Source organism: Hyaena hyaena, unplaced genomic scaffold (genome assembly GCF_003009895.1).
Source record: "Hyaena hyaena isolate Hyena2069 unplaced genomic scaffold, ASM300989v1 scaffold_103, whole genome shotgun sequence".
Classification (NCBI taxonomy): Eukaryota; Metazoa; Chordata; class Mammalia; order Carnivora; family Hyaenidae; genus Hyaena; species Hyaena hyaena.
The window spans coordinates 2850794-2911741 of record NW_024080735.1 but is presented as its reverse complement, the minus strand read 5'-3'; the positions used below and the strand labels follow the sequence as shown (position 1 = coordinate 2911741).

Below are 60948 nucleotides of genomic sequence, written 5' to 3'. Positions count from 1 at the left end.
ACGCCCCCAAACGTGCATGTCACACGTGGGGACCCAGTCCCGGTCCGTCCAGCCAGAAAAACGAGCACACGGGGGGGTTGAGAAGCCACCAGAAAGGTCACATAGAATGTTTATTACATAGAAAAGAGGGAAAGGAAGAAAAGGTTTCTAAAGTCGTATTTCCAGGATTTAAAAAAACACGGATTCGGAATGCCAAAGAATTGCCATGCTTGGTGTATTTATAATAGGAATATATAAATATGTACACGGAGCTATGTACACAGGTTTCTATCGTCATGCACGCGATCTTCCATTACGTGTACGGCAATGGCGTTTGGGCTATGACTTCAGAAGCTGGCGGGGCGCTGGGGAAGTCGGGGCCTGGCTCGGCGCCTTGAGGGGTGCAGGGCCCCGGGCAGCTGCGGGACGGCCTGCCAGGGCCTCCGTCCTGAGGACACGGGGAAGGCGACGTGCAGGCCTGGGCCCAGGCCGCAAGTCCGGAAGCTTCCCTAGGTCCCCAACCTTAGACTTTCTCCCTTTCGTGGAACCGAGGAAGGCTCCCGTCCGTGGAATGGGCTGGAAAACCCGGTCGGCAGGCTGGGATCCCAGGGGAAATTGCTGTGGGGGGCGAGGGGGCGGGGGGTGAAGCCGCTGTGGGTCTGGGCAGAAGTAGAACGAAAAAGCCCCGGGACACGGGGCAGTGGGCGTTGCCAGAGGATAACAGAAATGTACAGAGATTCGCTTCACAGGAGGGAGAGACCCAAACAGTCAATCACATATCAAAAACCACAAAGCTGCACACAACACTCATCCAGATATAAACTCGGCGAATACGCACAGAACCAGGCTTGTTTTAAGTATGTTGTTTTAAAAAATTTGGCACCAGGTACAACGGCCTGTCACTCGGCCTGGGCAAAGGGCTGGCCAAGTGCTCCCACGGAGTAACCAGGCCAGTTACGGCCACCATTGCCCGCTCCCCGGTGGCGGTGACCCAGAAACGCGTCCCTCCCACACGCCAGACTCGGGGGACGACACGGGGGGGCTTGGGGGGGCACCGAGCCGTGGGGCCCCGGGTGGCGGTGGGGGAGAGCTCCGAGCCCAGGGCCCTGCAGATGGAGGGAGCTGTGCGTGTCAGGGCCCTGGGTGGTGTCCCCTGCCGGAGCCAGGCTGGAGGGCTGGTGTGAGGAGTCCCCATGCAGATGTTAACGCCCCGGCCTGAGGGCCCACACAGTCCTGTCCTCACCCCGCAGCCAAGGGGGCTGTGAGCATGTGTGGGAAGCAGGATGTGCACATGCCTGTGTCTCTCCTCCACCCCTGCAACAGCGGCCCGGGCTGGATTGTGGGTGGCTGGCATTTTGGCAAATCCAGGCAGGAAGGGGGAGGGGCTGGGGACTAAATCCAAGGAGAGAGACGACTCGTACTGGGAGCTCAGGACACGTACACGTGTGACCCGGTCCTCCGCCTGCCACCGTGACAGGGTCGCCAGGGGATGGCAGGACCGAGGGTCACCCGGGCTGGGCTCGTCTGCCAACCCCTCGTCTTGGACAGAAAAGGGAACGGCGCTGGCTGCCTAACCCCTCCTTGTCTCCAACATACAGATGGTCAAACTGAGGCACGAGCCGGGAGGAAGCTGGAAGTCGCCCTGAAGGCGCCGCACACATCAGCACAGGGAGGGTCCTGGGTGGCTTGCACGCCTATGATCCCGTGAGCGTTCCAAGCTCTAGGAGCTCAACAGGTGAAGAATGTGATCGCCCACTGCTCAGGCCGCTCCCAGCCTCCCTTCCCACGGCCCGGCTTCCTCGCCTCCCCGACACACACGGCGCCCTCCGCGGGGAGACGCCCCCCTCCTGCCTCCACCCACCTTGCTGTTCCCCTCATGAGAGTGGAAGGGCAGGGCGAGGCGGCCAGGGTGCCGCTCACTGGGAGACCCCGTCAGTCCACGCCAGCGTCCACTGAGGGCTGACTGGACACACAAATGCAGAACAGGGAACCCCGCCTTCCAGAACCGCCTGCCGCCAGCACAGGGGGACCATTGAGAAGAAGGAACCCCAGCTCTGCTCGGCACCAGGCAGGATCATGGGGCGCGCGGGGCGGCCAATGGTCGGCAGCAGCTCCAGACGGCTCCCCAACGTGCAAGGTCACGGTCTCCGGGGAGGGTCCGCCAGTCCCTCGGTGGAAAGCCCTCTGAAGGCACCAGCAAGCGGGAGTCAACAGTACAAGGTCCCGGCCGCCACCTGCGCAGCTTAGGTTTGAATTCTACTTCCCTACGCAGATCCCACCAACAGGGTGCAAACAGCGAGCGTTGTGGGAGCCGGAGGGGTTCTGGGCAGATCTAGGCAACACCCGCGTAACCCTTGCAAACTCACCCCTCTGGGCAGGGATGGGGGTTCGTGGAAGAAAGCATTGGAGACTTATTTTTGCATTTTTAAGAGCTAAGCTGTTGCAGAAGGAAGACTTCCCCCTTGAGAGCCCCAGGCCTTCGGGGGGTGGGGGGTGATCTCTCTCTCTCTCTCTCTCTCCCGGTTCTCTGGGTCCTGGGGACTCAGCCCCGTCTTGTGCCAGCCTCAGTACTCGGTGTGGGGATTTTCCTTCTGATGTCTGGGTCCCTGTTCTTCCCAGGGAAATGGTGACCACGTGGCTTCCTCCACGTGCCCTGCTCTACTTTCTTACGGCGTCCCTGTGAGGCCGAAGTCACGGCCATGCCTGTGGGGTGTGGCGGGTCAGAGTGCCCGGAGCCCCTGGGGGGGGACAGCGGGGACCTGGCCCTCCGTGATAGGACCTGGCAGATTCCCGCACAGTCGTCGGCGGGGCTGACACGCGGCTCTGGGGCGGCGCGGGGAAGGCATCTTGCTCCCCGTCCCTTTATGTGCCCCCTCAAGTGCAGCCAGGGCAGGGGGCGGCTGGAGCGTGTCAGCCCTGCCCTGCAGCGGCCGGAGGGGTGCAGGGACTGGGGCCCGACACCCCCTTGCCCCTCCTGCTCCCACGGGGCCCGGGCCTCCCAGCCTGAGGTCCTCGGCTCTAACACAGACTCGGAGCCCAACAGTCTCCATCACGCACAGGACACTACGGGCACCGGCGGCTCCTTCACGCCCCGGGAACTGCTGCTCCGGCCCGAGGCCACCGCGAGGCCCCGGGTATGTCTCTGCGCGCCTGTGACCCCTGCCCGACACCATGGCTGGGGGGCGTCCCACAGAAGCGTGAGCCCAGGACCCCTGGGCCTAGCCCAGCGCCGTGGCGCCTGCTCACGGGAACCCTACTTTCCAGCTCGCTGCTCTGTAACAAAGCAGCTGAACTTCCAACGGCCCGAGCGACCTCAGACCCCTTGGAGGACACTGGCCACTGTCCCCCCTCTGAAGACAGTAACACTCAGGCCACAGTGAGCTGCTCCCTGGTGAGGCGATCTTCACAGACTCTCCAGTTTGGAAGCAGTTGGCCAAGGAGGGGTGCCTGGGGGGGTGGTGCCCAGGGGAACGGCCTTCTGAGCCCATCAAGCCCTGGATTAGCCCCCTCCAGGGCTCAGGGTGACACCTGTCACTCAGGAAAACCCCGCCTGTGTCTGGACCACCACCAAGCATCCCACACAGACTGCTCTCTCCTCTCCGCCCCTCAGCAGCCCGAAGACAAGGCACTGGGCTCCCACGCGTGGGGCCACGCTCAGCCGGAGCGCTGTCCCTTCTCTGCCGCGGCCTCCTGGGGGGCAGCCGGCAGCGACCTGCTCTCTTCCTGGCCCAGATGACACCGTCTTCACACACCGAAAGGTTCTCACGCCTTGAAAACACACAGATCGCAAACACGGAGTGGCAGCAGAGGCTGGTGGGGCTGGGAGGGAGAGGACAGGCAGACAGACACCGCCAGGGGCTCAGAAAGTGCAGGGGGCCCAGGCGGCCACAGGGGAGGGCGGGGAGCTGGTCAAAGCCAAGTGGCAGGCAGCGGGGCATGATCGGCCCGGGGCCAGAGAGCCCGCCTCCGAGTGGGGGCCCGGGGAGCTAGGGAGGGGCTGCGGGAGGTTCGGTTTCTCTATGGGGGCCGGGAGCGGCCCACTCCCCGGCGAGCCCCAGGCCCGCAAACAGCTTGGGGCCAGACCCACAATGTCACGATTCCCGGGGGATGAAAACAGACACGCGGCAGTTCACCTGATCCCGTGACCTCGGATCTCCTTTCTCTTAACCTCCGATCAACACTCGACCCGCGGTGGCCTGAACAACTTCCGTGAGCTCCTGCCCGCCCACCCCCCACAGGTCCCTGACGGTCACACAGGCACCGCAAAGGCCCCACTGTCCCTTTGCAGGGGGAGGAATTTCTGTCGCAACAGCCATGTCCCCCGTGCCTTGTGTGCACAGGGGTTTTCAGAGAGAAGTGCACGACTCCTGCGGTTTTCTTTTTTTGCCGCCCTCTGTCCCCAAATGCCCCTGAACGGCGAGTTTTCCTCCGTGACTTACTGAGGCCCAAGTCAGACCTGCACCGAGTACGGGGAGGCTACCTGTTGGTCAGACTGTTCACGTGTCTGCGCAGCAGCCCTGCGCTGGGTGGCGGGGAGCCGCTCCGGGCAGTGAAGTTCCCTCGTTCTGTGTCAGATCCAGGTTTTCTGAGTCCTGAGACCCGTCCAGCCCCGAGGATTTCCGAAGGGCCAGAAAGGGCATTAGGAAGGACGAGAATGCTTCCGGCCGGCTCGCACGCACGTCTGCGCGGGGCCTCTGTGGATGGACACCGGCCACGCTAGCAGATGTGCGGGGGGATGGGGTCACTGGCCTCCTTCCAGGGAAACAGAGGTCAAAACACACCCAGGCCCGGAGATTTCAAGGGCAAGGAAGGGGGTGGGCTGCAGTTAAGGGCAGGCAGGGCCAGGAGACACTGCAGGCCTGTCCACGTCGGGCTGGGATGTGCGTCCTCACCCTCACCCCTGCTGTGCCCCCTTCCCCCCCACCAGGACCACAGCGCGGACGCCCAGACAGGGGCTGGGGACCCAGGGGAAGTGTGTGCCACGTCCTGGCCCTCGCTGAGCCCTGCGGCCCTGGCCCTTGCTGGGGGCGAAGAGCCGTGCGAGGCAGGGGTGAGCCCAGCATGCCAGCCTCGCTGTCGGCAATCCGGACCTCATCCCTACCCCACTTGAGATGCTTGTTTTCCTGGAGCAGGGGAAGGGGCGGCAGCCTCACCGCCGGCCAAGAAGAGCAGATGTGTTTTCAAAAGAAAAAAATTTTTTTAAATCGCCCCCGCTTGGCGCTGCAAACCCAGGAAAGAGCAGAAGAGAATGTGAAGGGTCCCTGTGCTCGCCGCTGCCTCTGCGGCCCTCGCGGACCACCCTGGAGTTCCTGGTGGCTCCTTGGGGCTCACAGCTGCTGTGGGATGCCCTGTTCCTTGTAGCCTGTGAGGAAGAAGCAGAAGAGAGACGGTGAGATGTTAGCTGCCTTCAGGATTTCTGGAATACGTTCGTGAGGCCTTATTCTCACTGAGGTAGAAACGACTGCTATGCTCGGGGCTGGGGGGGGCGGGGTTCCAACTTTTCCCAGGGCATGCGCTTTTTAATGGGAAACAAAAGGAAGGATGGAGAGCCCAGGAAATTTGGGTTTAGTGGGGGTATGGGAGCGGAGGGTGTCTGGGTGGGGGCGGCAAGGTACCCAACGTCCCCGAAAGCCACTGCACAAAAGATGGCCTGGTGTGACTTCCGAGGCAGAGCCGTGGGAGGAAGTGCCAGTGCGACGCACACCTGGGAACGTGTGGATGGATGGGACAGAAAGCAACAGGGAAGACGGGACACAGAAGACCGTCACCGCATGTGTGAGCTCAAGCAGCCGGATGTCTGAGGCACAGACAGGGGGACGGCGTGGGGTGGGGGGTGCTCTGAGCCTTTAAAACCCTGTTGATCATTTTGAGGCCATTGGGAAAATCCAGCCACTGGAATTTGCTGTGAGCTGGTCACTCAGCCCTAGAGGGAGCTTCTATGGACTTAACTGCTTTTTTTCTCAAGTTCCCAAATTATTCACTGATTTTGAGTCCTAATTATGGAGGGCGAGGGGAGCCGGTGTGGGCATCGTGGGTCTCGGTACACCAGGCCCTCGATATTTGTCTATGTTTCAACATTTTCCAAAGCAGAAAGCTAAGACTCCAAACAAAAAGAAAACCAAAGCAAACCCCAGAATACACAAAAAATGCAAAAATAAGTACAAATAGATTTAAAAAAAAAAAAAAGAAAACCTGATGGCCAGGTTGCAGGGGAGGGGCAGGGAGCGTCTGTGTTGGGGGGCGGTGAGCGCGGTGGCGGGCGCCCATCAGCAGACTCACCTTGAGAAACTTGGGGGCAACACAGGGATGTGAGGCCACAGGAGGGAGCGGAGAGAAAGAGAGAGAGAAAACAGGGTAAAAATGGAGGCCGCGGGGACTGGCTGAAGTATAAGGAGGAGCAGATGTGGAAGGGCTGTGCCTGGGTCCAGGGACCAGCAGATGTGTGCTGGGCTGCAGGGGCTCATGGGAGACTCCCAGGGGGCCCACCCGCAGCCCCCCAGCTCAGCCAAGCCCACTCCTCCCTCCAGGACCACCCCTTACCCCCTCACTCTTTCCAGACTAAAGATTGGGAAGTGACCCATCCCAGTCCCAGCCAGGCTCTGCCTGAGCCGTGCGGTCATCCTTTGTGGGGACAGGAGCCACATACAGAAAGCCTGGTGCCTGGGGAAAGCCCGAGGCAGGGCAACGGCCAACAGACTGTTCTGGAGACATTCCAGATCAGCCGGCCACGTGGCTGCGGCGGTCCAAAGCCGAGGATCGAGGACATGTGACACTCGTCGGCAGGAAGCGTCCTGAATCCGATTCGCACGGGTACCGTGGCAGAGAGAGAGTGGCGGAGAACCGCCGAGGATCTGTGGGTCCGTGACCCCGACAGGCTGTCGTGGGCTGCTCTTCATTGTGATTCACATCAGCAGAGCCACGCTCCTAAGTCTTTGGTTTTAACTTCTGCTTAGATCTGGGTTTGGCCTGATGCTCCTCTTAGCGGCGTTTGCTGGTGGTGCACTCGATGACGGCACCGTGGACAGGGCCGCGTGAAGGGCACCCTGTTCTGCTCCACAGAGACATCCCCTTCTTTTTTGCGGGAAGGGGCGGGATGACACCGGAAAGTACAGCCCCCACGCACCTGTCGGCCGGGCAGACAAGTTGACGGTGGTCCTCCCTTCAAAGTCTCCATCCTGGGGTACACACACGCCCCCCCCCCAGCCCACATCTCAAGAGTGGCAACCACGTGTCCTTCCAGAGCGGGTTTACTTCCTGGGACAGGCGGAAGGCACCTGCTGAGGCGGGTGGCTGAGGCGGGCGGGTTAGCAGGCAGGGGTGAGGCGGGGCGGGTTTTCTCCTGCAGCCGAGTCTAAAGAGTTGAACGCAAAAAGAGCATCCCAGAGCCGGCGTGGGGACATCCACGCTGCGAAGGCCTAGGGCGGGGTGGGAATGGGCTTCTCCCACTGCTATGCCGTGAGAGCCGCCGGCCCGGCCATGGGACGGGGGTTTCCGGCTAAGACCACAGTCTGGGGTGATGGAAAGAGAGGATGTGCCCAGGTCCCCCTGACGCCATTTTACTTCTCAGGGTCCATGCTTCCTCATCAAGGACATGATCTGGGGGACCCTTTTGAGTACGTCTAAGATATAGACCTTGGGGTTCCTGGGTTTTAAAGGTGACTAAGATAAAAATAACCCGAAAGCTCTAGGGATTAGGCACCAACTCACTTGAGACGGGCCGGTGACATGACTCGTTCCACTTCAGCAGAAAGTTTCCTTCCTAAATGCCCAAGTGCCCGGGTAGACATCGGGGTGATGGCGAAGGAGGCAGTCAAAGGGGTCAGGCTTTGCCACTGAGGCTGAGGACAGTGCCACCCGTGAGTGGCTTTGTTGTGTGGGGGACACAGGAGGAGCCTGGGGTGCGAGGAGAAGGGCAAAGCGGCGCCTGAGGAGACGCAGTCCTTGATCTCGAGAATCCGCGGCCCAGCAAAGGGGACAGAACGGGCGGAAACACAGCGAACACGCATGGGGGCCCCTGGAGGCGTGTGTGGCTGCTTTAAGGCACATGCGGTGTTTGTTCTGGGGTCTTGCTAGGTGATTATTTATATTGTTTAATCCTTTAGCTTTTTGGTGCGATGGAATTTCAGATTTTTGAAAATTTGCAAAAATAGTACAAAAACATTCCTATGGTTTTCCTGAGCCACGTTTTCCCAATGTTAGCCTCATTCATAACCGCAGGGCAGTTATCAGGGCAGTAGTATGCAACCCGAGGAATTTGTTCAGTTTTCACGAACTGGTCTCCTCATGCCCTTTGGTGACCCAAGGACCCAACGCGGAGGCATGGATTGCATGGAGTGGCTACTTCTCTTTAGCCTAACGCGTCCGATCTGGAAGTTCTTCAGTCTGTCTTCCGGAGCCGAAATCAAGAGGCTCAAGGGACTGAGCCACTCGGGCACTCGGAGAACAGCTCATTTTAAATTAAAAAGTGTAAAAGACAGTTCCCCTCTTGCACACATTACAAGTAAATCGGCTTTATGTCAACTCTGCTCCAAAGGGCAATGGCCGAAGTTACGGCCAAGGAAGCTAAATGGAAGCACAGACTCAGATTTTAAGGGCTGCCTTTTCTCGTTTCAAGGTCAACAACAGCCATTCCCCCAAGTGGTGACCCAGTACATGGACGGAGGACGATGCCCTTCTCTCACTGGGGGTTTTTGTCACCAGAAAGCGCTTATTGAGTATCTAGTTGCAAAAGGTGATTTCAACTACGTTCTACAAAGGGAAAAAACGTAATCACGACATCCAAAGGAGATCCTGAAAGTAATTAAAACTCCATATATTTCTAGACATGGAAATGCAAAAAAAAAAAAGCAAAATTTAAAAATGAATGATATTCATAAAATAATCCAAATTTCAAAAACTGCATAAGCATACGTTTGAACATATTTCATAAGGGCTCTGGAAAGATGAGCCAAATGTTGCCAGTGGTGGCTTTGGAATATCTTTAAATATTTCCTTACTCGTGCTATTTTTTTCACTTTTCTTTATTTTCTGCGGTTCCTTTTTTTTTTTTTTACAATAATGAGGCAGTGGTTTCATGTTTAGAGAACATTAATCCATTTTCATTTTCCTGAAAAAATTTCCCCTGAGGATGTTTTGGAGTTTTGAGGAATATTAGTTACTAAGATTACTAACACCCTTCCACATAAAACTTTTTTAAAAACTACCATGGACATCTTTGCAACAAAGTCACAAATATGAGGAGGTTTCTTTGTGTTCCTACCTTTGTGTGTGTGTGTGTGTGTGTGTGTGTGTGTTCCTACCTTGAGGGGATATTTATAAAACCATCGGAGGTACTCCAAAGCTTTCTTAAATGAAACAAAATGGCTCCCTCCACATCTCGACCCCACGTGAAATTTCAGTAGACCTTTTTCTGCTCTGTCCAAACTACCACAGGAAAAGCCTAGAGCTTACATCACATCGTGCTGTTCTGCACTCATGAGAATTCCTTAATGCACCGAGAGACGTTGGCCTCAAAGAGATCTCTCCTCTACCAGGCCAAAACTGTATGATTAGAAAGTTCAGGAAAAATCTTCAGAAGAGCAGATGTTGGGTGTTACCGCCTCACCCTTCAGTCAATTTTTGGCAAGTAGTTTTTGTGGTTTCTTTAAAAGTTGTTTTGGAAGATCTCTTTTTATTGTTGTGAGTGGTTTTAGTTCTTTGTGTATGTGGGAGGGGTTATCACTTATTTACTTATTTATTTTTCAAATACATATTTTTATTATTATTTATTTTTCAAATAAATATTTTTCAAAATATATATTTTTTCAGGAATAGAACTTAGTGATTCGGGGTGCCTGGGTGGCTTAGTCGGTTAAGCGTCCGACTTTCGCTTAGGTCATGATCTCGCGGTTTGTGGGTTCGAGCCCCGCATCGGGCTCTGTGCTGACTGCCAGCTCAGAGCCTGGAGCCTGTTTCAGAGTCTGTGACTCCCTCTCTCTCTGACCCTCCTCTGCTCATGCTGTCTCTCTCTCTCTCCTAGAAATAAAAGTATTTAAAAAAAAAAAAAAAAAAGAACTTAGTGATTCATCACTTACATATAACACCCAGTGCTCATCCCAACCAGTGTCCTTCTTCGTACCTATCACCCCTTCCCTCAACCCAATGCCCCACCAGCAACCCTCAGTTTGTTCTCTGTATTTAAGAGTCTCTTATGGCTTCTTTCCTTCTCTGTTTTTATATTATTTTTGCTTTCCTTTCCCTTATGTTCATCTGTTTTGTATCTTAAATTCCACACATGAGTGGAATCATATTTTGTTTCTCTGACTTATTTCGCTTAGCATTATACAACCTAGCTCCATCTATGTTGTTGCAAATGGCAAGATTTAATTCTTTTTTTTTTTAAATATTTTTTATTTATTTCTAGGAGAGAGAGAGAGACAGTGTGAGCAGGGGAGGGTCAGAGAGAGAGGGAGTCACAAACTGAAACAGGCTCCAGGCTCCGAGCTGGCAGTCAGCACAGAGCCCGACGCGGGGCTCGAACCCATGAACCGCGAGATCATGACCCAAGCGAAAGTCGGACGCTCAACCGACTAAGCCACCCAGGCGCCCCAAGATTTAATTCTTTTTGGATCGCCAAGTAATACTCCATTGTATATATACCACATGTTATTTATCCATTCCTCTGTTGATGGACATTTGGGCTCTTTCCATACTTTAGCTCTTGTCGATAGTGCTGCTATAAACATTGGGGTGCGTTTGCCCCTTTGAATCAGCATTTCTCTATCCTTTGGATAAACACCTAGTAGTACATTTGCTGGGTTGTGGGGTAGTTCTAGATTTTTAATTTTTGAGGAACCTCCATACTGTTTTCCATAGTGACTGCATCAGTTTGCATTCCCACCAACAGTGCACGAGGGTCCCCCTTTCTCCACATCCTCGCCACCACCTGTTGTTGCCTGAATTGTTCATTCTAGCCATTCTGATAGGTTTTAGGTGGTGTCTCATTGTGGTTTTGGTTTGTATTTCCCTGATGTTGAGTGATGTTGAGCATTTTTTTCATGTGTCTGTTAGCCATCTGGATGTCTTCTTTGGAAAACTGTCTATTCATGTCTTTCACCCATTTCTTCACTGGATTATTTGGTTTTTAGGTGTTGAGTTAGATAAGTTCTGTATAGATTTTGGATACTAACCCTTTATCTGATAAGTTGCTTGCAAATATCTTCTCCCATTCCACTGGTTGCCTTTTAGTTTTGCTGATTGTTTCCTTCACTATGCAGAAGCTTTTTATGTTGATGAGGTCCCAATAGTTCATTTTTGCTTTTGTTTCCCTTGCCTCTGGAGACATGTCAAGTAAGACGTTGCTGTGGTCAAGGTCAAAGAGATTGTTGCCTGCTTTCTCCTCTAGGATTTTGATGGCTTCCTGTCTTACATTTAGGTCTCTCATCCAGTCTGAATTGATTTTTGTGTATGGTGTAAGAAAGTGGTCCAGGTTCATTTTTCTGCATGTGGCTGTCCAGTTTTCCCAGCACCACTTGCTGAAGAGACTGTCTTTATTCCATTGGATAGTCTTTGCTGCTTTGTCAAAGATTAGTTGGCCATATGTTTGTGGGTCCATTTCTGGGTTCTCTGTTCTGTTCCACTGATCTGTCTGGTTTTGTGCCAGTGCCATACTGTCTTGATGATTACAGCTTTGTAATACAGCTTGAAGTCCAGGATTGTGATGCCTCCTGCTTCAGTTTTCTTTTTCAAGATTGCTTTGGCTATTCAGGGTCTTTTCTGGTTCCATACACATTTTAGGACTGTTTGTTCTAGCTCTGTGAACAATGCTGGTGTTATTTTGATAAGGATTGCATCGAATGTACAGATCGTTTTGGGTAGTGTTGACATTTTAACAGTATTTGTTCTTCCAATCCATGAACATGGAATGCTTTTCCATCTTTTTGTGTGTGTCGTCTTCAATTTCTTTCATAAGCTTTCTATAGTTTCCGGTGTGTAGATTTTTCACCTCTTTGATTAGGTTTATCCCTAGGTATATCGCTAGGTTATTTTTTAAATGTTAATCAAGCCACTTTCGGTAAGCTTGACTCAGGAACATTAAGCACTTGCACAAAACAGTGTTGTGTCTGAATCAAGTTTGTGCCAAATGGTGGGCAAGGATTCACACAACACAATGAACGAAGTTTAGATCCAAAGAAGGGAGAAAAATCATGCTGCCTGGCTGTAAAACAAAACACATGCCGCAGCTACAGGGCTTCCCATGGGGAGAGATGCCAAGCAGGCCTTCCTTCTTTCTGGAAACTGCTGGATGGAGACAGGGGATGCCAGGCACAGCGGACCTCAGCTGGTGAGGGCCACGCCCTGGCTACTCAGGGTCGTCAGGGACAGTTTCCCTGATAAAGGGGATGCCCGATGCGTCTGAGCTGAACAGAAGCTCCGTTGTTCTTGTTCACACCCTCCAGCTCTGGTCTTTGCCTGTCTGCACTCAGGATTCCCTGCAGGCGTTGGGCCAGGCACGTGGGGAGGGTCCCCGTGTGCCCGGTGGCCAGTGACGGGGACACAGGTGAGCCCTCTCGAGCACCAGGCTCCGGGGAGGGGCAGACCTGCCTGCTGAGCGTCCCTGCCCCACGGGATCACAATTGCCAAGACCATTTGACTCTCGCCCCCTCCTCCAAATCCCAGCCCAGCCCCCTCCCCCCCCCCCCCCCCGCAGAAAGCGTGGCGTTGATGGCTACTCACTGGCGAGGATGACCATGTCCATGCCCCAGAAGATGCTCATGATCCAGCCCACCATGACAATGGCCGTGAGGGTCTGGATGAGGGCCGCTGCGATGTTCAGCCAGAAGACACAGCACACGTGCCTGTCCGGGAGGTCAGTACGCGCTCCACACAGCACGGCGAAGGCTGAGATGAACGTCCCTGTGAGAGGCCAGAGGGGACAGCTTTCTGAGGGTGCCAGGGGACATGGTAGCTGGTGTGCTTGTGGCCGGCCCGGGGCCCAGCGCCCCCCCACCCCCTGTGTGCAGTCCTGGGGCCATGACAAACCACCCCGCCACTACGCAGGTACGTGCGCCATCGGCAGGGTCAGCGGGCAGTGGTGGAGAAAACACCAACCGTGTGTGGTGAAGCTGTAAGACCTAACAGATCTCACGGGGGCGGGGGGGAGGAGAACATGGAAGCCACCCAAGGAGGTACATTCAGGAGTGAACCCCCGCACATGTGCCAACTGCTGAGGGACGGGAGCTGAGGCCCCAGGTGCCTGCAGGGTGGAGAGAGTGCACGCCAGGGCCCACCTTTTAGAGCCCCTTCCCCGACAGGGTTCCCCTGGGCACCCCAGACCTGTGAGTGGGGGAGGGAACAGGAAGCCTGAGATGTACTGAACTTCCACAAGGCACAGGGCAACGTTGTGTGCATGTCCAGGTCCCTTAGCGGGTGCGACTTCCCAGATCCCTAAGGGAAATGTCGCGATGAGGATGATGTTTGCCTGGAGTGAGGCTGTCTTTCTACTGGGCCCTGAGTCTCACGGTGGCCCTAAGGACAGCTGGCCACCCCCCGTCTCCATCAGCCACCCATCACGGCGGCCCCACGGGACAGCTGGCCGTCCCCTGTCTCCATCAGCCACCTGTCACGGCGGCCCCACGGGACAGCTGGGACAAGTCACCACCACCTCCGGGCCTTCGAGCAGCACAGGTACGTCCTCTTACGGTTCGGGAGGTGGGAACGTCCTCAGGGCTGGGTCCTTCTGGGGACTCTGCCGCGTTTAGGGGGTCCCGGGCCCTCCTGCACCACCCAGCAAGCACCCAATCTCTCCCCTGCGACCTCTGTTCCCACCCCTTCACCTGGCTCCCTGACCCTCACCCTCCCGCCTCCCTTTCGTAAAGACCCTGTGATGACACTGACCATCCAGGGACCCCCCCCCCACCCCATCGCAGGTCCTTCCCGTAGTCACGTCCGCAGAGCCGCCCATACCGCGTGAGGGAACACGTTCCCCGGTTCTGGGGGGCAGGGCGTGCAGGGCGTTATTCCGCCTCCCGCACTAAGCAGTGTGGTTACCAGGTGTGCTCGAGCTTCGACACCTGCCGCCCCCGAGAGACTGCCCACCCCACCCCCCGCCCCAGGGCCAGCTCATTCCTGGGCTAGTGATGGACGTTCACCTGCAAACCAGCCAGCCCACAGCCCACATGCCAACCCCTCCCTCACGGGCTCTCACGTCCCCGGCCAGTAGCCCAGTAGCCCCGCCGGGTCGCTCTGCCGATACCCCAGGGCCAGCCCTAGGCCTGCTCACCCTGCCCCGCCCCTTCCCTGGAAACCCCAATCAAGGCCCACATTTGGCCATGAACTCCGCCTCTTGACCATCTCTGGTGCCTCCGCATATGGACTCCCCGCAGCACTGCGTGTCCCCTCCCCCAGGGATTGTGACAAGCCATCGCTCCAATGGCTGCCATTTCCTGATCTGGTGGCCTCATCTAAACAATAACAAAACTTACATTTTACTTATATACCTGAGGAGAGACGAGCAGTGAGAGAGAGAGAGAGAAGATCATAAGCAGGCCTCAAAGTGGGGCTCAATCCCATGACCCCGGGATTATGACCAGAGACAAAATCCAGAGTTGGACACTCAACTGACTGAGCCACCAGGCACCCCTAAAACCTACATTTTAAAGTGCACCTGAAGGGGCACCTGGGTGGCTCAGTCCATTAAGTGTCCAACTTTGGCTCAGGTCATGATCTCACAGTTCATGGGTTTGAGCCCCGAGTTGGACTCTGTGCTGACAGCTCAGAGCCTGAAGCCTGCTTCAGATTCTGTGTCTCCCTCTCTCTCTCTGCCCCTCCCCTGCTCATGCTCTGTCTCTTTCTCTCTAAAATAAAAATAAACATTAAAAAATTTTTTTAATAAATAAAAAATAAAGTGCATCTTTGAAAAAAAAAAACCACCTTGGTGGCTCTTGGTATTGGCTCAGGTCACGATCTCACAGTTTGTGAGTTCAAGCCCTGAGTCAGGCTTTGCGCTGACAGCTCAGAGGGTGCTTAAGACCCTCTCTCTCTCTGCCCCTCTTCTGCACTTTCTCACTCACTCACTCTCGCCCTCTCTCTCAAAATAAATAAATAAACTTAAAAATATAATAAAGAGGATCCACACACCCTTGGGACCCAAGTATCCTGCTCAAGGCCACAGCACCAGCAGGCGCTGACCGTGCTACCATCTGATGCCAGTGCCGTGTCCCTGCTGAGCCCCCCGCCTCGAAGCCGGGGGTGACCTGCGGGTCATTCGGGAAACAAGCCAAGAGACCAGTGAGCTCCTTCACCCGCCTCCTCCTCACGGTCCCTGCTCCTCGGAAAGCTGCCCAGGGGTCCGTTCTCCTCCCCCTCTGCACTCTGGCTTCTGACCCGTCCCTGCCCGACCTCGGTGGCCCCCACTGGCTTCCCGAGGTGGCCTTTCCCACCACCCAGCCCCTGGTGCCTCAGATGTAAGGCTAACCCCTGGGGCCACGTGCTGATTCCTGATCCCCACCCTGTCCACCCCCCTCCTCGTAACGACTGCCACTGACCATGCTTCTGCCTCCTGGGGGCTGACAGTCCCTCTGGGACCCCAGGTGGCAGCCCATTCGCCTCACTGCCCCCAGCCCCCTGCACAGCACCTGAATACGGAAGGTGGAACTGGAGGATCCAAATGCACCCAGTGTTCCGTGCGTGCTCAGACCACCTGCATCGCATCCTATTTGCACCTGGAGGGAGTGATGTCACCGAGATGGTGACAGAGGTCCTTGCTGACGTCACTCCCCTTCCCAAAAAGGACAGCCAACAAGTATTTGTGAGCAAAACACCGAGAGACTCCGGGAACAGGTAGGTGAGGCTGAAGCATGCCCTGTACCGCAGAGACCAACACAGGCCACGTGGGATGGACACAGGCAGCAGCCACACCCTGACTCCCCCCCGTCCCCTTCCTGAGCCAGCGTGCCACCACCCAGAGGGCTCCCTCAAGTCCCTTCTGGGGGCCCTCACTCTGATCTCACTCCACAGGGACCGTAAGCAAATCTCCAGCTCTGAGAGGGGTGGGGGCGACCTGTGGCCCCCAGTACGGATCTAGGGACACGCAGGTCACACCCGCAGGGCCCATGTTGCAACCCCAACAGTGGCTTCGATCGCAGGCAGCCCCAAGTCGGTGACGCATTCTCACCGGGGAACTCGGTGCAGAATCGGCTTGGCTTGATGTGGATCCTCAAACAAGGGATTCTACTGGCCTTACAGCCTGGCTCACTGGCACCCAGGGAGGAAATGGAGTCCTAGTGCCACCTGCTGTGCAGAGAGAGCAGGAAGGGAGACCCAGCAACACTCCCCTCCCAGCACAGAGGCAGGTGGGTAGGCTAATCCCCTCCCCCCGGGGCAAAGCCAGTGTCCAATGTGGAGGGTCTCCCTGCTTCGCACAGGCAAGGGGATCCATCCACAGCCAAGCCCAAGGGCGGCTCCCAGCCCCTCCCCGTGGAGAGGGTGTTTGGGAAACAGAGCCACTCCAGCCACCCCACCTGTTGCGCTCTCAGCCCCATCTGACCAGAAGTGCTGGGGAAGCACAGCCGGAAGCACTGCGGGGGAGCTCCTGCCGGCACCAGGGCAAAGCCAACAGAGCAAAGCTTGTGCACTTGCTCAGCCAGGGCACCAGGGGCAGGGGTCGGCCTGAGATAAGACCACAAGGAATGCATTGTGCTGGCGTTAGAGCTGCTTCTCCTGCCGCACGGGGCAGGGAAGCCAATTCGTAGCCCTGCTCACTGTGGGACACCGCGTCCAGCCTGCCCGGCCAGGAGACCTCACCGGAGCACACGGGACCCCGCGCAGCCCACCCAACAGCCCAGCTTGCGGTCACGCCTGAACAGAGAGCACAGCCTGTGGCTTTCTCCGTCTTCGAGGCACAGCTGGTGACCTCCCCTGACCGGGGAACCCTGCGAAGAAGAACAAAGTGAGAAGCGTCACACTTGCTGATTTCACGCGGACTGTAAAGCTACAGTAGTCAAACCAATATGGTACCGGCGTAAAAACGGACCAGTGGAACAGAGCTGAGAGCCCAGAAATGAGCCCAGGTGTAGAGAGTCAGCTAATCTTCGACAAGGGAGCCAAGAATGCTCTACGGAGAGAAGACAGTCTCTTCAATAAATGGCCCTGGGGGATGGGGCGCCTGGGTGGCTTAGTCGGTTAAGCGTCTGACTTTCACTTAGGTCATGATCTCGCAGTTCGTGGGTTCGAGCCCCGCGTCGGGCTCTGTGCTGACTGCCAGCTCAGAGCCTGGGGCCTGTTTCGGATTCTGTGTCTCCCTCTCTCTCTGACCCTCCCCTGCTCATGCTGTCTCTCTCTCTCTCCTAGAAATAAATAAAAAAATATTTAAAAAATAAAAAATAAAAAAAATAAATGGCCCTGGGGTAACTGGATGGTCGCATGGAAAAAGGTGCGACTAGACCCCTACCTCACACCACTCACACATTTCACGTTGAAATGGATCAACGACTTAAATATAAGACCTGAAACCATGAAACTTCCAGAAGGAAACAGACTCAGAGCTCTCTGAGGTGGGTCTTGGTCACGGTCTCTTGGAGAGGACACACGCTGAAGCAACTAACGCAAAAATAACCACGGGGGCTACACTCAGTGAAAAGGCTTCTGTGCAGCAAAGGGAAGCATCAACAAAGCGGAGAGACCCCCTGTGGGATGGGAGAAACTATGTGCAGACCATACCTTCGATCAGGGGTTAATCTCCAAAATACATAAAGAACTCCTACGACTCAATAGCAGAAAAACAGGGGCGCCTGCGTGGCTCAGTCGGGTAAGCGTCTGACTTTGGCTCAGGTCATGATCTCATAGTCTGTGAGTTTGGGCCCTGTGTCAGGCTCTGTGCTGACAGCTCGGAGCCTGGAGCCTGCTTCCAATTCTGTGTCTCCCTTGCTCTCTCGGCCCCTCCCCGACTCGCTCGTGTGCACAACCCCCCCCCATAAACAAATAAACGTTAAGAAAAAGTTTTTTAAAAATGGGCAAAGGTCCTGGACAGACACTTCTCCAAAGAAAACATCCAGATGGCCAACAGGTACATGAAAAGATGCTCAACATCACTCATCATCAGGGAAATACAGATTAAAAGCACAATGAGATACCACTTCACACCCGTCAGAACAGCTAGAATCAAAAAGACAAGAAACAACAGGTGTCGGCGAGGACGTGGAGAAAAACGATGCAAACTGGTGCGGCCACTGTGGGAAATAGCACGGTGCTTCTACACAGGTTAAAAATAGAATGACTATATTGTCCAGCATTTCCATTTTGGGGAATATTTATATATTTATATATATATAAAGGAAATTCTAATTCAAAAAGATACGTGCACCCCCATGTTCACTGCAGAATTCACCAAGCAAGTAGCCAAGATATGGAAGCAACCCAAGTATCCGCGATGGGTGAATGGATGAAGGAGACGAGGTGTGTACATAATGAAATATCATTCAGCCTTAAAAAGCGAAGAAGTTCTACCATTTGTGCCAATATAGATGGACCTTGAAGGCACTGAGCTAAGTGAAATAAAGCAGAGAAAAACAAGTACTGTGCGATCTCACTCAGATGTGGGACCTAAAGGAAAATGAAATCTGAAATCATAGAAGAGGCCAGCAGTGCAGCTACTGCGGGGGGTGGGGGTGGGGGGGAGGAGCTGGGGGAAGGGGGTTGGAAGGTTGGGACCCCAGGTCAAGGTGAGTTGAGCTCCTGGGACGAACGTCCAGCCCGGTGACTGCAGCGGACGCCGCTGTGGGTATGCAGGGAAGTTAAGAGAAGTCCTGAGAGCCCAGTGTGGGGAGAAACAGTTTTTTTCTCCTTGGATCCTATCTACAGGAGCCGCTGGATGGGAGCTGAACCCCCCTGCGGTGATCATTTCACAGCCGACGTCAATCACACCCTCCGCCCCACGCCTCCAACTTTCACGGTGACGGCTGTCAGGAAATCTGAAAACAATAAGGATGCCTGGGTCCCACCTAAGATCTGAATTTAGATCTGGGGGAGGGGGGCCGGCAAGCCCCATTTCTAAGCAAGTTCCTCCCTCGACGCAACTGCCCACTGACGGATTTAAGATCCACTGAGGAACTGGTCCCTCCAGGTTCCTGGCGCAGAGCCGGGAGACTCTCCTCTCTCAGCCAAGGACAGTCCAGCCGGCCGGGGGCGCAGAGCCTCGCCAGACCCTCCCTTCTCGGGGATGTGGCTGGATGCCGTACTTCGGTCTCTCAGTGGCACATCCAGAGACCTGACTCAGTCCCTGCCCTTGAGCCCCCAGATGAGTGAGCAAGCTCCTCATCCCACCCCACCCCCAGGTGTGCCCTGGTTTACAGAGATAGGGCACTTAACTCCAGACTCCTCCCACAGGTGGGAGCAGGGCGGGGTCCTGTGGGTAGCAGGTGACATAGGTGATGGTGGGGGGGCTGCTGGGGCACTGACCAAGGGCTCAGGATGCCCGGAGAGGGTGCAGGCCCCTGAGTGGAGGGAAATGGAGCTGGGCCAGCATTCTCAGCAGGAGAGTGATCTACCAGAAGCAGTGATTCAAGACAATTAACGAGTCAGCAGGTGCTGTGGGTTGGGAGTGTTCTAGATGGAAGGCAGCGGCTGAGGAGGGGCAGGGACCTGGACTCGGGGCTTGGGAGTGGCCCCAGGCTGAGACGGGGGTGGCGCTCAGGGACCCTTGGGAAGTGTGTGCCTCCGTCCTTTGCACACGGCACATGATGGGAAAGGAGAGAGACAGGCGCGGACACTGGGGAAAGAGAACACTGCGGGAAAGAAACAGCAGATGCCGAATGAGAGCACGTGGGGGAAATATTAAGTAAAAATAACACAGATGCCATCCCCCCACCTACGGTGTGCTCCACCGCACCACCCTCCCTCTGCCTACCGTCCGCTGATCCTTACACCTGCTGGAGGGAGTTATTAACCCCGCGACTCAGAGAGCCCAGAGGATTTGGCCACATAGCCACGGCGAGATTGAAGCCCAGAGCTGTCCAGTTTGAGCCCTTTCGGTTGCATCCTTACGGTAAAAAAAAAATTAGGAAAATCAGTTCACCTGCTGTGGAAAACATGGAGGGTCCTCAAAAACTTAAAAATAGAATTCCTGCATAATCCAGCGATTTCACGTCTGGGTATACACCCAGAAGAACTGAACACAGGGTCACAAATAGATATTTGCACACCCATGTTCCCGGTAGCGTTGTGCATGATGGCTAAAACCTGGGACCCCCTAGGGGCACTTAAGCGATGGACTTCGGCTCAGGTCATGATCTCACGGTTCGTGAGTTCGAGCTCCGTGTCGGGCTCTGTGCTGACACCTCAGAGCCTGGAGCCTGCTTCAGATTCTGTCTCTCCCTCTCTCTCTGCCCTGCCCCTACTTGCACTCTGTCTCTCTCTCACTCTAAAAAATAAACATTGAAAAAATCTTTTTTCAAAAGCATGTGATCACCCCAGTGTCTATAGGTGGGTGAGTGGACAAGCAAACTGTGGTGTGTAATATACAAGTGTATACAAGTGGTGTATAATACTTTGGAATGGTACTCATCCTGAAAAAGGAAGGATATTCTAACACCTGCTAAGACATGGATGAACCCAGAGGCCATGATGCTGAGTGAAATAAGCCAGTCACGGAAGGACAGATTCTGTGTGACCCCTTTCACGTGAGGTGCCCCGAATGGTCAAACTCACAGGGACAGAAAATAGGACTGTGATGGCCCGGGCCTGGGGGAGGGGAGAAGGGGGACAGAGCTTCAGTTTTGCAGGACAACAAAAGTTCTGAGGACGGACGGCGGTGGTGGGTGCAGAACAATCACGAAGGCTCCTAATACCACTGAACTGTGTGCTTAAAAACGGTTGGGGCGGTAAATTTCTCATTCTGCAAATTTTAACACGATAAAAAAAAATAAGCAACGAAACCTCATCCTTTGTGATTTTCAAAATATCCTTGAAGCTCTCCCCGCACCACCCTGCCTGCCAGAGTCCTTCACGGAAGGCTCTGAAGCAGAGGGTGCCCAGACGTGTGACCGGCGGTGCCGGGACCCGGTGGGATCTAGCTGAGGTCCTGTGACTTGTCCTATAGCCACGGCCAAGCCTCAGCTTCCCAGCCTGTTGTCACTTGGCTGAACCACATGAAATGGCCACGTTTGGGGGTCAGGAACAACCAGATAACGGTGATTTCATACGGCTCAGCCTGTGATGTGCACGGACCTTTTGAACATAAAGAAATTTGTCCTGAGCTCAGAGGTTGTTAGAGTTCGAGAGTCGCCAGTCCATCAACTGTCAAAAGACGGAAACCGGCCAGGATCACCAAGGCGATCAGAGGCCTCAGGGCCGCCTCTTGGTCCAGCCAGGCTGCCACGGAACCGGCCGCTCTGCAGACACGCCGGGTGGTGCGAAATGGCAACGCCAGGCAGGACAGGCTTGTCTGTCAGGAGATGGGCTGGCCCTGGGTTTGTCCAAAAGAGGAGGCAACCTTCCGCGCATGAGGTGTGGGAGGGATTTCTGGCCACTGCTGTCTGACCCACACTGACACGCTCGTGATGAGTCTAGGTCGTGCATAAAAACATAAGCACCTCATGGGGCGCCTGGGGGGCTCAGTCGGTTGAGCATCTCACTTCTGTCCAGGTCGTGATCTTGTAGTTCATGAATTCAAGCCCCGCGTCGGGTTCTGTGCTGACAGCTCGGAGCCTGGAGCCTGCTTCCAATTCTGTCTCTATCTCTCTGCCCCTCCCCTGCTCATGCTCTGTCTCTCTTTCTCGCTCTCAAAAATAAGTAAACATTAAAAAAACATAAACACCTTGTACATACACTGACTTGTACAATATGTACATATGTTACCAGCAGTTGGATTCATTTGCATAAATTAATAACCATCAATTATTAATTAGGACTGATAACTTCACTAATTAGGAAATGCTGGTAATAGGTCCCTTTTGCCATAGAAGCTCACGTGTGCTGTAGAAGATAAAGATGAAGTGCCTGGCTTTACAGTATAAAAACATCGTTTTAATCTTCTCCGCAGTGAACTTAAAAAATGGTTTTAACACATTTTCATATGAAGAAGTGTTAATTGTTTTAAATGAGTCGTACCCGCTAACTATGGAGCGGTACCCAACGGTAGTGTGTTAGCTCTGATTTGTTCCACTGAGTGCCAACCACATGCTAGTGCTGGGCCCAGGGAATGCGGCGGGGGGAGGGGGGTGCTTGGCACCCCCCACCCCGGGAGCTCACACCCTGGCAGGCACACGATGCCACAAAAGGAGCAGTGACACAGGTACATACAGGGGAGTAAGGAAAACGAGGCTGGCCCACGCTTCGACGGAAGATAAATAGTGGCGCCTGGGGGCTCAGTCGGTTGAGCATCTGACTTGGCTCAGGTCATGATCTTGCAGTTCATGGGTTCAAGCCCCACATGAGGCTCTGTGCTGACAGCTCAGAGCCTGGAGCCTGCTTCGGATTCTCTGTCTCCCTCTCTCTCCGCCCCTAAGAGCTCATGCTCTGTCTCTCTGAGTCTCTCAAAAATCAACATTAAAAAAATTAATAATAGGGGGCGCCTGGGTGGCTTAGTCGGTTAAGCGTCCGACTTTTGCTTAGGTCATGATCTCGCGGTTCGTGGGTTCGAGCCCCGCGTCGGGCTCTGTGCTGACTGCCAGCTCAGAGCCTGGAGCCTGTTTCACAGTCTGTGTCTCCCTCTCTCTCTGACCCTCCCGTGTTCACGCTGTCTCTCTCTCTCTCCTAGAAATAAATAAAAATATTTTTTAAAAAGTCTTAAAAAAATTAATAATAGTTTAAAAAATAAAAAACCTTCATGAATTAAAAGAGTGCGGCGCAGGGGGCAGTGGGCAGACTGGAGAGGCCCCGAGGGCCCTGCCGTGGAGTCTGGCTTCCCTCTCCAGCCGACGGAAGCCACTGGGAAGGGACCCGATGGCGGATTATGCAGTCGGGTTTTCATTTTAGAGCCCATGCTGTGACCCCAAGGGGAGAACAGGGTAGAAGGGGTGAGGCAGGAGGCTGGGAGAAGAGAGTGTGCCCAGATCCCGGTGATGGGCCAGAGGCAGGAAGCCAGGGTGGGGACAAGGCGGGAGGGACCTGGAGGAGGGGGAGCAGGGAGCTTCCCCAGGCCCAGGCCACTGGCTGCACAGAAGGAGGGGAAGTGGGCCCAGCCGGGTCTGGGTTTCGGTTTCCCGCTCCACACTGTAAGGTGGGGTGCAGACCCGGGGCGGGCGGGGGACCCGGGGATCTATCGTCGGGACAGCGTAAACAGGACCCGGGAGGGTGGGCTGAGGGCAGTGGAAACCACCTGGGTGCATGAGCTCACCTGGGAAGGAGAGAGAGCCAGGGGGACATCGAGATCTTCAGGTGAGCAAGGACGGAGGAGGCACGCATGGGTGAGGGAGGTGGAGGAGCAGGTCCCAGGGGTGAGGAGCCAGGTTCCAGGAACAGGGGGTCAGAGTTCTGAGAGAGAAGGAGGGGCCGATTCTGGGACATGGGCAAGGACCACAAGCACATTCAAGAGACATAAGCTTATTTATTACGCGCTGAGAAGACGTGCTTGGAGGGGTGTGTGCGTGCGTGTGTGTGTGTGTGTGTGTGTGTGTGTGAAGGCACCCGATGCGATGAGGTAGGGAAGCGCAGGGGAGGAGTCTACAGCAGTTTCCAAATAAAAAGGCAGGTCTGGGTCCCCCTCCAGACCACCAACGGCACAGGGACCCAGCCAGGAATTACTTGTTTAAAAAAATGAAACAAGCGGGCTCCCATCTGACCAGATGTGCGATCAGGTGTAAGAGCCCGGCTCCGAGGGGCGCCTGGGGGGCTCCGTCGGTTGAGCGTCCGACTCTCGGTTTCGGCTCAGGTCATGATCTCACAGTTCGTGGGACTGAGCCCCGCGTCAGGTTCTGCGCTGACAGCACGGAGACTGCTTGGGATTCTCCGTCTCCCTCTCCTTCTATCCCTGCCCTGCTCTCTCTCTCTCTCTCTCTCTCAAAATAAATGCATTTTTAAAAAGAAAAGAAAAGAACCCTCCATGGAGCAGAGGAGAAACTGGCCGCGGAGATGCGGAACGAAGACATCACACAACCTCGTGGGAAACGAGTGGGAGACTCTGGCCACTCACGCTGCCTGAGAGCATCCCCACGACGCGGGGCTGGGGTGGGGAGGTCCCCCTCGGCAGCACAGCTGGGGTACAGCCACCACCACCCCACACAAGAGGAAAGGACGTTGATGTACTTACACTGCCGTCCACTGGAGCCGGTGTGTGACCAGACACCGGGAACTTGGGCACGACCGTGAGCCTCACACCCATGTCCGACCGTGGTCCTGAGGCAGGAAGCCCTGAGGAGGACCCCAGACACCCACAGAGCAGCTGCAGCCCTCTCTGGCCACCCCTGTCCCTCTGGGGTCGCTGTGCCGGCAGTTTCCCCAAGGAGCCTGGCCCCGCTCCTGCCCCAGAGGAGAAGCAGCCCAGGAGGGGCTGGCACATTCTCTGCATGAGGGCCTGCTCGGCCCTCTGGGGAGAGAGTGCAGGGACAGAACACAGGGACAGGGCGTGAGGACAGGACACAGGGACAGAGCGTGGGGATAGGGTGTGGGGACAGGGCATGGGGACAGGGCGCAGGGACAGAGCGTGGGGATAGGGTGTGGTGACAGGGTGTGGGGACAGAATGTGGGGACAGAGTGTGGGGACAGGGCACAGGGACAGAGCGTGGGGATAGGGTGTGGGGACAGAGCGTGGGGATAGGGTGTGGGACAGAGCTGGGGACAGAGTGTGGGGACAGGGCACAGGGACAGAGCGTGGGGATAGGGTGTGGGGACAGAGCATGGGGACAGAACGTGGGGACAGAGTGCAGGGACAGAGCGTGGGGACAGAGCGTGGGGATAGGGTGTGGGACAGAGAGTGGGGACAGGGCATGGGGACAGAATGTGGGGACAGGGTGTGGGGACAGGGCACGGGGACAGAGCGTGGGGATAGGGTGTGGGGACAGAGCGTGGGGACAGGGTGTGGGGACAGGGTGTGGAGACAGGGTGCGGGGACAGAGCGTGGGGGCCGGTAACCTTGTCTGCAGCCCCGTGGGGTCGCTTGGGAGCCGTGGAGGGCACTGGGTGTGGAGAGGGGTCGCAGGGCCTGTGGGAGCTCAGAGGAGAAGGGCAGGGCTGTGTTGGGGTGTAGCTGCTCCTGGCAGAAGGTGACCCCTGGGCCCTGGGCTGGTCAGGCAAGTCTGATCCCAGACGCGGGCTCTGCGGTCACCAAGATGTTGTCAGTGGCCGTGGCTCACACCCAGATGCTCTCCATCACCCTCCGGGGATGGCTGGCTGTGCACAGTCCTGTCACGGGCACAACCTTGAACCTGAGCTTCGGGGAACAGGGCGGAACGCGACGGTCAGCTGGCCACCACTTTACAGCCCATTCGGGAGACTCAGCCACACGTGAGGAAACCGCGGGCTAGTCGGGGCCAGAACGTGATGAACGGAAGGTCACGCTCGGAGTCACACTCAGCCCTAAGAAGCCGTGACTCTCAGGCCTTGGGGGCGGGGGGACCGTGTCCAGTGGACTGTGTGTGTGGCGTAGGGTGAAGGCAGCGGCCAGGAGCCGGAAGACAGCTGCCCAGGGTGCAACGCTGCAGAGGTCGGTGGGGACGCGGTGTCCGTGGGTCCTGTCGACCCAGCACCGGGGACCCGTCACTGCCCGGTGGGGAACTTGCAAAGAGGAGACTCTAGAAGCTTGAGACAGAGGAGAGCAGGGCAAACAGGAGGCTCCTGTCCTCCCAACCAGGCTCCAAGTTCCGGAAAACGGACCTGCCTGGGGCTCCCACCTGCCTACGTGGGACCTGCAGCGAGCGGTCTGTGAACAGTTCACACTCCCACGGCACGCGGACTCCTTCATGAGGGGCCCCAGCATGTCACACACTGGAAGGTCATCGGCACGGTGACCGGGCTGTCGGGCCTTCTGTCCCCCTCGATAACTTAGACCCGGGAAAGTGAATTCATCAGGACTTAAATCTCTCCAAGGGCAGATTTCAATGAAGAAAAGGAATGAAGGGTGGACGGGAAGGTCCGTGTCCCTCCACAGGGAGACAGTGTCCTCAGCTGCTGCCCATGCCCTGCACCCTCCCCTCTGGCCTTGAACTTGGGGCACATGCTCCCATTCTCCCTGGGACGCAGGCAAACGCAGAAGGCAGCTTGGGGACCTGCGGGCAGGGTGGCTCAGGGACAGGAGGCCGACAGAAGGAGGGGGCTTACAGGTGAGACCCCGGTGGCTAACGGCCCCTCGTGGCTGCCACGCCGTGGACCCCGCCTTGCATTTCCCAACAAGCAGGACAGGGAGCCCCCGGGCTGCCACAAATAAACCTGGCGTCCTTCTCCAGGACAGAGAAAATGAGACCAGCTCCCCTGGTCCTTCTTCCGGCCTCCACCGTGACATCAGGCTGATTATCCCCGTGGAGGCGAGGTCACTGGAGCCGATAATTAACTTGAGTGGCCCTGGGTGTCGCATGGTCTCCCCGTGCTGTTTCAAGCCCCCCAGATCCACGACACGGGCCCAGCCCTGGACGGACGGTGAACAGAACTGCACACTTTAGGTCTATTGTGGGGGGGAGCAGGGCGGGGGGGCCCAGGATCTCCCGAGGATATTAAGCCTGAGCAGAAATTCAACCACACAGAATTCTCGGTTCCCTGGCTCTGAGTCTGGGCTTAAACGCCAGTGGGCGAGCTGGGGGGCGTGGGGAGTGGGTGGGCAGGGGCTGCACAGGGGCGCGGAGGCCCTGGGGGCTGGGCTTTGTCCTCCGCGCCTTCCAGCGAGACCGGTGTCACCGCTGCTCGGTCAGGTGCACGGTGGCAGCGAGGGCGGCGGAGGACACGTGTTGGAGGGGACGGCCCGCTTCCGTCTGCTCAGGATCCGCAGCCTGACAAGATGAAGTTTCCACGGATGGGCAGACACGGAGATTGAAAACAGAGGGGCTCGGGTCAAGGTCACAGCTGCCAGGAGCCTTTGTGAGATGAACGCAGTGGAGACGTGCCATGTGACAAAACTCTCCTCTGGGGGCGCTGCTGCAGCATCTGGGATGGGGGTCCCAGGTCCTACGGTGACCCCTGGCCCCAGTGGGGGACAGCACGCCCCCCATCCTGCCCCTTAGCCCCCCACGTCCCTTGTAGGCAGGAGAACATTTGCAGTCACACCACTTGGGCCTGGAGGCCTGCATTTTTGGGCACAAAGTCACCCCTTCCTTAAAGTCATATCCCATCCATTTCGCCTGTTCGGGTGCCCTTGGAGTCAGGTAGCATTTACGAAGCACCTGCTGGGGGCCAAGAACTGAGCCAAAGCCACGTGTGCCCCACAGAGACGCAGCATCCCCGCCCTCAAGAATCTCACAGAGCAGTGACAGACACGTCAGCCACGGACATAGGGCCGCGTGCTCAGTGTTGTGACGGGGGCAGAGGCAGGGCGGTGCCGTGGTTACAGAGATGGCCGGCCATCAGAGGCCCAGGGCCCGAATTCCCGCCGCACCGCCCATAAGCCACAAGGTCTGGACCAGTGACATAACTTCTCCAGGCCTCAGTTTCCCCATGCATAATCTCATTAGTGACTCCTCCCTCACGGGGAGAACGCGAGGACCAAACAGAGAACACGGTGGACACTCAGTAAGGGATCTGTGGGAGCCTGAGGGGGGCCGCTTCCCAGGCTGTGGGGGTGGGGGGCAGGTGATCTGGAAAGTCTTTCCCAGGAGCCAATGGTGGAACAGAACCTTGATGAATGAGATTATTCACTGGGAATACGACACTGGACTTGACGGTCCCAATGAAGCCTGGTTTGTGGCGGTTTGTGGCCAGTGGTGGTTCCTGTCACTCTGCTGTCAAAAGAAACGGATTCTAAGTGCTAAGTTCAGGATGTCAGCCTCTCGGAGCCCAGAGCCCGGCGCCCATCCCTGCGCCACGGCATCAGGCAGCCAGAAAAGCGGTAACGAGGGAAGCCACGCAGCAAGACACGCAAGTATTTTCAGGACAATTACAAAAACGGCGTGTAGGCTTGTGGGCGAGGGCCACAGCGTGTGAAAATGGTTTTCCTTCAAGACAAGATTCTCTTCTGGATTAAAGAGAAGGGCCAGGCCCCTGTCAAGGGCCAACTCTTCAAGGCTGCCGACAGACGCGTCTCGGTGGCCACAGAGAAGGCCACGTGGCAGCCAAGCAAGCCGGGGGACGGGAGCTCGAAGACGCCTGAGACGGAGAACAGGGGACACGGTGGGACCGTTCTGGGGCCTACGACAGAAGCGCCGGGACTTCCAGGAAGGGCTCTGGGACGCGCCCCCATCCGAGGCCGCCATTTGCAGCTAAGCAGGAAAAGCGAGGCCCTCGGCCAGACAGATGGTCTGAGCTCACCTGCTGAGGGAGGGCGCGGAGGGCTCCCATGGGGCTCGTGCTCGGCTGCTCCCGGTCTGGCTGGGGCCCCCCCACCGCCCAAGCCTGGCAGGCGCACCTGCCATAGGGGCCATAGGTGCAGGGTGCCAGGACCTGCCTCTTGCAGGTGCTGATGGCCGGGAAGGGGGGGGCAGGGCAGGGCAATGCTGCAGAAAGTTCTGGATATTACCCACACCGGTAGCCGGGCTGCACACGGTACGGCCTCTGACTAACACAACTGGAGCCAGCAGCCCGGGCCACTCTGACTTCCGGCCTCCTGGACACAGAACCGGAGTGTCTTCCCTCGAGGGATGGCCAGCTGGCCGGCGGGGGGCACAAAGGGGGGCTGAAGAGACCTCAAGGCCGTGGGGAGGCAGAGGAGGGGCTCCCCGAGGAATCTTCTGGGCACCCAGGGATGGACAGAGAAGCGGGAAAGGTGGGAAAACAGAGACCAGCTTTATGCTGTCCTCTGGGCTGCCCCGTGCACCTGACTGCCAACTGCCAACATCACGGGTGCCACCAGCTGGGATCAGGACTCCAAATCTGTGACGTACCAAGCTCTCAGGAGAGGCCACCATGTCACCGTGTGACCCTGCCCAGTCCCCACAACAGCCATGTCTTACTCCTCTGTGGACAGACAAGACTCAGGACAAAAGGCACCTTAACTGACTGAGCAAGACGGCACAAGGGGCCCCGGTTCTGGAGAATTCTCCCTGCACCCGTGTCCTTCGAAATGTGACTCTGCAATGCCTTCCATTACAAGGCAGGGCCTGCTTTCTCGCTCTGGGAATCCAGGCTGAACTGCTGACTCTCACGGGCCGACACAATGCAGGAGAATTCAGAGCCGGGGCCCCCACCTGCTCTTGCCATCTGTCCAGCCACCACGTGAGGAGACCCGGCAGCCTTGCTGGAGGAGGAGGCCACATGCGGACAGGCCCCCACCATGCAGCCACCCCAGCTAAGCACAACGGAGCTCAGCCCTCCTGGAGCCCAAATCAGAATCCACAGAGCACGGACTAAACGGCTATTGTTTTAAGCCACTATGTTTGTGGGGGGAGTTGTTACACAGCAAAGCTGACTGAGACACCAGCATGTGCCCACGGGCACAAACCCGTGAAAGGGGAAGGAGAAGCTGAGGGCTGGGGCTTCTGCCGGGACACCTTACCTGGGGCTGGAGAACGCCTTTCCAGAAAATAAGAGCCAAACAGACGCGGTCCGGCTTCCTACAGACCCCCTTGCTCGTTTCCTCACGGGACAAAGAACGGAATGGATCTGAGAATCTATCTTCCCAACCGGAAACTTCCGTCAGGAAAGGACCAAGAATTGCAACCAGCTGTCCTGATGCTGGAGGCCTTCCCTCTGTGGATCCAGGCGGCCCGGACTCGGCCTCTACGAGGCAGGGCCACGCAGCCGCCCCAGCGCCAGCCTTGACCACAGCTTCCGAGAGGAGGCTGGAGGCGTTGGGGCCCACGAGGCTGCAGGGGGCTAAGCCGAGGGCCACTGGCAGGGGTGGGGGCGGTGGGCCTGATGGAGAAGAGCATGTGGGGCAGGAGAGGAGACAGCCTCAGAGGGGACGCTGGAGTCACCAGTGCCCCTCGGGGACCTGAGGGACCAGGCCAGGCCGGCTCAGGAAGGGGCTCGCCCGGGGAGAGCAGGGGCGGCCATAAGCACCAGTCCCAGCAAGGCGAGCGCCTCCCACAGGCCTGCCAGGGTCTAGGGAGGGGTCGGGGGAAGGACAGAAGCCCGAGAAGACCCCAAAGCCCTACGGAGAAGGACTATGAACAGCGTAAGGACTTTATGTCCCAGACCATCACAGACCCGTGCACAGATTGGGGGAAAGGTCCCCAAAGGGCCTGGGGACCAAACCCCACCCCCCAGATGTCAGAAACCACTCAAGATCCCTGACCCGCCCCCTTCGCACCGCCGGCGGCCCCACGGTAGGAGGCTTCCCTCTCTGACCTGCCACCTGTTCACACTGGCTCGGTCAGGACTCGAACCCTGCACAGCGGCCCTGGGACCCACGTCAGGATTCAGACGTGGGTCTGGGTCGTGGCTCTCCACCCACAGAAGTCTGGTCACTCGGCTCCACTGCCACCGTGGTCGCCTCGCTCGGCTGCGAATATCTTTGGCCATTTCCAGAATGAGTTTCACCCTCCCTGGAGGTGTTTTTAGAACAATCCGAAATTCTCCAGAGAATGGGCTGCTTGCTAATCCTGACGGCAGATCCCCGGAGGGTGTCCTGCCTGCTCCGAGCCAACGACAAGGGCATCTGGTGGATAGGAACTGACCGCATATCTGAGTCACCTCTTCAAAGGTGACAGCGTTTCAAGGCGGCTCTGTTCTCTGACACGCCTCTCCTTATGCATTGGTGGTGGGGATGGGCACCGGGGAGATTGGGAGGCTGGGGAGCAGATGCGACCCTGGGCACCGCAGCCTTATCTCCAGAGGGGTGATCAGCACGGAGTCGGGCCTCCCCTGCACTTCCAGACTTGGCACGTCGCCCACTGATGTGCCCCAGGCCACCTCCACAGGGTTCAAGAAAGCAGGTGCATGGGGAGAGGGGCATCTGTATTCACGCCATGCGCCCGGACAGGGTGCCTGCTATGCCCACCGAGGTCCTGGCAATACCGGAGCGAATACATAGTGACAGGCTGATGAACCAAATAAGAAAATGGTTGTCTGTTCCACTGTATCTGTATTTACACTTAATGGCAGATGTAGGTCAATGTCATGGCTGGTGAATTGCCCTGTTCTTACGTGCTCTTTCCAAAGATAACCAATGAAAGGATCCGGCAAGGGAGTCTAGCTGTTCACGGATGAGGTCTCTTAGGATGCTCTGGGCTGGAAGGATCTTAGGGTGCTCCTAGCCAGGATGCACCTGGAAGGAGGTGTCACTGCCTCAAATGGTAAGAAGTCCAAAGGCAGTTTGGAAGTGAGCTCATGGAGCAGTTTGACTGCGTCACCAAGGCTGACAGCCTGGGCTGTTTCCGTCTGTCAGCACTGCCTCTCCTGGAGGCGCCCCCACCCGCAGGCTGGCCCCGTTCCCCATGGCTATGGCGGTTCCGGGAGCCCTCGATCCAGACGGGACGATGTCAGCAGGGCAGGGAACTGACCTTTCCCTGATTCAGGATAACCAGGTCACCTGTCGCATGTCCACACACCGGTCACCCACAAGAGGGATGCAGTGACAAGACTGATGTGGATGAGCATCTGGGGAGTGGAGATACTGACATGCAACCTCGCTCTCGTCACGTGGGGTGCTTACGAAGAAGGGGCTCCCCTCTCTCCCCTCACCACTGGGCACCCCCTCCTGGGCTGAGTACCATTCAACCTGAACAAGGAAAGAAATTCTGACCCGTGCTTCAATGTGCGTAAAAACCAAGTCACAAAAAAGTTCAACCCCGTGTGAGCGCACTTGAAGGAAGAGTCCAGGGAATTCGGAATCCCAGAGGCAGAAACGGGACGGGGAGGAGAGAATGGACAGCTACTGCTGAACCGTTCCAGACTTCCTGTTTTGGAAGAAAGTTCTGGAACGCACGGCAGTGGTCGCAAGACACCATGAATGCACTGACTGCCGCTGAGCTGTGCACTGAAAAATGTCGAGAACGGTCCCGTTTGACGTTACATGGGTTTTACCACGGGTACGGAAAGCACCCTTTGGGGACACCCGAGAGCTCATCAGCGATTGGCAGCCTTGCTCTGGCCCTGCGATGCGCACACGGCTCGCGGCAGCCCAGGGAGCCTTGCGCTCGTTCAATCTCCCCATGCCTGAATTCAGAATCCCTTTTTCTTCCCAGGATGCCAACCTGATCAGAGGCCCCATGTGTAGGGATCACGGGGTGTACACGCCCCATTGGGGGTCCCCGCCGCTGAGGGGCACCCTTGCTGTGGAGCCCAGGACGCACACTGCCGGGTCCGTCCCTGGAGTCTGTGCCCATGGCAGCCAGCAGCTCCAGGAGACTGTGCATCACCCGCTGTACGGAGGTCTTTCTGAGCCCTGAGTAGGGAGAAGGCACCCATCCACCCGCCAGGGAGCCGTGGGGAAGAGACCGCTCCTGCTGGCCATCGTCTGATTACTGAGCTGAGTGGGGATTCCAGGGCCGTGGCTGGCGGATTTCTCGAGCCAGAGCTCACTAGGGGAAGGGAGGCTTATCCCAGGCTTTGCAACCCCAGGCAGCACGCTCTGGAGACAGGGCAGGCGGGATGCGGCGCTGGGCGGGTGCCCAGGCAGGCTCTGGGGAGCAGCTGGCCGGCACACACTCCCTATTCGGGCAAGACGGCTCTGCAAGGCGACAGGCTTGTGCTCTGACATATTCTGGGGCTGAAAACCAGCCGCTGCAAGCTCCAGGCCGCGGAAGCGGGGCTGCAGACGGTGGCCGGTTAAGGTGTATGGTTCCTGCAGACACGACCGTTTCTCCTTCTCGGAGATGGCCCTGGGACCCCCTGTCCTCAGCCAGAGTCCCAGGAGCATCCCTAAGGTTTCCCTGGCCACAGGGTAGGCGGGGCCGGCCCATTCATTGCCCCCCATCTGCCCCCTTACTATCCCCGTGGTCACCTGGACACTTCCCCAGAGTTCCCCACCACCGGATGCCAGCTGGGCCTTCCTGACGGGCTTGGGGACGTGCTCGCTGGCGTCCTGCCCGCCTCTCACGTCACCCACCCGACTGCTGCACCTGCTCCCGTCTTTCCGGGACCCTCCTCCCCAGGCCGGGGCTGGTTCAACCATGGTCCCCTTGCTTCGTCTCCACGTCCCTACGTGCCCAGTAGAGCCAAGTAACAGAGCTCAGTGCCACCACGGGCTTGCTCGGTGCCGGGCCTGGTCACCTCTGGGTCCTTCAATCCCCTTGCAAGGTAGCAGGCCGTGTCACCTGCCTCTGCTGCCGCTATCCTGGGGCAGGTCGATCGGGAGCACAGCGTCGCCTGCTCTCCTCCCGCATGATGGGGCTGCTGTCACCAGGACCTGCTTCACGGTGTCCGCTCGCAATGCCATCACAGGGCACCAGCCAGGCCGCTTACACAGCAGCCTTTCATGTCTGACAGTTCTAGAAGCTGAGAGCCCACGATCAAGGCCCTGACCACACAGGGGAGTTCCTATTGGGGCGGCAGTCACCCTCTCCCTGGTTCTCATCGGGCAGAGCGAGGGAGGGAGGGAGCTCCCCAGGGTCTCTTATCGGGGCAGTGAGCCCGTCACAGCTGAGCCCCATACTTAGGGCCCCATGTGACCTTACCCCCTAAAAGCCTTGTCTCCAAACACGAACACCCGGAGGGCTAAGGCATCAATGCGTGAACTCGATGGGGACAGTTTAGTCCATGGTGATGGGGCTGGTGTGATGAACACGTGAGTTAATACACAACAGAGCTGCTGCAATGGACCCAGGCGCATGGACCCTGCCCTTCACCCTGACATTGGGAAGGACACGGCTGCCCATCTCATAGCTGAGGACAGGGACAACCATCTACACCGTCACTGTCTGCTTTCCCTGGGGGTTGTGACACCCTCCACTCTGGACCCCTGACCCCCAGCCATTTCTCTGGCTCAATCCCTCCCAGAGCCTGACTTGCACCCCTGCTGGGGCCCACCCACAGCCACAGCCTTAGATTCCTCCACGAGGGGTCCCATGAGGGCCCGCCCCTCCTCCCTCAGAACGCACTCGCTGCTCACACGCGACAAAGACCTGCGGCCAGGGACCAGGCTCACATCTGTTAGCCGACGGTAAGTCCCCACGGAAATCCCTCAGTGCTGCCCTGGCTGTGTCAGGGACGGGCAGTGTCTCCAATACCGTGTCCCCGTTCTAGGCCTGCAGGACAGTTACAGTCACCTCGTCCCTTTCTGTGCTCTGTTCTCTGCTTTCTGAGAGCCGCTGGTGGGGACATCCTCACCCCTCGCTCCCCAGATGGCCATTCAGGTGATGTCACCACAGCCCCTGCCGTCTGGTCGCCCATCATTTCTGCCCCTGTCACATCGGTTCTTCTTACTCTGGAAACACCTGTAGCTTCCCATGGGGCCCTCCTGTCCCTTGTTCTCCAGCCATGAAATCTGGGGGGGGGACCGACCTTGGCCCCCAACTCCTAAGGTGGCACTTCAGTCCCCGGGCCACAGTGACGGGCTCAGAGATGGGCTGAGGACTCAAGCCAGGTCGGTGTCACAGTTTCACTGAACCAACAGGGAGGGTGGGGGGAGCCCTCTCTTCACTGGAATTGCTCACTTAAAAGACGGGGTCACCATGGAGCACCAAGGAGCCACGATATAGAGAGAATTCAAACAATATATGGGACTGAACGTAGGGTCAAGAGCTGGGAAGAGAAACGGAGTCTTGAGGACATCTCCTCCTCTCTCTGCCCCTCCCCCACTCATCCTGTCCCTGTCTCTCAAAATAAATAAACTTAAAATAAAAAATAAAATACACATAAAAAAGAAAGGAGAGAAAAGGAAAAGAAAAGAAAAGAAAAGAAAAGAAAAGAAAAGAAAAGAAAAGAAAAGAAAAGAAAAGAAAAGAAAAAATTGACCGAGGAAAGCCCCCATCTGTGCTTCCTGAGAAACTCCCAGGCAAGGGGTCTCATGCTTCCAAGATCGAATGACAACGCGATGACCTTGACCTTGGACTTCCGTGCTGTGAATGTTGCTCTGTGGAGGGAGGTGACCACTCAGGTGGCTCTGTGACGCGCGGGGTCACTGGATCTCACAGCAGCACAAACCGCAGTGACCCGTACTCATTATGGACCGGCTGTGCTTGTTCAGAAGTGCCTCGCTGCCTCTCTGTTCTGCCCATCTGTCTGCCTGTGCCCGCAGAGCAGCTCCGACAATGCGGGTTTTTAAGAAGCAACTTTGTTAACAGCAGTGGGAGGGGTAGGAGGCTGCACAAGGGACCTCTGGACCAGGGTCTTTCTGACGCGCAGAGCTGGACCTGGGGCTCAAATCCACGAACCGCGAGATCATGACCTGAGCCGAGATTGAGGGTCAGATGCCCAACCAGCTGAGCCCCCCGGGCGCCTCAAGGGAGGAGGTTCTCAGGGGGTAAAGCCAGGGTCCAGAAGCCCCGAGGGATCCATGAGCTGAGACTGAAAACCATTACTTCTGTCTTTATGCTAACCTCTAACTCAATTTTAGCATTTCCTTTCATTATCGGAGACAGACAAGAGCCACAATAACATTACTAGAACCTGTTCTTCGTTATCAATAGAAATCACAGATATTTCTGTACCACAGCACAGCTGGAGAGGTTTCTCCAAATATCATCAACACTAATCTCTAAAACATTTCAGAGTTAAGGCACTTATTCGGCCTGCTGCGGGGTACAGAACCAGAGCATTTCTGCATACAAATTTGGTTTTTTTAATATTTTAATGATCATCTTTTAGTACCTTTGGTTGTCATTGTGACTCTGTATTAAAGGCATTTATATTTTTTTAAGTTTACTTATTCATTTTGAGACAGACAGAATCCAAAGCAGGCTCTGAGCTGTCGGCTGAGAGCCTGACACGGGGCTCAAACTCATCATGAACCATGAGATCCCGACCTGAGCCAAAATCAAGAGTCAGATGCTTAACCAACTGAACCACCCAGGTGTCCCCGTATTAAAAGCGCCTAAGAGGGGCACCCGAGTGGCTCAGTCAGTTAAGCATCTGACCTCGGCTCAGGTCATGATCTCACGGTTCATGGGTTCAAGCCCTGCGTCACGCTCTGTGCTGACAGCTCAGAGCCTGGAGCCTGCTTCAGATTCTGTCTTCCTCTCTCTTTGCCTCTCCCCTGCTCATGCTCCATCTCTCTCTCAAAAATACATAAACATTTAAAATTTTTTAATAAATAAAGGCATTTAAGATGCATCTTTAAGAAACCCAAACCAAGTTTCCCACTTCTGGATAGCGGTCTTTCTAGTATCTTCTCCAGGGCTCAAATCTGCCATCTTCCAGTTCAGGCTCTGGAAGGCCATTTGGGGAGGAGGGAGGTGTGACCGGGAAACCCCCCCCCCCCCGACTCCCCGTGATGCTGGTAGGACGACGGGAGCCCTGCGGAGGGCAGGCGGGTTAGTGGGGCAGGTTAGGGATGTCCCCACCCATGCCAGAGGCCATTTGGTCTACACCCTGTCTCCGGTCTACACCTGTGGCTACTACATCTGCCCTGGGCTCCTCTCTAGGTCTACAGATTTTGATTGGGTTTTATAGGGTGCTAGTGGGCACCGCTGGTGTTTTGAGGCCATCAGCGAGCTTCGCGGGAGCCCCGTTGCTAGGAGACCAACCCCAGCCACATCCTTAAACAGATCCCTCCTCACTCCGTGGCCTTCTGTCCTGCCCAGGGGCCACTGGGGTTAACCCACCAGCTGATCTCCAACGGTCTCCTCTGGGGCCTCAAGGAAAACGCAATGTGTTGCCCTCTAAGTGCTCAGAGAGGCCACTCGCAGAGCTCAGGGTGACGGAAAGGACGGCTCCCCGCGAGCCACAGCAGCCCACAGACCCCGGGCAGGGGGCCTGTGAGGGACGACCCCCCAGGAGGGGCCCTGAGAGGCGGGGGCACGTCCGGGGGCCCCAGCCCCGTCCTGAGTTGTCCTGTTCTTCTAGCAGTTCCCGAACCCGCGAGCCGCACTGTTTGTGCAGCACGTTCCAAGTTAAACGTGCTGGAGGCCACATCCGGCCGTGGCCTCTCTCCCTGGGAGGCCCCCGTCTTCCCTGCTGCTGCTTTCTCTCTCTCTTTTTTTTTTTGTTTAGTATTTTTTACTGTTTATTTATTTATTTTTGAGAGAGAAAGAGAGAGAGACAGAGTGCGAGTAGGGGAGAGGCAGAGAGAGGGAGACACAGAATCCGAAGCAGACTCCAGGCCCTGAGCTGTCAGCACAGAGCCCGACGCGGGGCTCAAACTCACGGACTGCGAGATCATGACCTGAGCTGAAATGAGCCCCCCACCCCCATCCCCGGCGCCCCTTCCCCGGTGTTTCTGCCAGACCGCCCCGGGCACGGGACACCAACCTCCCCTCCCAGCCCTGGCGGCAGCCACCCCTCCTTCCCCCCTCCTCCCCCGGCCCAGGCTTCAGCAGATTTTAGGGCCCCATGGATCGAGGGCCCCCAGCAGCGAGTATTTCTCAAATGGGGGGTCTTTTCCAAAAATGCAAGTTCCTTGGCCCTGCCCCACTCTTATCAACACGACATCTCACAAGCTTCCTCGGGGTTCGGACGCACCCTGAGGCTGGAGAACCACACCCATAGTGGCCCGGTCCCCGACTGGTTACTCTGTTCCAGAACCTCTGAGCCCCCGCTGTGAGCCCAGCAGTGTACCGCGTCCTGGGTGGAACAGACCTGCGTGTGCCCCAAGGCCCGCGGTCCAGAGCCCTGCGGGTTCACACAGCGCCCGATCTCTTACAGCGAGGGCGGTGGGTTTTCCCAGAGGACAATAATACTTAATCGGAAAAATATAATTGAAGAGCGGGCAGAGGAGCTGAGTGGGCATTTCCCCAAAGAAGACACACAAATGGCCAACAGGAACACAGACAGGTGCTCAACATCACTGGTCACCGGGGAAACGAAGGTCAAAGCCACCCCACACCTGTCACAATGGCCATCATCCGAAAGACGGGAGACAACAGGTGTCAGCGAGGGTGTGGAGAAAGTGGGACCCCCGCGCTCTGATGGCGGGAACGCACACAGGGCGGCCACCAAGGGGAACGGCGCGGAGGCTCCTGGAAGAGAGAACCATGATCCAGCAATGTCACTTCTGGGTACAGATCCAAGAGATCTCAAAGAGACACCTGCCCTCCCCTCACCCCCGTCCCGTCCCGTATTCATTGCAACATTATAACCAAGATCTGGAAACAACCTAAAGGTCCCCGGATGAACGAGCGGATAAAGATATACCACAAATCTTCTTCTGCCTGAAAATGTGAATGGAACCTTGCCATTTGCCAATGACATGAATGAAACTTGAGGATGTAATTCTGAGTGAAATCAGCCAGACACAAGAAGACACCTGTTGCCCGATCTCACATGTGACATCTTAAAAAAACACCCTCCAAGCTCAGAGTAACCGAGTAGAATGGTGGTTGCCAGAGGCTGGGGGACATGGAGGGAAATGGGAGAGACAAAAATAAATTCCTTTAGAGCCTGGAAAGGAAATGTAATCCGCCCCATGGTACAAGCACTATTCCAGGCGGCTTATGTGTCACAGCCCGTTTAATCTTCCACAGAGTCCCACGAGGCAGGTGCCATTATTATCCCCATTGTGCAGAGGAAAAACCTGAGAGGTTAAGTAACTTGCCCAAGGCCACACAGCTGTCACATGGTAGAGTGGCATCTAGGAGAAGTTCTACCCAGCCAGAGGCCACCAGGATTCAGGGGATGCTCACAAAACTGCTGGGTCCTTGGCTCCCCATCATCAAACCCCCTTTTGCTCCAAAACCCTGAGGGGACCTCTGCCCACCCCCCCAACCCTCGCTGCGTGCCCTCCTCCAGGCAGTGTGGCAGGTGGATCTACTTCCGCTTCCTGTTTCCTCCCGAAGAATGAAATCTTCCCATTCCTGAGCTGGGGAGCAGGGGCCCGTCCTGGCCTTCCTGCACCCCGAGCATCATAGAGCATCCCCGAGGGCGAAGGTCCCCACAGCCTGGGGCCAATCAAAGGGATGGATCTGCCCCGCCCCCCGCCCCTCTGCGGGTGCAACAGGCAGAAGGGGCCGCAGACCTCCCTCGGCAGGACCCTTCCCTCTCCTTCCCTGCCGCCCACCAGCAGCCAAGCTGCCTGCTACTGAGGCATTACTTAAAAAAAATCAACTTTAGGGGCGCCTGGGTGGCTTAGTCAGTTGAGCGTCCGACTTTCGCTTAGGTCATGATCTCGCGGTTCATGGGTTCGAGCCCTGCATCGGGCTCTGTGCTGACTGCCCGCTCAGAGCCTGGAGTCTATTTCAGAGTCTGTATCTCCCTCTCTCTCTGACCCTCCCCTGCTCATACTGTGTCTCTCTCTCTCTCTCCTAGAAATAAAAAAATATATTAAAAATATCAACTTTAAATGCGTGTCCCGGGCTGGGAGGCCCTCCGCCACACAGACGCAGGCTCGGCACCTGGCGTCCACAGTGGGGCGCAGCCCAGACCCCCAGAGCGGGCCCTGCCCCAGCCTCCCTCCTGAGGGGGCACGGCGGCCAGCACATGCTCGTCCCTCTCTCGCCTCCTCCACAGGGAACACACTTAACAAACCCGGAGTCAGCAGCCGCCGCTGTGGCCACAGAGTCTGCAGACCGGCCAGTGCGCTGGCCTTTTCCAGCCAGTGAGGACAAGCCCATGCGGAGTGAGTGTGAACACGCCCTTGCGCAGTGCACAAGCCGGACAATGGTGCACTGGCGCACGAGCGCACTCTTCTGGACTCCTCGGCTCAGCTTTCAAGGAACCGAGATCACCAGTCTGCCAGACAGGGAGTCTGGCCGGTCTCCTCTGGGTGGCCCTGTTCGGGTTTCTGGTCTTACATAAATAAAAACAGTCAACACAATGGCTTTCTAGTAATTCATGATTCCTTATGATTCATGATTCTGTGTGATTCAAACCCCTCGGCTGCGCCCAGGCGCTTAGTTAGGCGGCGCCTGGCATCCTGTGGCCGGCGTGACACTGGAGAGCCTCCGTGGAATCATCTCGTGCTGACACACTTCCGCAGCTGCTTTTACTGGCCATTTCTTTCCCCAAATGTTCTGAGTTATTAGAAATACCTCTTTTATTTGTTCTGCTTCTCCCTTGATCTCTCTGTAGATTTCTTTCTCTGAGAAATAAAGCTTAATGGTGAAGCCTCCCTGTGAGCCAAGACAAATGTCTAGCATTGTTGATACAATGTTTGGAGCCACTGGGACCATCTAACTCTTCTTCTAAATTAAACCTGCTTCCTCTCAGCTACAGGCATTCAAGAGGACCATTAATACAAGAATTTCTTCCTTGATGTTTTCTTGTCTCATTTTCACAGCTAATTTTTTTTACATTTTTACTTTGTATTGCAAAGGTTCAGCATTTTAGCAGTACTGGGTACATTATACAGAACAATGTTGTGTTTTATTTCTGGATGAATCTGGTTTAAAGGGAAAAAAGAGTCTTCAGGCTCTTCACTACCCCTCAAGCAGTTCCAAGGTCGGATCCCTCCAAAGCTTCCTGGGACCCGGGCAGGACCACTGATGCCCATGGCCCATCACCAGGCTGGCTGGGTCCCTTCTCTCCCGACCAGGCTCACCCCCCCAGAAGCCTCGGGTGTTAGGCGTGGTGTTTAGGGGCCCGGGGCTCTGCCAGTATGTGGATTCTTGGAATCAGATTTGCAGTGTTTGAGGGAGGCAGCAATGAACTTGCTGCCAAACTCACCACCTACTCCCCCCTCAACACGGCGTATCAACCTCAGCCTTCAATGTGCAAAAATCCCCACCAAAATCATGTTTATGGAAATTATATCACCATGGCAACTGTAAAGGTCTCACAAGTATTTTTAAAATAGCAAATTAACAAAACCCACTTATAAAAACCGAAAATCTGTCCCTTCGTGAGCATTAATGGATATACAGATTCTAGCAAACACAAAATGCGTTTTGTGGCCCGAGGGCCCAGAAGTCAGTAAAAAGGGCTCCTGACCCTGGATTCACAGGGACGGTGGGGGTCAAATCTGGGAAAACAAAGTTTTATTTTTCTAATGAGACATCGCACTTTGGAGTTATTCTGGAAAATGACACCAAGATCTCCCGGTGCCGAAAAATGTGGGTAAGAGACCTGAACTGCTGAAAGACTAATTTTTTACTTTCTATTTTCGCATCCCTGATATTATTACCTTCCCCACTCTGCAAGACAATTCCATTTTTAACTCGCAGGCTCTTAGCAATTGCATAAGCTTCTGCCGCTGCGATTTAGCCTGGCTGAATCTCTCTTATAAAACCCCGCTTGTCAGAAGTCTGTGCACAAATCACACAGGAGGGGGAGAGAGAGCCAGATTCAGAAGCCCCCGACTAGAACCTTTCTGCTTTTCCAGAACGTAATTGGTGTGGCCATCAAAGGGGATCCTTTCAAGTCGACAAGGCGCCGCTTCGGGGTATCTTTTGTGAAGACTTAAAACATAACAGGCGTGTTTTGATGGCTCTTCTCATAACAAGGAATCGCTGGGGGCTTTACCAACTCAAACGGCAGAGGCTCCTGCTGTGAGCTGAGGAAGAAAAAAATCAAGCCACACGATGACGATTTCACTGTGTTCCTGGTCCCGGGCTCCGTATGGGCGGGGGAGGGGAGCAGAGGGGAAGAGGGGGCGAGAAAGCAAAATGCTGGCTCACAGGGAGTGGACGGTACCCTGGACAGAGGTGATAGCTGGCTCTCAATGGCTTCTGGTTATCTCCGTAGCTGGGCCAGGCACAAAAAGGGGCCAGACGGTGGCTCTTCCAAAGTGCTGACAAAGGTGGAGAAGGTCTCCGTAAGGACCGCTGCTGGCTGAGGGACAAGTTCACGAAAGGTGGATGTCTGCAGACTGCAGGGAAGGGGGGAGGCGGAACGAGTGGCGGTCCAGAGGCGGAGGCAGGAGGAGGGGAGGAGGGGAGGGTGGCCGAGCACCCGGCCCAGAGCCGCCCCGGAGGAGCCCAGCTGAGGCTGGCTGCAAAGCAAGAAGGCGAAAACCACGAAGGAACCCCGGAGGGGACCCCTGATGCGGAGGCCGGGGAGTCACGCTCGGCGCCCTGCCCCCGGCCGACTGGGAGCGTGGCATCTCACGAGCACAAGAGCCATTTGGCAGCTGGACGCCCACGATCGTCAGCGGGCAGGAGGCTCTGGCTCCAGTACTGGCTGTTCCAGAACTTCCAGGAGGAAGATCCTGTTAGAACCAACTTCTTTAGGAAAACGGGGGGGGCGGGGATGGGGGGCGGTAGTGGGGCCAAGCTGGGTCCAGGGGGTCCTAGCAGGAAACGGGCTCTGGCCAGGCTCTTGGCGAAGGGGTGAGGCTGCGCCAGAGGCCTGCGTGGGGCCGGGAGAGCCCACGGGGAGAGGGGGCCGTGGGGGGGCCAGCAGCGTGAGGCTGTCCCAGGCTGGCCCGGAAGACACGGGACAGGGAAGGGGTGTTGTCGGAGTCTGGACGGCGCTGGGGTGGAAGAACGGGGTGCAGGGCAGAAGCCACAGTCACAGGTCGAGCTGACAGCCAGCCTCTGTCCCTCTCCTCTGTCCGTGCCGGTGCCTCCCACTGTCCCACACCTGGGGAGGCAGGCCGGCACCCCGGAGCCCAGAGTGGGTCGGGGAAGAGATGGGGCTCGAGTGAGAGAAGTGGTAGAAGTCTCCTCTCCTGCCCTCCTCTGCAAGGGCAGGGCCCCCTCCCATGGGACTCAAAACCAACCAGGACCAGCACAGGCGGCTGGAGTGGGGTCTCCATTCGCCTCCTCACTTACAGGCACAGGGTGCCTGTGGCCCTGATCTTAGATCTTGCACCATCTCTGCACAAACAACGAGGCGGGACTAATAACCACCCCTGCTTTGGACAGGCACCCATCGGGGTCGAGACAGGGGCGGTGAGCACCGTCAGGTCTGAGCGCCCTCACAGCAGAGCTGGAAAGAGAGGCTGGGATGCAGGCTCTCATGATAAACGGAAGCAGAGAATGAGAGTGGTAGGTAGACCAGATAGCCCAGAAGGACGGCTGCTTGGCTTTAAAGGCACATTCTCCCCATCAGTCTGCCTCCTACCCCCAGTCAGCGTTAAGGATCTTCAGACTTGTGTTAAGAATCATGTGCACTGGGGTGCCTGGGTGGCTCAGTCAGTTAAGCCTCCGACTTCGGCTCAGGTCATGATCTCATGGTTCGTGGGTTCGGGCCCCCATCGGGCTCTCTGCTGACAGCTAGCTTAGAGCCTGGAGCCTGTTTCGGATTCTGTGTCTCCCTCTCTCTGACCCTCCCCTGCTCACAGTGTCTCTCTCTCTCTCGAAATAAAAAAAAAAAGAAAGAATCATGTGCACTTCCCCTCCCGCGCGGTGATGGTGCTGGACCCCCGATGGGCAGGGGTGGGGTGCGGCAGAGAGCCCCAGACGGAACACCAAACAGCAGGATGCTAACAGCACTAGGGAGACCTAACTGCCTTTCCCCTGGGCTGCCTTCGAACAGAGCTTTGGTCAGTCTCCACGCATGTCTGAGTCTGAGAGCCGCCCCTGAGTTCTTAGGGGAGAGCCCACACAGGGAGATCTAGAACATTCCGCAGCGTTAGCTGCATTGGGCTGAAGTGAGAGCTAGTGGAGAAAATAAAATGCACAGCAGAGTGTCAGCCAAGAGCAGGCCCAAGTGATGGATATCTCGCCAAAGCCGTGGCTTTTCTCTGGTTTCCTTTCATTGAAATCCACTCCCAAGCACCAAGGCCCCGCTCCTCGGTATGCATCAGACTCAGGGCCCAGCCACGGATACCAAGGCCCAACGCCAACGAAACCTTCTGGCCTCACTCAGTGCATTTTCCACTGCCCTCCCTTCGGCTTCCAACCTCAGAACCCCAGCTCAGCTCTCTGGGCCAAAGATGGTTAGGTTTATTTTGTCTTCTGCTTCCGAGTCAGGTCACAGAGCGATTCCTGGAAATATTCCATTTGTATGTTCAACCCCAGCTCCCCCGCACCCCGCCCCCGCCGGAGCAGCCAAGGCTGAGCAAAAGCGTTTTTGTGCTCTCCCTGATGTGACGGCTCATGGCTTGAGTTGGTTTCTTTGAGGCCTGCGAATGACTCTCGGACTCTGCACGGAGATGCCAAACAGCAATAAACAAGAAAAGAAAGACTTCTCCAAAATAGAGCCCTGGGATCTGCTCCAGCTCTGACTGAAAGGTTCAGATTCTAAGTCGGCCCCGGCTGCCCACGCCATGGGTCTAATCCCGACCAGCCGCTCGCTGCACGGGAAGCTGCCTGTGTCTACCGGCCTCCTGAAAAACTCTTTTCTGTTCCACTGAAGCCCGTGCCGATCACTTACTCCCAGAGCGCTGAGATGAACTTGCGTGTGACCTTGGGGGTTAAATGGGAGGAGTCCCTGAGACAATCTCTTCTGGGCATCTGGACCCTGCAGGCCAATGCCACCTGCACCATGACTTCTCTCCCATGGCCCCACGTGGCCCCTGAGTTGATCAGAACTGGTATCAGACCTTAGGTGAGAAGAAAGAATCTAGTTGTGGTATAGTACTTTGCATTTAGCTAAACCCTTGGAGTATATATTTGGTTTTTAACCATACTTTTTAACTTTTTTAAATGTTTTTACTTCTTTTTGAGAAACAGAGAAAGCAAGTGGGGGAGGGGCAGAGAGACAGGGAGACACAGAATCCGAAGCAGGCTCCAGGCTCCAAGCTGTCAGCACAGAGCCCCATGTGGGGCTCGAACTCCTAAACTGCGAGATCACGACCCAAGCCGAAGTCAGACGCTTAACTGACCAAGCCACCCAGGTGCCCCTTTATACTTTTTAACTTTTAAAATACTTCCAAACTTGCAGAGAAGCCTCAAGAATAAAACAGGGCACTCCTGTCCATGCTCTACCCCGAGCACCGATTCTCACTAATTCGCTACGTTTATTTAGCCACTCTCTTTCGCTCCCTATTATGATCCATTTGTCCTGAAGCATCTGTAAACAGGCTGCATACATCACGGCTCTCGTCTCCTAATCGTGTGTCTATCATCAAAGCTGTGTCCTTACACGGCTGCCGATTTCAGGAAACGTGACACGGATCTGGTGATTTATTGCATCGAGAGCCCAGCATTCCGGCTTTCCCCGTTTGCCACCATGATGTCCATCTCGGTATTCTTTTTCTCTCCGTTACAGGATCCAATCCAAGGTTTTGCTTTGTGCCCGGCTGTCCTGTTTTCTCAGTCTTCTTTAGTCTTTTGTGACGCCGATATTTGTGAAGAACACTGGCCAGGTAGTTTGCAGAATCCCCCTCATTCTGGGCTCTCTGGCGCTTCCTCAGGGTAGGTTCAGATCACGCACCCCCCGATACGATGCAAGTGCTGCTGTGACCCCCCCCCAGAAGATCCCACCAACAGACCTGCGACATCTGTGCGTCCCACCGTGGCGATGCTAATTTTTAACAGCGTAATTGAGAGGTGATTCATGTAACGTTCACCCATTTAATAATTCAGTGGCTTCTAGTCTATTCAGAGCCGTGCAGCAAAGCACATGCAAGGACATCTTCGCCACCCGGGAAAACCCCCACATCTGTCTGCAGGGGCCCCGCGTGCTCCTGCCCACGCCCCCGGGCCACACTGTCGTCCACCTCTGTGCACCTGCCGTTCCAGACAGCCCATATAAATGCACCTGTACAGTGTATGGTCTCTTGTCACTTTCTTCCATCGTCATAATGTCGTCAAGGTCCAGGCGATGTTACTCAGTCCACCCAGCAAGATGCTGTATGACTTTTCCCCTCGCAGGTTTTTTTAAGTTTATTTATTTATGGAGGGGGAGTGAGTGAGAGCAGGTGAGGGACAGAGAGAGAGAGGGAGGGAGAGACAGAGACTCTCAAACAGGCTCCACCCTCTCAGAGCAGAGTCGGCTGAGGGACTCGAACTCATGAACTGTGAGATGATGACCTGAGGAGTCGGACACTTGACTGACTGAACCCCCTGGGCGACCCTCCCCTTGCCAAGTGATAAGCATTCTGTGGAGACACTTTGAGATCATGCAAACACCCTGCTCCTCATCAAAAGTCCCCCCTAGATTTAACATGACAGCTACTGCCCAAGCCAGTCTTGATTAAAACGGTTTATTAAGATCGATCACCTCCCCTGTCTGCCTCCTCCACTCATCAGCCATTAGCTACATAACTCAAATGGATGGATGGTGGCCTGGTGCCTCTCCGCAACCTCGTGACTGTCCCCAGGAAAGCCCCCGCAGAGCAGGCCCTCTGCCCCAGCAAAGGGGCAGCCAGACCCCTCCTCTGTCCCACGTCCCTCCCAGGAGCAGCCAGGACGCCTCAGAGACACACGTGCTCTGGTACAGCATCCCTTTCACTCTGCCTGCGGCCTGAGAACTCTATCCCCCCACTCCCTGTGAGGCGGGAAGGCCGAGGAGTGACATGAAGGCCTGTGTCCCTCAGGTTGGGGGTTCGGCAGTTCCCCCACTTTTGCATCTGGAAATCAGCATGCGTCTGCTTGAACCAGCTGGAGCAGCGGCCACAGGTACGTGCCCCGCCGCAGGTAAGAAACGCACTGTCCGCCCCGTCGAGCAAAGACGCGCGTCAGGTTTACACGGAAGAACCAGAACTTCAGGGCAGCAAGCAGAACACGCTAGGTGGCCGGACAGCCCTGGAAGGAGGAGCTCACCACACGGAAGTGGTCAGGAGGCCACGAGAGATGGGCCCGGGCGGCTGGGCACCCCACTCGTGATGGGGGGCAGGGGGGCAGGGGGAGACAGTCCCAGGCAGACATGCGCCAGGAGCCAGGGCCCAGGGGCACCCTGGGAAGGCAAGCGGCCCTGTTGGACGAAACAAACCACTAGAGGGGCGTGGCTAACATTCGCCAGGTCCCCTGGGCCCAGCGTGGAGCCTGGACTGAGCCTGTGGACGGACGGCGGGAAGCTGCCGAGGGTTTTGGAGCAGAAGAGGAAGTGGCCAGAGTGAGACAGGGGCCGAGATGTAATCTGGGAACTCAGAAGCCCGTTGGCACAGCAACGTCACGGCCCAGCCACACTGCGCGGTGACCCGGGAGGGCCTATGGAGCAGCTGGCCACACTCACCCCTGCAGCCCAACCCAAGGGGGATGCTTCTGACGTGCTCCAGTGTGGCCAGAACCCGCCTGTCCCCCAGCCAAGCGAATGCTAACTATCTGTGCTCCAGAATCCGAAACGCTGGCCACAGACCACTGTGGCCACTATAATAACGCAAAATTCAGAGCTATCGCAAGAATTCACCAAATGTGACACCGAGACAGGAAGTGAGCAAAGCCCGGGGACAATGGCTCCCCAGAGACTTGCTGCGGAAACTTCCATCCGTGGGAGATACACTATCTGCAACGCAAGGCTGAGGAGTGCCACGAATTCACCTCCACGAGGCCGTCAGGGGGGACAGGGAGGCCGGCAGTGACGAGAAGTCCTGGTGGTGGGTGGTACCCCATCCTCCGCAGCCCTCAGCGCGTCTCCGCGGGGCACGGGCTCACATTTGATTTGACAGGTGGCAATCAGGCGCCCACTACGAGCGGCACTGAGGTGGCAGGAGGGTCTCCGACCGAGTCGACGAGGACACACTGAGGGCAGAGCGCCCGGGCGGAGGAGGCAGCCCCTCTGGGGTAAAGCTCCGGCCCCTGGAAGGCTGGACCTTTCCCTCTGTCCAGGTTTTAGGACAGGCTGTTCTGCACAAACACCAGATTATTCTTGGCACCGAAGTCAAGCTTCTCGGTCAGCGACCAAAGCCCACGGGGAGCTTGGCTCCAGCACCAGAGAGCCCTGGCCGTGCCCGCCCCCCACCACGCACAGCCCTGGTCCAGCTGGCAGCCTTGCCAACGGATTTAAGTCCTTTTAGAAAGAAAATGCAGAATAGAGCCCTGCGGTTTGCCCTTTGAATAAGAAAATGGTGCCCCTCGAAAGAGCGTCCCTAAGGAGCATGGCTGAGCCTGGGGCATGAGACCCAGCGCTCAGTTCTTGCAGGGACGTTCCCACGCTGGAGACACGCCTGCCAATGTACATCCCACCCAGGCCACCCCCGCCTCGCCCAGGTGATGGGGCACATGCGTGTATACACACAAACACACACACACACACACACACGCACTCTCATTACCAGTCGGATCCTCCCACAGCCTCTTAGAAAACCATGAAGGCAGCCTCAGGCCCACGTATGGGGTGTGTACGGTCAACCCCCCCCCCAGACCTCATGCTCACCCCCTGCATGAGGGGCCAAGTGCTCATAAGGAAGTGCTCCCTGGTGTCCTGTCCCCCACCCCCCGCTCCGGAGCCACTGCCAGCAAAGCCCCAGAGAATTGGTAATGGTAACCCTCTCTGACCACGGAACGGAGCACCTAGTGGTTCACAGGAGACGATGACCATGACCATGACCTTGCAAGGTGACTGAGTAGGGACTATTCATTCATTTTATGGATGGAGACACGGAGGCTGAGAGAGGCCACAGGGCCTGCCCTGGGGCTCAGGCTCTTGAGATCCAGGTGTCCTAACTTCTGTGACACTTGTGGCTTTGTGAATCTGACTCACGAATGGAAATGTCACTTCATTCCGTGTACCACCCGCCCCCCAACCCCCGCCAGATCACTCTGTTCAACCCATGGCTCGTTTCCCCCGAAGCCAGTTTTGCCGGAATGCATGCCCTCACCTCTGTGGACCGCATGAGGTGGGCCCCAGAACATTCTTCCATTAACACACGTGCCTATCACTCCAGCCCCCTCTCCAACAGCCCTCCTCCTCCTCCTCCTAGACGGCAGGGACCTCGTCTTCTCGGACTTGGTTCCTCGGCTCGAGCACAGACCTGGAACACAGTAGGAGCATACTGTATGCCCTGCCAGTGACAGGCTGCTGGAGGCACCTGGAAGTCACTCTCCCTGCTCAGTGCGCAGGCCGCACCTCTTTGAAACACAAACTTCCTCTGTGTCCCCTGCTGGCCGGCCACTGCCAGCAGCTCGGACCCTCGAAATGTCTCAAAGAAACAGAGACACCGTTTATGCTACTGAACCTGGCCCGGTCACCCCTGACCCAACCCTCAGGGGACACGTCCCATGGGAGAGTCACAGAGCATGGGGCTCTCGAGGGTGAGGGGAGCCCCTGACCCCATGACCGCAGCTGACATGGTGGCATGTGAACGCTGTATACCTAGACAGGAGTCCCCACCATGGGGTGTGGACGTGGAAGCCCCGAGCATCTTCTAGCCCCTCCCCATTGTCCAAACTCTGCCATGTTCGCCTCGGAACCCAATGAGGAGGAGGTATGCTCAAGACAAAGGCTTATTCAGCTTCTCTAATTAGAAAAGTAACACCCAGGGGCGCCTGGGTGGCTCAGTCGGTTAAGCATCCAACTTCGACTCAGGTCATGATCTCACGGTTCATGCGTTCGAGCCCCACGTCGGGCTCTGTGCTGACAGCTAGCTCAGAGCCTGGAGCCTGCTTCAGATTCTGTGTCTCCCTCTCTCTCTGACCCTCCCCTGCTCATGCTGTCTCTCTCTCTCAGAAATAAACATTAAAAAAGAAAAAAAAGAAAAAAAAAAAGTAACACCCAGGGATGCCTGGGGGGCTCATTTGGCTCAGTGGCTGACTTCGGCTCAGGTCGTGATCTCACAGTTTGTGGGTTTGAGCCCTGTGTCAGGCTCTGAGCTGATAATGTGGAGCCCGCTTGAGATTCTCCTTCTTTCTCTGTCCCTCCCCCACTCTCTCCCTCTCAAACTTAAAAAAAAAAAAAAGCAAGTAATACAGGTATACAGTTTTGTTAAAACATCAAATAGGGAAAAAGGGGCTTTCGGGGCAAGCAACTGTCCCCCATCTCTCCTCTCCCTGCTCTCAGTCCAGCTTCCCAAACACAATTGCTTCTCTTCTTTAGAGAGAGAGCACAAGCCAGGGAGGGGCAGGGAGAGAGGGAGAGACAATCCCAGGCAGGCTCCATGCTGTCAGTGCAGAGCCCAACTCAGGGCTTGATCCTGTGAACTGTGAGACTGTGACCTGAGCCCAAATCAAGAGTCAGACACTCGAGGCGCCTGGGTGGCTTAGTCGGTTAAGCGTCCGACTTTCGCTTAGGTCATGATCTCGCAGTTCGTGGGTTTGAGCCCCGCTTCGGGCTCTGTGCTGACTGCCAGCTCAGAGCCTGGAGCCCATTTCAGTCTGTGACTCTCTCTCTCTCTCTGACCCTCCCCTGCTCACGCTGTCTCTCTCTCTCTTAGAAATAAATAAAACATTAAAAAAAAATTAAAAAAAAAAAAGAGAGTCAGACACTCAACCGACTGAGGCCCCCAGGTGCTGCAAAAGGCAATCACTTCTATTTCTGATTTCAGCATATCCACCCATCCATCCTCCATGCATCCATCCTCCATGCATCCATCCATCCCCCATCCATCCATCCTCCATCCATCCGTCCATCCATCCACCCATCCATCCTCCCAACCTCCATCCATTCATCCACCCATCCTTCATCCATCCATCATCCACCCACCCACCTACCCATCCATCCATCCATCCACCCAGCTTCTGTCTGTGACGCCTCTGTTATGAACCAGGCACTGTTCGAGGCTGCAGGGATACAGCAACGAACAAAGCAGACCAAAAACAAAAAAAAGAAAAGAAACAAAAAACCCTGCCCTCCTCCAGGAGACAGTATAAGAAAATAAGTAAAATATATGGTATGTTTGCTTGCGAGAGCGCTCTTAAGGAAAACGAAGTAGGGTTGTGGGGAGTGGGGGAGAGCTGCAGTCTCAAGTAAGATCATCTGGGAAAGTGTCTGAGCTGAACTGTGTCCCCTCAAAATCCACAAGTGGAAGTCCTCACCCCCAGCACCAGCCTCCAGAACTGTGAGAAAGATAAATTTCTGTTGTTCAAGCCGCCCAGTCGGTGGCATTGGTTGTGACCGCCCCAGCACACCAGTATTGGTGACATGGGAGCAAAATCTCAGGACACGAATGAGCGAGCCACATAGATCTCTGAGGACAAGGACACCAAGCAGAAGCAACAGTGAATGCCAAAGCTCTAGGATGAGAAGATGCCTCTGAAATATTCAAGAAAGGCAAAGAGGCCAGTGGCGCTGGAGCAGAGTGAGCGAGACGGAGGAGGAGATGAATCCACAGGACAGTGGGCGACAGATGCGCTGGCCGTGCCGGGGTGGCCAGTGAGCCCTGGAACGGGGCTGTGCCAAACTGCACCATGTTGTAAGTGCATGATGTATACCAGATCTTAAAAACTTAGCACGCAAAAAAGAAACACAAAATGTTCCATTAATAATTTTTCTTTTTTTAATGTTTATTTTTGAGAGAGAGAGAGAGATAAAACGAATGTGAGTGGGGGAGGGGCAGAGAGAGAGCAAGAGACAGAATCTGAAGCAGGTTCCAGGCTCTGAGCTGTCAGCACAGAGCCCGATGCGGGGCTCGAACCCACGAACCGCGAGATCTTGACCTGAGCTGAAGTCAGACGCTCAACCAACTAAGCCACCCAGATGCCCCAGTAAATTTTATTAATATGCACTGGATGATAAATATATAGGACATATTGAGTTAAGAATCTATTAAAGTTCATCCCACCTGTTCCTTTTTATTCTATATAATGAAGGTACTAGAAAATCTTAGGTTATACCTGTGGTTTATGTTCTACCTCTTTGGGAAAGTTCCGGCCTAGAGCCTTGTGGGTTAAGATAAAACCTGGGGCTTTTGCTCTGAGTGACATGGAGCCATTGGAGGGTTTCCAGCTCAAAAATGACATGATCTGACTCACTTGTGTTTTCAAAGAATCTTTCTGGTGGTCACGTTGAGGGCAGACCACTAGGGACATCAATAAATGTGAGCAGATCATTTGCAGGGCCACTGCAGCCATCCGGGAGGAGACGGGGCTTGGACCAGCAAGGCAGAGGCGGCATGGTAAGAAGTGGTCAGATACCGAAAAGATTTCGAAAGCAGAGCCAGAAGCGTTTCCTGACAGATTGGGCGTGGGGTGTGAGAAAAAGAGGAGTCAAGGATGAGTCCGGGTTTTTGGCCTGAGCTTCTGGAAGGATGCCACTTGCTGTGGGGGGCGGGGGGGGGGGGGGGGGGAGAAGGGAGACGCAGGTCTGGGGAGGAAGAGCAGGAGCTTGGTTTTAGACAAGTCTCGGATGCCTTTTGGGTTCTAAGTGGAGATGTTAGGAAGTTAGTTGGGTACAAGACTCCGGAATCCGGGGAGAGCTCTGAGCTGAAGATCTGGCTTTGGGAGTTATTATTATAAGGATGCCATTGAGGGGCGCCTGTTGGCTGAGTCATTTAAGCCTCTGACTCTTGCTTTCAGCTCAGGTCTTGATCTCACAGTTTTATGAGTTCGAGCCCTGCATCTGGGCTCTGTGATGACAGCGTGGAGCCAACTTGACATTCTCTCTCTCCACCTCTCTCTGCTCCTCCCCTGCTTGTGCTCTCTTTCAAACTAAATAAACTTTTAAAAAAATTATAAAAAAGGATGCAACCGAAGGTCAGGAGACAGCAGGACCATCAAAGGAGCGAGCATAGGTGGGAAAACAGCAAGGTCAAAAAGAAGGCCAAGACCATGAGCCCCAAGTGTCCCAGGGACCCCCAAATTTGGAGGCTGCCAAGACGACCAAGGGAGACAGAGGAGGAGCTGTGAGGTGCAGAGAAACCCAGGAGAGGGAGATGCTCCAGAAGCCAGGGGAAGACAGTGTTTCAAGGAGGAGGGAGGGGGCACCGCGTCCAACGCTACCAAATGTTGCAGAAGACAGAGACGGAGACCTGACCGCTGGATTTAGCAGCCCAGAGGTGCTGGCAATCCTGACAAGCACAATTCAGGTGAGCGACGGAGGCAGAGTACAGTGGGTTCAAGAGAGGGTGAGAGAAGAGGGGTCGGTGACCGCCAACCCACGTACTTCCTGCAGGAGCTGTGCTATAAAGGGGAGCCGAGAAAGGGCCGTGGCCGGGGGGTGGGGGTGTAGGATCAAGAGAGGCTAGTTTTACAAGGTGGGGGACAATTTCAGCATGTACGCGCACTGCTGGGAATGAGCCAGTCGACACAGAAACAATGGTGATGTCAGAAAGAGCAGGAATGGAATTCTTCCAATGTTTTTCTAGTCTCCAGGGTATACTGATTCTGCTTCTTCATGTCTTCTCAACGTTGCACCTTGACTCTCTGCTACGATACGTGGGATTAGCTTATTCACATCACCCCTCACCTTCCCGCTGTTCGCCCCAATATCATCCCTGGAGATCTCTACTGCTCTATAACTCTAGCTCAGTTCATTTACTGATCACCTTGGTAACCTTTATTTCTTGGTCTACCAAATACTGACGGCATCTCTTGACACCCTCCCCCAACACCTCTACCCTACGCCCCTCCAGATCAGTCAGCTTCGATAGGTTGCTCTAGGACAACAATAATCCTACTGACCACAACAACATCTCAGCAACTCATGCTTCTTTCTCATTCATATGACACAGGGTGCCCTGCCTCTGATGTCCTTTTTGTTCTGGGAGGCAGACTGAAGAGCAGACCCCATGTGAGACCTGGCCTTCTCATGAGAGAAAGAACAAAGCCAGAACTTCACAACGCCTCTTAAAGGGTCTGCTCAGTCACTGACACTCACATTCAACTGGCTGAAGCAAGTCACATGGCCAAGCCCGTTATCAGTTGGCAGGGGAGGAAGTATTCCCCTCCCACAGGAAGCATGGCAAGCCATATGGCATCAGGTGGGAATGTGCCATCCTCTTTCAGGGAGGACAGTGAATAATTGGGAACAATAATTTAATCTATCACAATCCATTTGCCAAGTTCTACGAGCTATGGTTTTCATTTTATATCGTCACGATGGAAAATCTTTACATCTTCCTTTATAGCTGTTATTAAGCAGTCCTCAGGGCTTTGTCTGTGGTTGCTTTTAAAAGTTGAAAACTACTGAACAGCATTTATATTATTATGACTAAGCAAGTATTCTTTGCTGCAGAGTCAAAGAGGAGCTAAGAGCCCATATTGTGCACCACTGTTTCAATGAGACAGACCCCATGAGAATAAGAGCCTTCTTACATTCTACCATCTGCTCAAGATTGGGCCACATTTTGATTTGCTTCATAGTTGAGTTATGCCTTTTCATGAAAAACGTTTGGTTTTTCTGAAGTTGCTGATTACGTCTCTTTTGCTATTGTTGGTAGAGAAACATGTGTTACACCGTATCCCCATTCCCCTCCTAATTCTTTCTCACTCCATTTATTGTTCAGAATATTTTTATTCTTTTTTGAAGCTTGCTGACTTCCTGATCTAATTGGACAGGTTGCTTCGTTTTTGGAACTCGATGCTTCTGCACAGCTTTTTGTCTTTACTGCAGTTACTAATTGCTTTCTGTTTTTTAACAAAGGTTTTATTTCCGGCAGTCCCAATGACACTCTTAACTCTATGGAATGTCCCTTCTCACATCAGCTTCAGAAAACTCTTTTCTGGGGCCTTCATCCTCCTACACTAAAGAAGGCTGACTGCTCTCAGGCCCGCTGAACAATTTTATCCTCAGGTGGATTTTCGTGGTTGCCCTGAATTGGATGCATTGTTTCCTGGATCTCATATTTTCTCTCTTGGTTTACTCTCTGGTTTTACTGAAATATCTACTCAAATAACTTCCTAGAGAAAGTTGAATAGGATGTAAACTTCCTTGGTTCTTGCATCCTCAAGACTGCCGCACTTAAATATAAAATAAAGGCATCGGACCAGATGATCTCTAATACCTACTCCAGGAGTACAATTCTAGTCCATATTCATTCATAAATAGCATATTATATCAAAGAGAAATTTAAAATCGCTGCTGCTTTTTAGAAACTTACATTTATAGAGGCAAAAAGTAAACTCTTTATTTAAAATTTTTTTAATGTTTTATTTATTTTTGAGAGAGAGAGACAGTATGAGCAGGGGAGGGTCAGAGAGAGAGGGAGACACAGAATCTGAAACAGGCTCCAGGCTCGGAGCTGGCTGTCAGCACAGAGCCAGATGTGGGGCTTGAACCCACGAACCGTGAGATCGTGACCTGAGCCGAAATCAGATGCTTAACCAACTGAGCCACCCAGGTGCCCCATAAACTCTTTTTTTTTTTTTTTTTTTTTGGTAAAATGTTTTCATTTTTTTCTGAGAGACAGAGAGAGACAGCATGAGCAGGGGAGGTCAGAGAGAGATGGAGACACAGAATCTGAAACAGGCTCCAGGCTCTGAGCTAGCTGTCAGCACAGAGCTGGACATGGGGCTCGAACCCACGAACCGTGAGATCATGACCTGAGCCAAAGTCAGACGTTTAACCAACTGAGCCACCCAGGAGCCCCATAAACTCTTAAAATAATAACAAAAAGTCAACAGTACAAAAGATGGCCACAAGATAGGGCAAGCAACCTTCGTCATCAGTTTGAGCCTCAGGGCTGGAGGAAAGAAAGACAGAAGCTGAACCAGCCTGCAGTGCTCTTACTGGGGAAGCAAGACTTTAGCTGAGTGTCAAACAGTAGGCAGTATATTAGAGAGAGATGAAATATGTATGACTATCCAACCGTAGATTTGTGGCCAACATGAGTCTGACAGAACGGTTAACAGTCAGTGGAAGTGCTCCTCCCTACACTCCTCTGCTTCTGAATAACTAACGTTTTCCTTTCGCCAAGTCAATCAAGACAGATAAAATCTTCAAATGTGAAAGTGGAATGTTGCCCCTGACCAACAGACAAACTCTGTCCATTCTGAGCGATAACAATGAACTTTCACTACACATATGAATAATTTCGTTCAAACTTATAAATGCCTTCCTTTTTGGACTATGAAGGTACCGACAATGGTCTTTATTAGTAGCGTTTCACTGATTCAGGATGGGGGGCAGGGGGAGGGGGAGGCACTCTCTTTACCGTCATCCTTTTATTTTTTTAATGTTTTATTTATTTCTGAGAAAGAGAGACAGCATGAGCAGGAGAGGGTCAGAGAGAGAGGGAAACACAGAATCTGAAACAGGCTCCAGGCTCTGAGCTGTCAGCACAGAGCCCGACGCGGGGCTCAAACCCACGAACCCTGAGATCATGACCTGAGCTGAAGTTGGACGCTTAACCGACTGAGACACCCAGGCGCCCCATGCCATCATCCATTTTTAAAATTTGTTTTGCATTGTTCCCTGAGGAGTCAGAGTGATCACAGATCGCTGCTCTTTCCCAACCCTTCTCCAGGGGAGGAAGCCTCCCTCTGACATCCTGACAGCATGGACACCTGCACCAAGAAGGCCCCAGGGATTTATAAGGACTGGGCTTCTCACGCAGGCCATGCACAGCGGATGAACCAGAGACACCGGCATTAGAGGGAAAACGTGGCTTCTTTTGGCACCCACCCCACTTGCTCTCTCATTTGATTTGCAAATGAGGAGAGGACTTGCAGAGAAGGGCAAAGTTTCCAGAAGAAAAAGAAAAGATCTTTGGGCTAATGGTCTGCCCAGTTTCCAAAGAGCAAGGGTAGAGTGAGGCCCACGAATGCTTGGGACCATGGGGTTGATTTCCTCGGCAGGGTCTGACCTACACCGCCGCCCCTGGGAGCCTTTCTCTGAACCCCACTTCCACCTGGAAAGAATGAACTGAGCTCAAACACTCTGCTCTTGCTACCATGACAGCATTCATCAAATTCAATGTTTGCCTCAATTTTCCCCAACAGTCTACGGCACCTCGACGGACGCACTCATCGTCGCGCCCCGGTGCCTGGCATGTGGCGGTCGCGCTGCGTTTGTTGAACGCATGACGGCCACTGGATGGAAACAGGCTGCGTGTCATTAAAGGGCAGAGCCAGACATAAATGTTCCGTTTTCACAGGACCTTCCAATAAGCCAGAAGGGCCTAGAAAAGGGGGTACAGGCCAAGGAGAGGACTTGCAGGTGCTGGGGCCACTCACGCCAGTCATGGGGGGTCCAAAACACCACCTGCAAGTTTTACCCTGGCTGCTCTGCCACCTGCCTGCAGGTCGAGCGGCGCAGAGGGAGCACCAAGGACTCGAAGCCACGGCCCCAAAGAGCACCCCACACATCCAGAGGTGAGGGCAGTGCTCAGCTCTGCAGAAACTCCAAGGGCAAGAGAAGCCCCCCCACCCCGGGGGGCACTGCCGAGGCGCCCAACCCCTGAGCTTTCTATAATTTAATCCGATCCTCCCAACGACCCAGATGGACAGCCACCCCTGACTTACAGAGGAGAAACGCCACGCCCAGGATCAGGGACCCCTCCTTCAGCATGGGGGCGGGGTGGCTGTGCTCGCAGCGAACTATACAACGACAACCAAAACAAAACGGGGAAAAATGCCTGGATTCAGTCACTGAAAATTCAGAAATCTGCACCCCCGCATCTCGCCTGTTTTAGTATTTTTGCAGTTTGCTTATTTTTCTCTTTTATTTTCTCCTGGCTTCCCGGACAGGTTCCTTACAAAATCCCCAGAGGATTCCGATCTAACAAAGGGAAGTATGAAGAGCTGCGTCCCCGGGGCGGGGGTGTAGGGGACCCAGGAGGAGCGAGTGGCAGGCAGGGCCAAGGTGGGAAAGGCACCTGGGGAGGTGAGACCCAAAGAGGCCTGCAGGTGCCCCTGGACATGATCCCCTGCCTGGCCACACTGCATTCCTTTCCTCCAAAGACCACATGGGGTGACACTGACTTCACATGAGAAAAGTGGAACGAGACATGATCTTCACATCGTGGAGAGAGGACGGCTGGGCCAAGCGTCTATACTCCAGCAGGTGGGAACCTCCGACCCGATTAACATTAGCCAGCCTTCCTCCTGGGGTCTAGGCTTGCAGAGAGCCTGATGCCGCCCGCCCACCCCACGGGTGCAGTGCAGGCTGCCGGAGGGTCCGAGCGAACCCTTCACCTCCTGCTGGGACAGATCCACAACCCTGGCCAGGCGGCCGCCCAGCGCAGGAGCAGAGGTAAGCGCCAAGGGGACAGCGAACACGTCCCGGGTGGGAGGGCGCGACCTTCGCTATCACGGCCTCGGCCACCGCGGAGGCCTCGGCTGAGCGGACTGAGCTCAAGGCCGTGAGAAAGGCCAAAGTAAAACAGAAAACCACTTCCAGCTGACCTCTATTCTTAGGAACTTGGAGCCTTAGACGCTGGCAACCGGCTGGCTGGCTCGCTCGGGACCAGGCTTTCTCCTGGGGAGGGCGCGGAGCTGCCTGCCGCTCCAGTCCCGCACGCAATTGGGGGGGTAGATGGGTGCCGATTGGGCAAGCTGGGAGTTGAGGGAAGGCACGCAGGTTGGGGTGAGGTTAGGAGAAGGAAGCCGGGGGAAACTTCTCACTCCCTTCCGCCACACACCCTTTGGCATCCCTACTTCTGCGACGGGACTTTCTTTTAAAATGTGGGGCACTGGGAACCTCAGGGACCCCGCGGACAGCCAGAGTCCGACACAGAACTGCACGGGCGCGCTCCCCCTCGGTCACGAACGGAAGGGCTGGGAGGGAGCCACGGGGTTACCTCCGGCCAGGAGCGTTGGGACTAGCGAGATCGGCCCCCACCCCACCCCCCGGGAGCTAATGGGCGCAGGCGGAGCCGTGGGCACCCCGGAGGGAGGCGTAGGACGCTCGCCCCCGTACGGTCCGCACCCCGCGATGGCAGGTGGGCTCGCGGGGTGTCCCTTTTCTCCAGCTCGGCCGCCCTCTGTCGCCGCCACGCTCCCCCCACCCGAGCCTCGCACCCCTCGAAGGAAGGGGCTCTCGGGAGGGCGCGCGCGCAGCAGCGAGCAGGGGCAGGGTTTCGGAGCGTCAGGGGCGTCCTTTCCGCGCCGCCGCCCGCCGGGCCCCGCGCTCCCTGCCAAGTTCCGGCTCTCTTGGGGCCCGACCCTCGAGCCTACAGGTGGGAGGAGGCTCCCGGCGGGCCGGGGCTGGGAGAGTGGGAACCCGCGCGGCGCCTCCTCCGGGGCGCCCACCCCACGCGCCGCGGCCACCTGCCAGGGGGCGCCGGGAGCGCGCGGGTCGGCGCGCGTGGGCGCCCTCCGGGGGTGACCCCTTGCCCTCCGCGGGTCGCGGCCGCCGCGTCTTACCCAGTCCCGGCACGAAGGTGTTGAGGAAGAGGCAGATGACAGCCACGGGGAAGGGCATGTAGGGGATGGCGGCGCGCAGGGGGCCCTTCTTCTCGCGGACCTGCACCACCACCCCGCTGGACGCGGCTGCGGCGCGGGGGTCCGCCGCCGCCACCGCCGCCGCCGCCGCCGCCGTCTCGGCGTCTTTGTGCGAGGGCTCCATGGCGGGGCGCGCGCAGGGGCGGGAGGCGGCGGCTCCGGGCCCCGGGCTCCGCGCCGAGCTCAGGCGGCCAGCGTGCTCCCGCGCCGCGCGGCTCGCCCAGAAGCCCGCACGCCCGCGTCCCCACGCGGCCGGCCCTCTGCCGCGCGCTGCGCCGCGCCCACACCCCGGCGAGGGGCGGAGAGGGCGGCGCAACACGCGGCGACAGCGCTCCGACGCCCCTCCCCGCAGGGCCCCTTCTCCGCCCTCCTCCCCGCCCCCCCCCCCGGAAAAATGCCACTTACGGATTGGGAGGGAGAAAAGTAGAGGGGGAAGGCGGCGGTCCCCGGGGGGATGGGCGCCCCCGACAGCCGAGCCGGGCGCGAGCCTCGCCCCGGGATGCCGCGAAGCGGGCCGGTGTGCTGGGTGGGCCCTGTCGAGAAAGCCGGGAGTTGGGTCCTTTAACCTGGAGGACGCACAGGGCGCGGGGCAGATCGGCACCGGGGACGCACAGCGCCAGGTGCCTAGTAGGCCAGCAACTCCTTCCGATTTTCCTGGGTTTGGTTCCGGTCGATAATAGAGCTGAAAGCAGGAGACAGCTTTTCAAACAGGTTCAAGAGTGATTAACATGAGACCCTCCCCTGCACACACGTACACAGGCGCCCTCGCACGCGGACGCGGAAGGCATGCACCTGCTGTCGCGAAGCGGGGAAGCGGGATGTGGGGATCCGACCCCCGAACCGTCCGGAAAGAAAACCTGGCCTTTTGTGCGCTCGACGGGGTGGTTAAAAAGCCAGCGAGGACACAGCGCCGTCTGGTGTTGACAGTGCGGCAGTTGGTAGACGCGAGAAGGTTCGGCCTCAGGTCTGAGCTGGCGGCAGGAGGCCCCATACGGAGTTAGTTTTTTCTTTTTAAAAATGTTACCCTCACAAATGAACGGAGGAAAGCAACCGCCTCCTTCGTTAGAGGGTCAATCGTCGGAATTACCGGGATATTGAGCGAACTGTCTGAATAATCGGAAAAATGCAAATCCTCCTTCTCCAGGAATAAGTATTTGCATGACCCTAAAGCAGCCCAGGGGTCAGAGGGAGAATGCTGAAAGACCAGAGACTATTTTATAGGTATCTGAATAAAATAATTTTAAAAGCAGATGCTCAACAGGGGGTAGGGGTGATACCGTGGAGACACACACACACACACACACACACACACACACACACACAAGCTCGGGCCTGGCAGTCAGAGTGAACAAGACAGAATTTCAGCCTCTACTCAGCCCCTAATTACCTGTATGACTTAGAAGAACTCATATGAGCCTTTTCTGGGCTTGAGTTAGTTTGACTGCAGCATCAAAGCCGGGTTCAATACACATCTGTTGAAGGTCTCAGAAGACACAGGTTCTGGGGGGAGAGGAAGGAGTGAAGCCCAGGCTCTGCCTTCATAGGTCTAATAAGTAAACTGAGTCAGGATGATAGAATCAGGCAGTGATGATGTCAGGGCTGAGGGCACTGAGCAACCAGGAGATGTATTTTTTATTTATTTATTTTTTTACTTTTATTTATTTTTGAGAGACAGAGTATGAGTGGAGAAGGGGCAGAGAAAGAGGAAGACACAGAATCTGAAGCAGGCTCCAGGCTCTGAGCTGTCAGCACAGAGCCCAACACGAGGCTCAAACCCACGGACCGTGAGATCATGACCTGAGCCAAACTCAGACCCTCAGCCGACTGACCCACCCGGAGGCCCCTGTATTTTTACTCAGAGACCTAGGAGATAACACACATTATTCTTTCACAGAGCACCTGAGCTATTATAGGACCATGCAAA

At 55.8% G+C, this 60948-nt stretch overlaps 1 protein-coding gene across 1 annotated transcript; it reads right to left on the bottom strand.

Annotated features, from left to right (window-relative positions):
• Positions 1–4062: 4062 nt before the first annotated feature.
• STUM (stum, mechanosensory transduction mediator homolog) lies at positions 4063–59148 on the bottom strand. The gene is made up of 4 exons (XM_039235773.1): positions 58947–59148; positions 12694–12873; positions 6259–6267; positions 4063–5341 (listed from the first exon to the last, which is right to left on the bottom strand). Exons 1-4 carry the CDS (start codon positions 59146–59148, stop codon positions 5307–5309), a joined length of 426 nt encoding a protein of 141 aa, XP_039091704.1. The 3' UTR covers positions 4063–5306.
• Positions 59149–60948: the final 1800 nt, after the last annotated feature.

Coding starts and splice junctions, on each gene's coding strand:
- STUM (XM_039235773.1), bottom strand. CDS start 59,148: ATGGAGCCCTCGCACAAAGACGCCGAGACGGCGGCGGCGGCGGCGGCG. Junction 12,874..58,946: donor CACCTTCGTGCCGGGACTGG/GTAAGACGCGGC, acceptor GGCCTCTCACAG/GGACGTTCATCTCAGCCTTC.